At 57.7% G+C, this 59368-nt stretch overlaps 1 protein-coding gene across 12 annotated transcripts; it reads left to right on the plus strand.

Annotated features, from left to right (window-relative positions):
• The first annotated feature begins 270 nt into the window (after positions 1-270).
• PAX8 (paired box 8) lies at positions 271-43718 on the plus strand. 12 transcript variants are annotated; one of them, XM_075123470.1, is made up of 13 exons: positions 271-368; positions 668-858; positions 22631-22721; positions 26062-26227; positions 27460-27660; positions 29615-29703; positions 30455-30580; positions 31199-31374; positions 32086-32206; positions 34935-35111; positions 38619-38720; positions 42965-43054; positions 43559-43718. In XM_075123470.1, the coding sequence occupies exons 3-13, from the start codon at positions 22652-22654 to the stop codon at positions 43627-43629; spliced, it is 1389 nt and encodes a 462-aa protein (XP_074979571.1). In that variant the 5' UTR covers positions 271-368; positions 668-858; positions 22631-22651; the 3' UTR covers positions 43630-43718. The 12 variants fall into 12 exon arrangements, with proteins under 12 accessions (XP_074979571.1, XP_074979576.1, XP_074979573.1 ...); XM_075123475.1 differs by having other exon boundaries at positions 42965-43018; XM_075123472.1 differs by having other exon boundaries at positions 42968-43054.
• Positions 43719-59368: the final 15650 nt, after the last annotated feature.

Raw genomic sequence — 59368 nt, forward strand, 5'->3', positions numbered from 1 at the left:
GCCCCTAAGCCCGGCTCAGTGAGGGGGAGCCCTGGCCCGGGCGAGGGGGGGCAGTGTGAGGGGCTCCCCACTCTCCTCCCTAGTCTACAAACCCCGGCTCCTGTGTCTTTCTTTTTAACTCTTCAAGCCACTCAGCCATGACCCCCCTCCCCCTCCAAAACCCCAGCCAGCCAATCCCGCGCCTCTCCGCTCTGCCGGGCCGCTCTCGGGGGGACCCCGTGGGATAAAACCGGCTGGAAATGACTCTGATTGGAAAAAACTTCCCAAGCAATCAAAAGTCAAACGGAGATTTCTGGTGGTGCGTTCCCCGCCCCTCCCCCCGCCGACTCGGAGACAGGCAGCTCGAGGCGGGTGCTGCAGCCGACCAGGTAACAGCAGTGCCCCCCCCCCATCGATGAGTGCTTGGATCTCTGCTCCCCAGGTGCGGGGGGGGTCCAGATTTCGGGGTGTGTGTGTGTAAAATCTCTCTTCCAAGTGAAGGGGGCGACCCTTAGCGGAGGGGGGTGGGGGTGTGACCCCCCATCTCTCAGAACTGGGTGTATTTTCACCCCTAAGCATCCCACAGCTGAAGCTGCCTCGGACACCTGGGTCCCTCCTGGCTGCAGAAGGGGGCTGCCTGGGTTCCTGGCCCTTTCCAGCAGCTCATTTTCCCTTCTCCCCCTTCCAGGCCTGCAAGACTTTTCTTGGCGGGGGGGGGCTTGAGATCCAAAGGTGACCCCCCACCCCTGCTCCTCTGCAGCGCCCAGCTCCTGCTTGGGAAGAAGAGATCTACCGCCAGGAGCACCTGCCCGCCTTCCTTTGGAGGGGCGATCTCCCCCGCCCCCTAACCGGCCATGCCCCATAACACCATCCGATCAGGTAAGATCTGCCCAGCCTGGGCCTCCTCCGTCCTCCAGCCGTTCCCCGCGCTGGGCTGGATCGGAGCCTGCGCCGCTAACCCACTTCTTGGCGACGGAAAGACCGGGGGCTGCGGGGTGTGAAATGCGGGCTCCACTGGGCAGCGGGGGGAGAAGAGAGGAATCCCGCCCGACATGAGCCCCTGCACCGGTTCCCCTCCCGTCTCCTGCTGACGGGCCATTTCTTCCGCTTTCCTAGCCCCGGGCCAGCCGGAGACTGGGTGTCTGCGGGCTCGCGGCGCAGGGGTTTCTCCCCACGTTTGCTTTGCGGGGACACTACTTTGGTCCCTTGTCTTGCTGATTGATCGCGTGCCCCTCGCACTGGGAAATCCGGCAAAAGGGAGAGAGACCCCGGAGAAGAAAAAAATCTCCCCTTCGGGCGGCCAGATTGAAACAGGGACATTTTAAGTTTAAAGTCAAATTGGAATAAAGTTTAAAGTCAAATTTGCCCGTCCTCTGCTCCCTTCTGACTGCTGAGTTTCCATTCACTTCACGTGGGTATGGATTAAACCCAGCGCCCATTTCCAAGCGAACCCCGTTAGCAGAAGGGAGGGCTTCTTTGGCGGGGCCTAGTACAGTTTATTCATGTTTAATTCTTTTTAAAAGGGAGATAATTGGGGGTTGTTTTTTTGTCTTAAAGAAGGAGAAAAAACTCTCCCAGATCTAAATATCCCGCAGTTAATCCCGGGGTAATTATGTGATTAAAATCTCCCCACGAAAATCTGGAAATCAACCCCGCCGGTCGCCCCTAAAGCAGGGAAAACATCCTGCGATGTGTAAGTTTCCCTTGATTTGTGCAGAGCTGCAGGCGGCGGCCCGGGGTGAATATTGACTGGACAGTTCGCTGGGCTTGTTTTAATACCCCAGATGCGGGCGAATACATGGGGCTTGGGGCAGCGGGGATCTGAGTGTGCCGGGAAATAACCACTCCCTCGCTAGGTGTGGGAATAAACACGAGCCACTCGCGGGAAGCAGGGGGCTCTGGGCGGGGGGTGGCAGGGATGGAGAAAAGCCCTTGGCAAACAAAACCAACCCCCGCGTGGGCTGCTAAAAGCCACGCCGGGCTCGGGTGGCCGGGCGCGGGACAAGGCAGGTGGGCGGACAGGGGGACCTGAGCTGTGGAAGGGGCGAGTTTGTAGAACTTTTCCCTTTGCTTCGGCCGGCTCCGCTTCGGGTCCTGCTGGCCCACGAAGGTCACGGTGGGAACGGGATGGCAGCCGAGTGCGCATTCGTATTGCGGTGGCCTGGCTCAGGCTGGGACGGACAGGTGGCGGGGGCAGGGGGTTCGGCTGGACACCTTTTCCGGGGGCGTGGGGCGATTCCAAGAAGATCCACGTGGTTATTTGCCCCACAAGATCCTGAGTTTGTCCGAAGCTACCAGCCTGGGGTGGCGTGCGGGGCTGGGAGGGAGGGAAACGGGGATTTATAGAGAGCGCTTCGCTTGTATTGATCCCGGGGAGACACAATCGATAGTTCCGATTAATTCCGGCCGACTAGGAAGTCTAGCTTGGTAAAGGAAGCTTGAGTTATAATAACACAGGCTCGGAGCGGGGGTACGGAGGCATCTATTTATCTCTCTGTTAAGCCTGCTGTGTAACACACCCCAGTGTTTTAGAGCGTCATTCCGGTTCTTGTGTAAACCCAGCGGTTCCAGGTAACTAGTGTCTGAGCTGCCTGCCCCGAGCACTGTGTTTCTATGGAGCGGGGGCTCTTTGATCCGGATCGGGGCATATTTTGGTTGTGTGGTTTCCGCAGCGAACGGGCTCGGGTCCGCTCTGCCCCATGGCACATCAGACCTGAGCCCGGCTTTGTGTGCTGATCCCAGCTCTCGGCTCGCGTCCCGCTTTTTCGGCCGGCAGCCCCTGGCTGGGGGGATTTTCTGTTCGTTAAAAATAAATGCACCGAACGTGTTTCTTCCCCCTTCACATTAAATCCAACATTTCTCTTCGCTTCCCCTTTCCTTCTCCTGCCTCCCGCCGGCCCTGTGTAAACCGACACAGGCCCGGGGGCTGCAGTGTGTAGCCTGAATTCGGACTCACGAGGCCGAATTGGGTTTAAACAAATCCGAGCGATCCAGGGACTTTGCCACGTAACAAAGAAAACCCGAGAGGAAATCTATTTCTCCCAATCGATGCGAAATCGGTCAGTCAACGCAAAGCGGGCAGCGACGGGCTCTGTTTCCATTGCTACACTCCTTTCCTTGCTGCTTCGAGAGCTTCCTTCTGAAGGGAGAAACCAATCTCTCAGCCGGTCGGCGAAATGCAGCGTCCGCTGGCCTCTCTCCAGCCAGACACGTTTTAAAATAAAGGCGTGAGCCCCCAGTGACCGCCGCGCTGGCCTCGGCCAGCTCCAGACCCAGCCCTTGTGTTTGCTGTCCCCGGGTCCGTTCTCACCCCAGCATTGTCCCGAAGGGAGCGACCGCAAGCATCGGGATTTTACAAGGCGCGGCCTGATTTGTGTGTCCCGTTTTTAAAGAAAAATTGATTCCGGGGATTCTGCTCCCGGCGTGTCCAGCATAAACACAGACGTGCCGTTGTCTTTGGTTCGGGGGTTTGGCCGCTGTGTTTTCTCCCTCGCTGGCTCCTTCGCTCCCTGGCTAGCGGGATTTTGGTTTGGTTGTTAAGGTTTGATCCTGCCCCCTTCGGCTCCCCGTGCCGGGGAAATGGGACCTGCTCGGGGCCTGCGACTCCCCGAGCCGGCCGGCTCCGCTGCGTAGCGAACCGACAGGGGGGTGAAAGTCCCAACTAAATAATGGCCATTGTCGCCAAAAGACATCTGCGAGGCAGGAAGGGCCATTCCCCAGGCAGGCCCGCGGGTTAGCCCTGCCAAAACCAGGGCGCGAGAATATGGTTAAAAAACGGAAAATAAAAGAAATCTCAAATCAAACACAGGGCGCTGCCGCTGGACCCAGGTCATTTCGCGGGGGGGCGCTGGGGCGGGCAGCAGTGTCCCCCCGGCCCGGCTGTCCAGAGACCGAGGCGGGTTCTGACACCCAGCTCGGGCTTTGCCTTTGTGGGCGGTTCGCGTCCTCTCCCCCCACCCCAGCCCCGCAAGAGAAAGTCCTCAATGAAAGTTAATTAGGAGATAATGTAGCCACCTCCCGGATGAGTTTCGAGATAAGAGTCTTTTCAGGCTTCGTCACTTGAATTGTGACCGGGGGGTGGTGGGGGGGGGGGGTGGACACTTTTTCGGAAGTCACATGGGGGACTTTATCCTGGGTTCTCGGGTTACGCGGGGTTTATTATCTTGTCATAAATCTACGGCTACATTCCTGGGGGCGGGGAGGGGGACGGTTAATTCATGTTAAAGGGTCACCCTGCCACACGTCCTTCGGACTTCATTTTTAAACGGTGGCCCGGGACAATGGGGCAAAGAGGCTGGCAGTGAGCGCAGAGGGATTTGGGTGGCTGCTGGGAAGCGGGTAAACACGGGTGGGTCCTTCATGTCTGGGCCCAGGGACAGCGGCACGCAGGGAATGGCCTGGGTGCGCAGGGCTGTGATTTCTTACCCCTGGGTGTGTCTGGATCTAGCCATAGCCCCTGCCGGGATAGTGGGTTAGTCAGGGCTCGGCTGTGTAGCTTTATGTCTAGAGGAGACCAGAGGTGCTGACAGGTGCTATACAGACAGGTGTAAGTGTGTTGGGAGTCTCTTGTGTGTCTGTGGGGTGTCTGTGAATTGCCAGCCGCATTGTGTACTCCTGTGTTTGTGTCTGTGTTCACTTTAGATCGAGCTGTGAAGCTAGGGTGACCGGATGTCCTGATTGTCCCAATATCTGGGGCGTTGTCTTATAGAGGTGCCTATTTCCCCCATCCCGATTTTTCACACTTGCTGTCTGGTCACCCTGTGTGTGGCAAGCTGCGGTCTAGCAGTGGGTGTGTACCGCACACTACCACAAAGGCCTACATCTGAGCAGGAATAAGGAAGGACACCCAGATAGAGTGATCACTTTAGATAAGCTATTGCCAGCAGGAGAGTGGGGTGGGGGGAGGTATTGTTTCATGCTTTGTGTGTATAAAAAGATCTGCTGCAGTTTCCACAGTCTGCATCGGATGAAGTGAGCTGTAACTCACGAAAGCTCATGCTCAGATAAATTGATTAGTCTCTAAGGTGCCACAAGTCCTCCTGTTCTTTTTGCAGATAGATAATGTAGCCAGAAACCGTAGATTGCAGAACGCCCCCCGCTCTATAAATCCGCCCAGCCGGCCCCATCCCCGGTGTCAGTCTCACACACACGTACAGCGCTGCACGACTGTCGTGGGGATCCGTCCCAAGCGACTCCATTAAAAGACAAGAGAGGCCTTGTCTGCTGGACCAGCCTGGCCAGCAGAGCTGCACCAGCCTGGCCATAGCAGCAAATCCCCCCCCCAGGGCTGGGATCCCCAAGGCAAACAAGCGCAACCAGGACAACCAGCTGAGGCTGCTGCTGGCAGGGCTCTGAGGCAGGGGTGCTGGAACTAGGGGTGCGGGGGGGAGGGGGACTGCCGCACAGCCTGGCTGGAAGTGGTTTCCATCATACACAGGGTTTACTTTGGTTCAGTGGCTCTCAGCCCCCACCGTACAAATTGCTCCAGTGCCCTGGGGGCACTCGGCCCCCCTCCCCAGAGCCAGGCCGGCAAAACTTGGTCGTGTCGCTCGGCCTGTAGACGCTGTTTCTGCAGTGACTCGGGCCCCAGGAGCCTGGATCCGTGAGGCGGGGGCATCTGGCCAGTGATCTCAGGGCCGGAGTCCAAGTGGGTTTCATGTTCGAGGCTCTATAGAACGTTTTACTCTGTCCCAAAGCAGGAGCAGTTCAGCCCAGGAGCTGATGGGCTGGCGGGGGTGGGGGGGATTGTAGCACTCGCCTGTACTCAGAGAGATCCCCAGTCACCTGGCCCTGCTCAGCTCCGGAGGGGAGGGGCAGGAGAGCAGATGTCCCCGTATTAGGGGCTTTGTCTTATACACACAACTCTACCCGACCCCCACCTCAAAAAAGTGTCCTGATTTCTCACACTTGCTCTCTGTTCACCCTAGTGCATGCCCAGGGCTGGATCCTTCTCTCCCTTGTAATTTACATCAGCCCCAGCAGCTCCACTGCCTTGGAGGGAGCTAGGGAGCAGGGACAAGAACCAGGCCCCTTATCCGTGGGCCCAATCCTGTGGTTGCTGCGGTGAGTGCAGGTTTGGTTCTGGAGCGATGGGAGCAGGACTCGGCAGCCCGCCCCCGCCTTGCTGTAATTATTAATGGGCGCTGGGATGCAGGTGCAGGGGGAGTGTAAGCCCAGGCCCAGGGTCTAATCATTCACGGCCCAGAGCAGGGGGTTGGGAGTGGAGAAATGAGAGTTGTTTTTTAAAAGGCATAAAATGCTTTAAAAACCCAGTCTGAGCCCAGGGGAGTGGGGAGCCATGAGGCCTGACCGGGAAAGGTAAAATCTTTACAACAGAGCACCCCCCACTATGTTCCCCCCACCCATGTGTCACGCATAAACCACTGCACCCCCCACTTCCCACTGCATCCCCCCACCCAGTCACCCCATGCACCACTGTGACCCCCACCCCCCCACTGAACCCCCCACTCCCCACTGTGTCCCCACCCTCACCACTGCACCCTCCACCCAGCCATCCCCATGCACCACTGTGACCCCAACCCCCAGCACTGTGACCCCCCAGCTACCCGCATGCATGACTGTGACCCCAACCCCCACCACTGTGACCCCCCACCCAGCCATCCCCATGCACCACTGTGACCCCTACCCCCACCACTGTGACCCCCCAGCTACCCGCATGCATGACTGTGACCCCAACCCCCACCACTGTGACCCCCCACCCAGCCATCCCCATGCACCACTGTGACCCCAACCCCCACTACTGTGACCCCCCAGCTACCTGCATGCATGACTGTGACCCCAACCCCCACCACTGTGACCCCCCACCCAGCCATCCCCATGCACCACTTGTGACCAACCCCCCCACTGAACCCCCCACTCCCCACTGTGTCCCCACCCTCCCCACTGCACCCCCGACCCAGCCAGCCCCATGCACCACTGTGACCCCAACCCCCAGCACTGTGCCCCCCAGCCACCCCCATGCACCACTCACCCCCCACTGCACCCCCCACTTCCCCACTGCACAGCTGCTCACCCCATGCACCGTGCATGCACCACTGCATCAACACGCCAGTGCATCCACACACACGCACGCACACACTCATGCAGGATACGAACCTGCATCATCACACCAGCACAGAGGGTACACTTGTCAACACACCAACGGTCACAGATCCCCACGCCAAAGCCTGCAATCACAAAGACACGTGCATAGACTGGAACAGACAAACACAGCCAACCTACGCCCACCATCCAGACAGACATGGACAAACCAACACAGCATCCACAACCCACTATATGCACAGCCAACCTACAGACAGCCGCAGCATCCACAGACCCCCACGATTCTGTACGAACACCTTCCCGCCCCCAGGGTGTCTATACAAACACGCCCAGTCAAATACACAGACACGCACCGACGCCCAACATACAAACAGTCTAACATACACAAACACAGCCAACATACATGAACACACCCATATGTATAGATGTCCATATCCCCCCTCTGGCCACAGAGCCCTGCAGAGAGAGAACAGTAAGAAACATGTTTCAGATCCGAAAATATATTTGAAAAATGCTGCGTGTATTTTTGCCAGCTGGAGCAATGTGAGGGGGCGAGATGCCCAGCGGGTGCAAACTTGCGCACGCGGGATCCAGCAGATGCCCAGTGACTGATACCAGCTGAGGATCTGGCCCTGGTCTCTGGAACGTCACGGTGGCATGTTTTCCCTGAGCCAAGGCAGGAATCGGAACAAATCGAGGGAGAAATACAACTGCGTAAATCACCTTGTGGTGCAGCCGGTATCATACACACCAGACAGACGGGGCTTTTCGTCACCAGTGCAGCACCCCACCACGCAGTGATGGAGTAATCAGGTGGTCGTAACGAATTGTCACTTACTATCCGGCTGTCGCAATAGCGCTGAATATGGGGCAGATTTTCAGAGCGGCGCGCAGGCCTGTGGGAAGCCAAAGGGCTCTATGCATCTCACTGCACCCTTGTGCCTTTTGAAAATCACCCCCCTATTTCTTTGAAATCAGGGGTGGAGCCAGGGAGAGAGGCTGATTTACCCCAAGTAAAGATCTGGCCCTTTAATCACAATGCCACACAAATCCACCCCTCCCACCTTTAAAGGGAAAAGAGGGGAATGGAGACACCTGGGCCACCCCGGAACACCCATCCCTGGGTGATCTGCAGCCTCCAGAGCCAGCGCCTGGTGGGGAGCGGCTGGGCTGGGGCGGGGCGGCCCTCTGCCAAAAGGGGGTGGCCCTGGGATGCTGTGAGGTGATCTCCAACCAAAAGCAGAGGCGAGGAGTGAACCCTGCAGCCCTTACTCCCTCGAGTAAGGACTGGGCAAGGAGATGAGGCTTTGGTGTAAATCAGCAAGACTCATTGCAGCGAGGGCCAGATCCTGCTGGGGGTGATCCTACTGGCGTCAGGGGCTGGAGCAGAGTCCCTCCCATGCACAAATGTCAGAAGGATCGGGCCCTGAGGTGGGGACCATGTGTGCGCAGGTCTGGCACAGGCATACAATAATCTTTAGGCTTCAGACTCGGGCGGGGCTAGGTGATGCTGGGCTGAAACGTGGCCATGCAGCGTGTGTGATGCGTGGCAACGCGCATGCTGTCCTGGGGCGGGGTCATGCTGCACCACGGGGCCGTAATAGCGTGGCACGAAAACTCCCGGGACCAAGAGCTACTGACCAGGGACCAGCCTCCGCTCCTCCTCACATAGCTGCATGGCGAGGCTAGCGGATGGCACGGGGTGGCCCTTGGTGCACTCCGGATCCATGCAGGGAAATGGAGCCAAGCGGCCAAAGGGCCCCGTGTTCACGTGGCTGGGTTGTGAGCTGGGTCGATGCCTAGGGCGGGGGTTCTCAGTCTGGGCTCCGCAGACCCCTGGGGGCTTAGACTGAAAACTCACTGAACAGAATCGAATGACAGCCGCAGAGAAGAGATTTCCAAAGGGATCTGCGCCTCCCTTCGGAATTTGTTAGCGGGCCGCAAATGAAAAAAGGTTGCAAACCACTGCTCTAGGGGTGGCCTGGGGAGCCTGCGGCTGGGGGTGTTGGGCTTTGTACCACAGGGCTCTCAGGGGTTGTTCCTGAGTCCCTTTGGGTGGTGTTAAACGTTCTCTGGGAAGGGAAAAGCCAGACTCCTTCATGGCTGCTGGGCCCGAGAGCTGAGCTCATCAGCGTTAATGGCCCCCAGAGGCCCGCGGGGGCCGATGCGCGCCAGCCGAGCGTCGCATGGGGCTGTGCAGAGCAACGCTTGTCGCTCCGGGGCTGTGGGGTCATAGGCCAGATTCTGCCTCTAGGGACTGCCGTGTAACAGCTCTGATTTCTATGGGGCTTCGCCTGATTTACACCAGGGCATTGCCAGGGCTTTGCCTGTATCCGTGAGGCAACTGCCGTGTCGGGTGGGGGCGACAGGGTTTGTTCAAAACAGCCCAGAGCTCTGCTGGGACCCAGTGGAAACTCCCCCCTCCTGCCCATCCTCCATTGTACGGGGCGGGGGGGAACTGAGGCACAGGGCAGGGCCTGACCCAGCTGGTCTCTGACACAAGTTGGACACAAGTTTTGGCCTTGCTCCTGCTCCCCTTATTCAGCTAAGTCCAGCTGGAGTTTCCAGATCAGATTCTTAGGGGAAAGCTCCCTGCTCCCTCAGCTGGGGCTGCATCCCCAGGCCTCTGCTCCCCTCCCGGGAAGCCCCACTCTGAGGTCCAGGTGTGTGGCTGGGGGAAAGCCAAGGAGCTCCTTGGCAGGCTCTGGAGCTGGGCCAGCTTGGCTGGAGGTTGTTGCTGGGAATGGTGGGGGCTGGCCTGGGGTTGGGGGATGCTGGTAAAGAGGACGCTTGGGGCTGGGGTCAGTATTTGGGGCCTGGTGCTGAGTGTGGGGTTAGGGTGGCCGCTGGCTGCGGACGGGGGAGCCAAGTGTCGCAGCGGGGTCTAGAAGCAGTTAATGGGGCTGGAGGAAGGGTTCAGATTTTCCCGTTAAAGGCATTTTAATGGCACATGATGTCTTGCCTCCCCCCGGGGAGGGGGCCAAATGCCTCTCTCCATCTGCCCCAGAGCGGACCCCCTGCATCCCGCTGCTCCCTGTAGGATGGAGGCCTCTCTAGCAGGGATAGGCCCTGCCGGGGGACCTTGGGCCCCATTCCCTCTCCCATGCCTCGGTTTCCCCTCCCAGCTCTTTGGAGCAGCGTCTCACTGTGTGTCTGCACAGTGGGAACCCTGATCTCAGTGGAGGTCCATGCGTGCCCCCTGCTAAGGCCACGTCCCCCTGGCCATGCCAGCCTGCTGAGTGTGGCCTGCCCCCAACGCCACCATGCCGAGGTCCTGGCTAGCAGCACGTCCTTCCCTCTGGCAGCTGCCTGGCTCTGACCCTGCCCTGCTCCGGGCCTGGGTGCGGTGCTGCTGCTTGCAGCCACAACAGCGCTGGCTGAGGCACCAGTGGAAGCATGTGCCTGATCCAAAGCCCCCCGCGCTCAGGGGAGGGACTTGCAGTCCCTGGGCTTGGATCAGGTCCTGCAGGGCAGAGAGCAAGACCCCTGAATTGTCCCCCGTAACTTGACCTCTGCCCCTCCCTCCCCCCAGGGCTAACCCTGGCCCCGACTGGCCCCCAACATAGACTGCGAATGAACCCACCCGCCAGCAACCTTCACTCCCCGTTTGAACACCAGGGTCACTGAGTGTCATGGAAGCAAAGTGCCGTGGAGCATTTGGTTGAGCAAAACTGGGACAAAGATCTTGGTGGCTCAGAGGCCGATGTGGCAAGATAGCTGGACCCGTCCGACAGACTGTGCTCTACAACCAAGATGGCCCACAGCCTGGAAGGATGTCCGGGAATCCCCGAGCCCTGTCCTCTGAAAATCAGCCTTTTGTCACGTCTCGCACCTGAGACGGAGGGCTGAGGGGGAGGGGTGTTCTCTTACTGTGTGTCCGTGCAGCAGACTGTTCCATAAATATTTCTGCTCCGTATTTGGAAAAGAGCTGGATGAAGTATTCGTATCATAAGATGACGAAATACTTTCCTCTCCAACAGCAGCTCAGGAGGATGTCAAACAGCAACGACTAAAGTCAGACCTCTTTAAATCAGCAGGAGCAGAGGACTTGCACCCAAGAGTTTCAAAAGAGCTGGCAAAGGTGTCTCCTGTCCAATTAATGCTGATTGTTGTTGCTAAGTCATGGAGCACTGAGGAAGTTCCAGAAGGCCGGAAGAAAGCTAATGTTGTGCCAATATTTAAAAAGGGGACGACCTAGGGAGTTACAGGCCTGTCAGCCTGACATCAGCAAAATAGTGTGGTGGCCAATCTGATACTCCTTTAATAAAGATTAAAGGAAAGCAATGTAATTAATGCCAATCAATGTGGGTTTATGGAAAACAGATCCTGGCAAATTCACGCTGTATATTTTAAAAATGAGAATACAAGGTTGATTGGTAAAGTTATTAGTAGTGTTGTAATTAACAGTGTTGGGAGGAGGGATAGCTCAGTGGTTTAGAGCATTAGCCTGCTAAGCCCAGGGTTGTGAGTTCAATCCTTGAGGAGACCATTTAAGGATCTGGGGAAAAATTAGGGATTGGTCCTGCTTTGGGCAGGATGTTGGACTACATGACCTCCTGAGGTTCCTTCTAACCCTGATATTCTATGCTTAGACTCCTCTAAGGCATGTGACCTTGTGCTGACATTTTGATTAAGAATCTAGAACAATATAAAATCAAGGGGGCTCAGATTAAATGGCTTGATAAGTGGCTGACTGATACATGTTCAGACCAAACTGTAAAAGGGAAGAAGGAGAATCTGGGGAACTACAGATTGCTCAGCCTCACCTCAGCTCCTGGAAAAAATCATGGAGCAGGTCCTCAAGGAAACCCTTTTGAAGCACTTGGAGGAGAGGAAGGTGATCAGGAACAGTCAACATGAATTCACCAAGGGCAAATCATGCCTGACCAACCTGATTGCCTTCTATGATGAGATAACTGGCTCAGTGGATATGGGGAAAGCGGTGGACATGATATATCTTGACTTTAGCAAAGCTTTCGATCCGGTCTCCCACAGTATTCTCGCCAGCAAGTTAAAGTATGGGCTGGATGAATGGACCATAAGGTGGATAGAAAACTGGCTAGATTGTCGGGCTCAACGGTTAGTGATCAACAGTTCGATGTCTAGTTGGCAGCCAATATCAAGTGGAGTGCCCCAGGGATCGGTCCTGGGGCTGGTTTTGTTCCACATCTTCATTAATGATCTGGATGATGGGATGGATTGCACCCTCAGCAAATTCACAGATGACACTAAGCTGGGGGAAGAGGTAGATAAGCTGGAGGGTAGCGATAGGGTCCAGAATGACTTAGCCAAATTGGAGGATTGGGACAAAAGAAATCTGATGAGGTTCAACAAGGACAAGTGCAGAGTCCTGCACTTAGGAAGGAAGAATCCCATGCACCGCTATAGGCTGGAGACCGACCGGCTAAGCAGCAGTTCTGCAGAAAAGGACCTGGGGATTACAGTGGATGCGAAGCTGGATATGAGTCAGCAGTGTGCCCTTGTTGCCAAGAAGGCTAATGGCACATTGGGCTGCATTAGTAGGAGCATCGCCAGCAGATCGAGGGAAGTGATTATTCCCCTCTATTCGATACTGGTGAGGCCTCATCTGGAGTACTGTGTCCAGTTTTGGGCCCCACACTACAGGAATTATGTGGACAAATTGGAGAGAGTCCAGCGGAGGACAACAAAAATGATTAGGGGGCTGGAGCACATGACGTACGAGGAGAGGCTGAGGGAACTGGGATTGTTTAATCTCCAGAAGAGAAGAGTGAGGGGGGATTTGATAGCTGCTTTCAACTACCTGAAGGGAGGTTCCAAAGAGGATGGAGCTTGGATGTTCTCAGTGGTAGCAGATGACAGAATGAGGAGCAATGGTCTCAAGTTGCAGTGGGGGAGGTCTAGGTTGTATATTAGGAAAAACTATTTCACCAGAAGGGTGGTGAAGCACTGGAATGGGTTACCTGAGGAGGTGGTGGAATCTCCTTCCTTAGTAGTTTTTAAGGCTCAGCTTGACAAAGCCCTGGCTGGGATGATTTAGTTGGTGTTGGTCCTGCATTGAGCAAGGGGTTGGACTAGATGACCTCCAGAGGTCCCTTCCAACCCTAATCTTCTATGATTCAATTATTATGATGGCTGGACGGATGTGTAAATAGCCCTGTTGGTGTGATCACTTGTCCATTATTTCAGCAAGTGTGAGCATCCCTGTTGCTGGTCCCGGCCCTGTGGGATGCAGCACCCCCTTCCAGTGAGTGAGGGGATCTGGCACCTCACAGGATCAGGCCCTAACAGAGCCCCCTTCAGGGACAGATTCTGACAGGCCTTTTAGCCTTATGCCCACAGTGCTGTGGAGTTCCCCCTCTCTGGGGCTGTCCCACATGGCCTGCAGCGGGACTGGGGGTCTCTGGGCCGGCCCAGGAGTGGGGTGGGGAATCATTGGAAGGTGGGGGCTTGTTTAAAAGATGGTGCAGTGAGGTGGCCAGCCGGGCAGTGCGCCCCAGCCCTGCGCCAATGTGTGGTGCCCTCCTCTCCATGCACACCCACTGCCTGGCAGCCAGCTGCCCCCCTTTCCCCCCCACTGCTCTCCATCTCGCCTCCCCTGCATAATCGTTCTTGCCTGCATGAGTGCTCCGGCTCCGCAGCCCGGCGCCCCTCGGAGGCATTCTCCCCTCGCCTGTTATTCTTGTATTAGCGCCGAGCCCATTACAGCTAATTTGCTCGCCCTAATCTCCATTTATTTCTCCCTCGTTGATATTAGATTTTGCTTCTCTATTGCTCCGGCCTGATTTCCTCTTTGTCTCTCTAATGGCCCCCCCCATTTCTCTATTAATCTAGTTTCCTCTCGCCATGCGCCCCCCCCTCCTTACCACCCACCCCAAACTGAGTCCCCTTTAAATTAACTCCTTACTGCCCAGGGGCTGGCGGAGCAGGAAAGCAGCCAGGCTTCGCAGAGGAACAGGCCCCTGCTCAGAGCCCCCCATGTGTTGGCTCTCGCACCACACTGAGACCCCAGAAATAGGCCACATCCTCCAGCACCCACCAGGGGCCTGCCCTACAGCCTGAACCCCCTAACACCATGGGGAGCACTCCCTGACCCAGCCAGGCTCACCCTGCACAAGCCCAGCAGCCTCTGGGGGTTTGATCCCCACAGTCTTTACAGTGTTTCGTAAAGCCCCAGCTCCTGGAGCCAGGGGAGTTTCTGCTCCAGACTGCCTGTTTGCAGAGGGCAGCTGGTCATGTGGCCCCAAGCCCCCTCGCAAAAAAGCAAAGACAAAAGGACCCCACCTTTGGCATTGCAAAAATCCCTTGTGGTTTCTAAGGCCACCTCATCATTTTGGGGGGCCTGGTTCATTGGTTTTGACCACTAGGGGCTGGCCAGATGGAAAAAACTCTGCTCTGGAGAGTTAATGGCACTTCTCTGTAACCCAACTCTTCTCTCCCACCCCCTTGGTCGCTGGTACTCCAGCTCCCCTTCCCCACCCCTCTGCCCCCATTCCCTGTATCCTGTCCTCTGCTCCACATTCCTGGACATCCTCCCAGAACCCGCCAGGCTCTGTCTCCCAATTCCACTGCCCCTCCCCAACACCCTTACCCCGCCTCTGTTCCCAAGCGCTGTACCCTGACCTCCCCAGCCCCTGTAACCATCTCAGCCAGCTCCTGTATGTCACCCCCTTTCACGTCCCACACTGAGCCCCTCTAAGCGGTACTGGTGCCTCAAGCTCCCTGCTCCCACCTGGCTGACCTTACGTTCCTGGGAGTGGGGCTGGGAGTGGTATATCGAGTCAGAGATTATTAGGCCAGACAGGGCTAAGGCAATCATCCAGTCCAACCACCCAATCCCCAACTTAATCCCTCTTTGAACTGGAGCAGACTGTTAGCAAAGCAGCCCGCTCGCTTTAGCAATGGGCTGTGCTGGAGAACACACCAGGCCCTTGGGAGGTCGTTCCAATCGCTAGTGACCCTGGCTTGGACCTGCAGCCAGCGGATCGTGTCAGGCCTTAGACTGAAGACCCCTCTGGTACCAATTTCTGTAGGTTCTGACAGACTGGGATCCAGGTCCCCCTTGACAGTCTCTTTGATGGAGCTTCTGGGGTCGATGGCAGGTTGTCCAAGCCTTTAACCATTCTTCTGGCTCTGCTGCAAACCCTCCCCCATTATCAACAACCTGCTTAAATTGTGGGCACCAGAACTAGGCACGGGATCCCATCAGCGGTCGCACCAGTGCCAAACACAGAGGTGAAATCACCTCTCTGCTCCTACTTGAGATTCCCTTGTTTACCCATCCCAGGGTCACATTAGTCCTTTTGGCCCCAGCATCGCACGGGGAGCTCATGTTCAGCAGATTCTCCTTGCGATGAGCTTCAAACCTTACAGTGGTGCTTATGCAGCGACCCAGGCCTTGGTCCGGCAATGCCTACCGTGAGGAGAGGAACATAAGAACATAAGAGCGGCCAGACTGGGTCAGACCAAAGGTCCATCTAGCCCAGTGTCCTGTCTGCCGACAGTGGCCACTGCCAGGTGCCCCAGAGGGAATGACCAGAACAGGGAATCACCAAGTGATCCATCCCCTGTCACCCATTGCCAGCTTCTGGCAAATCAGGACGATGGAGAGAACTTCCAGTTTTAAACTGTATAAAGGAAAAACCCAGAAATCTGGCAGAACAAGAACAGAAAATAAATAACATCTAGTGTCATCAAATGCTCGGTTAGGAAACTAAACTGTAAATTACTCTGCGTAGCTCGAAAGCTGGGCTCTCTCCCTGCCAGGAGTTGGGCCAATAAAAGCTCTTTCTCCACCCACCTTGTCTCATTGCAGTACAAAATGTTTGTCAGCACCACAACCCATCGCCCAAGAGGGAATCCACCCCTCTCCCTGGCTGTGAAGTTCGGCTTCGCCTCACCTCTCTCCGGCGTGCGTGTCTCCTTTGCTTCCACACCCCTTTCCAACAGCTCCCCCCCAGATGGCCATGCCTCATCCCCAGGCGCCCGAACTGTACCCCTCTGCCAGGGTCCCAATGGTCAACCTGGGTTGTACACTCCGTACCCCTCACCACCTTGCGGGCAGCTTCCTCTCCGGCCCAACCGAGCCTTACCCTCTTGGTTGAAACTGCAGCTGGTGCCAGGGCCAGGGTTACTGCACTTCTTTTCCTACCCATGCAACCCTGCACTGCACCAATAGCTGCCCGTGCATTGGCCTGTAACGACGCCAAGCCAAATGGGGGCCTTCCCACCCACTGCCTTTAGAGCAGTGGGTGGGAACGTGTTCATCTGGCCAAGGGCAAGCCTGACAATCCTGGAGAGAAGGAAGTGGGCACATGGTGGAGCAGGCAGGGAGTGCTGCTGGCAACTAGTGGAGTGTATGGGGCTGTGAGGGGCAATGGCTGGGGGGGTCCAGGTAGCGTGTAGGGCTGGGTGTCTGTGTTGGGGTATGCAGAGATACGAGTGTGTCTAAGCCTGTGTGTAGCTCCCTGCTGGCATGTAGGGGTGGGCACACATGGGCATGTAAATCTGGGTGCATACATGCCTACATGTAGATCTGTGTGGATGTGTGTTGGTCAGTGCATGCGTGTAACTCTGTGTGCAGATCCATGTGCATGTGTGTAGATCCTTGCGTGTGCGTGTCGGTCTGGGGGTCTCTCAGGGAGAATACTGCCACACTGGACACAAACAATCACAGCCCGGGGCAGAGCACGGAGCTGGGAACCAGGAACTGCTGAGCTCCTCCCAGCTCTTCCCCTGATTCGCTTCATGAAGTTACATAAGTCCCGTCCCCTCTCTGTGTCTCAGTTTCCCCATTTGCAAAATGGCAGTCAGCAGACTTATCATCCTGGCTACGTACTCACATTCCCCTCTCCAAACAAGAGCAGTATCTGGGCAAAAGCTCTTCAGGAATTTACCCCCAACAACCCTGCTGGTTTCAGATGGGGAAACTGAGGTCCCAGATAGGAAGGGACTTGCCCCAGGTCGCCCAGTGAGTCAGCGGCAGAGCTAGGATTCATACCCAGGGCTCCTGGCTGTTAACCACAGCCACACCCTTTGCCTAGTGCGTGGGGCAAATACATTAGAGCATAGAGTTCTTTCCAAATGAACAGCTTGATTCTGATTCATCTCATGTTCCTGTGAACCCAGGGTAGCCCCAGTGACTTCACTGGTGTGAGCTGGCGTAGAGAAGATCCGAATCTGCCCAGACACATGCTGCTGAAGGAGCACGGGCTGCAGAATTGTTCTGCTCAGCTCCATACAGGCGTATAACATATTTGGCATGGAAATGAGCGACTGATGCTTCTCCCATGTCACTTTAACTGCATGTTAGGTTGGCTACAGCCCAGTCTGGGGGCGGCCTGGTCCAAGCTGTGATGGCTTCCCTATCGCGCAGGGCATCACGCCTCCCTCCCGCTCCTCCGCCTCCCTCCCGCTCCAAGCAGCTGGCCGATCGCTGGCACCAGATGGCAGGAGCAAAGAGAGGCCCAAAGACCCGCAGACGTTATGTCCTCATGGCAGAGCCAGCTCCTCTGGAGCTAGCCTAGCTCAGGTGACGGCAACCGAGCAGGCTGTGTTGGCAGCGGGGATGGGCAGTTAAAAGCACCACCAGGCTCCAGGGACAGGGTTCTGTGTGTGGACAGGCTGGGCCAAAGCCCCAGCTGCAGCTCAGTTCATCCTGCGGCGAGCCCAAGCTGCCAGGCAGCGCCGAGTCAGTAGGTAACGGAAGGGGCACTGCTGAGTACAGAGAACGTGAGGAAAACGCAGACAGTGCTCAGGTCTGGCAGCGAGCCTGGGCAGCCGTGTGCTTCTGGACCTGCAGCGTCACCCCCTTCGGCCGCCACTCTGCAAGCTGGGGGGTTCAGATCAACAGCTTCCAACTGGTTCCCCCTGCCCAGTGCCAAGTGGGAAGCTGGCTGCAGAAGGAGACAGGACAGGTGGGAAGAGGCTCCCTGGTGGTTTTAAGGGTACGTCTACCCAGCAAAACCAGCCCCCCGACAGCGAGTCACTGAGCCCTGGTCACCTGACTGGGCTCATGGGCCTTGCCCAATGCAGCTAAAAACTGCAGTGGAGACATCTGGGCTCAGGCTGGTGCCTGGCTCTGAGACCCAGAGAGGCAGGAGGCCTCAGGCTCCAGGTGCCAGCCAGAGTGGACACATCTACACGGCTATTTTTAGCCCCTAGCGCCATGGGAGGCGGACGAAGCTCCCTGTCCTGCCTCCTCCATCCGTGGCCACACCCACACTCCACCCCGCCCCCTCCCCTGCACGGCCCCCTGCCCACTCTGCCCCCCTGCCACCACTTGCCACGTCCCTCCATCCCTCCCTCCCCTCCGTGAGGGGGTCTCGCAGGGGACGGGGTGGAGGAGAGGAGGGACCGGCTCACCGAGCAGTGGCAGGCAATGGGGACCTCGGGGAAGGGACAGAGCAGGGAGGGGAAGAGGCAGGACCACCACGGCCCAGGTGTCGGGCAGCGGGGCTTAGCCTCCCCTGGCCTATTATACCCACGGCTCATGCCTAGCACGATCCCCGTCATCCTGAGTCAGTTGTCCAGGCCCTGGACTTGCAGCCACGGGGCTTTTGCTGCGTAGACGAACCCTGACTCAAGTGGCGAGCCAGGTTGCTGTGTCTCCATGGCCATGTTAACCCGGGCTAGCTGACCCACGCGCAGCATCACCAGAGCCAGGAGAGCACAAGTGTCTCCTGGCCAAGGCCTGTGGAAGTAAGAGGGCAGGGGAATGGCACCCCTGTGGGATTGGAAGAGCCTGGCCTGGAGTTTGCAGACCAAGAGACTTGGCAAGACGGTGCTGACCAGATCCCCAGCCGGTGTGCCGGGCCGCAGCTTCACTGTAGTTGCTGGAACTTTCCCTGTCAACCCCAGCAGCACAGCTGGCCCGTCACGTGGACAGGATCAAACGTTAGTGACTGTTAGTGGTGCTGATAGTCCTCCCACCTCCACTTGGTCACGTGGGGTAACCCTACAGACTGCCCTGGAGTCGCCACAGAAGGGCCACGCCCACCGTTGCTCCTGGTGGAATTAGCCCGTGGAACTGACTGCTACTGGCCATGAACTTAGCAAGGTTCAAAGAGAGACTGGATGTGTCTATCAAGCATATGCAGAGTTCTATGGACAACAAATCCGCGCGGGAGTTCTGAAAAAGGAAGTGCTGGAATGCAGGGCAGTGGGCAGCCAGGAGGGAACAGCATGGGGAAGGGAAAGTCGGGGTGTGTGTGTGGGGAATGGGAGGAAAATAGGGCAGTGTGGAAGCTAGAGGAGGAGGGGAGCAGGGGTGATTCCCCACAGAGCCTGTCCCATCCCTGCTTCCCCTCTGCTTGTGCTCCCCGTGAGGGGCTCCAATGTTGGGGTGTCCTTGCTGCTTAGCTCCTGACATCTCCCAGCTCTGGCGCTCCAGGCCAGTCTGGGCTGCAGTGATTCAAACCACCGGGCGGAGAGCGGGGATCCGCAAACCATCGATTTGAATCCACTTTTCTGCTTGTTCTCATTGGCACTATAACCATTAAAACATGCACATTTTATAGTCACATGGAGCCTTTACACTAGATTTGGGGCCTGGCAGGGTCCCCGCTTACTACATACATTTATTTACACAATTATATAGTGTAATATGTTCAGATTCTTATCAACTGTACATTTTTAGTCTGTTCAAAAATGGTGACTGATCTGTTTCTTATTTCCTAGATAATTAACTTTTTGTTCATGGTTTGTGTCAAGCAGCATTTGGATGCTAACTGGGAATTTAATTAAACACCCAAAACAGCATCTACAATTTATTTTTATTAAAGAAAACAACCTTGGATGTTTTGGATACATCAGCTTCGCTTATCAAACCATATTTCACAGTTCCAGCTTAACGATTTGTTAAAGGAACAGAGGGATTAACTGTAGTTAGTGAATTAATCTGATTATTTCAGGTCAGCCTGGGAAAAATTTCAAGTCGACATAAATGAAAGTGACTGGAGCATAAGTTCTTACTTGCCTAAGGTGACGAAGTGGGAATTTTCGATAATATTTTTATGCAGCCTTGGCGTGCCTCAGTTTCCCTTTGTATGTTGCATTTCTACCCAGCGGGTAGACAAGGGTTAACACTGGAGCAGTGTAGGAGTTGGGGGTGGGGGGAGTCACTTTGCTGTCTGGGGCAATGGATACAGCCATTAAAGAACTGGCTCAATCCCACTCAAATCAACAGAGGGTCCAGCAAGACAAAGAGTTGCCCCAAGGACAGAACAACTCCAGAAGTGGAAGGGAGCTGGAGAGCAAGGGGTCAGGTGGCTGGAAGAAGGGGGCCTTTTGGAGGGGCGCAGGAGCCTGGACCGGGGGATCCAAGAGAGGGAGCCAGAGGTGGAGTCCCTCACTACTTGGCTGGCTCATCACGGCACTGGTTGGACTAGGGTGGACTATGGCGTAACCCCTGCCCCTCTGTGCTGACCAAAGGATGTCCAGATTCTGTAGCCAGGTGACTAATCAATGGTGACCTTGTTTGGGAAAGGCTGCCTGTGGGAATATTCCCTGAGAGCATTGTGCTCTGAGGGGCCCGGTCAGCTTGGCTGGATTCACTGCAGGGAGTGTGGGAGCTGTGGAGGCCACGGGCCTGCCCTGGTGGAACTGTGCGGGTCCTTCGGGCCCGGTTCAGTGAAGGGGTCATTCCCAGAAGACTGGGGACAGGCTGGGCAGAGACTAGACCCTGGGACTCAGTGACGCTTGTCTCTTGAAATGAGACAACAGCCTCCTAAGTGACTTAGGTTGTCCTTCAAACTAGTAGATCTCACTGACTTTTTCAACTCGCAGTCGACTTCTCATCTGTGAATCATAGAATATCAGGGTTGGAAGGGACCTCAGGAGGTCATCTAGTCCAACCCCCTGCTCAAAGCAGGACCAATCTCCCATAGTTGCCCCAGATCCCTAAATGGCCCCCTCAAGGATTGAACTCACAACCCTGGGTTTAGCAGGCCAATGCTCAAACCACTGAGCTATCCCTCCCCCATCAAATGAAGAACATGTTCTCTCTGCACCTTCAGAAGAGGTGACTGCTGCAAAAACTGGGCTAACACTTCACCAAACTGGTTCCAGGTGCTTCGCCAGTGACTTTCACCCGTTCAGTGGTGGGACTTTCCTTTAAAACATGAGCAGCCAACACGTGCTGCTTGCAGGGTTCACCTTCAGCCTGGAATTTATGATGGTTGGGATGATTGATGTGTGATTCTTAGGTGCCACATCAGAGCAGCATCTTCTGCAGTTACACATCTCCCTGGGTCTGCTGGGTTGAGAATATCGACAAGAACATGACTTGGAGGAAGTGCTGGATCCCGCCATTTCTCTCCTGCCTGCAATTTACCTCTGTTGGGGGCTATTTCTTTCTTCAGCGTCTCTTGAAGTTCTTTCCACATTTCCACACCAGCAGCAATTCAGCAGCACCCTGCTGCCGTTTGTCCAAGGCAGGATTCGGGATAGCCAATGTCCTTCTCCACTTCTCTTGTTGTTGGTTGGCTACTTTGGCTGGGAGATTTCCATCTACTTTGTCACGATTTTCCTCATAAATTGCCGTCAGAACAGGCCAGTTCTTAATAAACAGCTTCAAACTGCCATTGAAAGCCCATTGTACACCTAGGAGGGGACTTCGTTTGAATCCTCCTGCTCTCTTCAGTGACGCTGAAGCAGCGTGGTTGTTCTGGAAATATTTTGCAATTTCAACAACATTTTCCTTGATTCCTGGAGTTGTACTTAAGTCTTTGGCTAAAAGATGCATCACATGAGCCCTGCACCCACAGGTTATAAGTGTCAGGGTTCCCTTCATTATCTTGCTTCTAGATTTCTTCTCATCTTTGCTACATTGGCAGCATTGTCTGGGACAAAGCTACACACCTGACACTTGGTTTTTTGTTCATGGTTTGTTATCACTCTTCCTGCTACTTCTTTTAAGTACTTTGCTGAACGGGCATTTCATGATGTATCAGTTGTTTCTATAAGACAGCCAACCGCATCTTCTGTTGTCACGCAAGCACCTATTACTAGATGATTGTGTACATTGCTTCACCCATCAAGACTCAGATTAACAAATTTCTCATCAATGTTTTTTGCAAACTGTTCAATGCCCTTCTCATGCGCTGTATCCAGCATCTGTTCAGCAGTGGCTGCTCTGCCGGGCGGAGGCAGCCTGCTCAGAGATTGAACCATGGCAATCAAATGTTTGTCCTGAACAAGACGAAAGGGAGAATTTGTTGCCCAAATGAATCGAGCAATCTTTGCATCTGTGGAGTCTTTGTGGAATTTGCTGCTCCTGGTTACAAACTCATCCATAGTTTTACTGGACAATGAAGGCAAGTTTGGTTTGTTGTTTTTTTTAATCCAAGTAATTTACTGCCTGACACTTGTTTACTTAAAAAGAACAGGAGGACTTGTGGCACCTTAGAGACTAACCAATTTATTTGATCATAAGCTTTCGTGAGCTACAGTTCACTTCATCGGATGTAGCTGCATCCAATCAAGTGGGCTGTAACTCACGAAAGCTTATGCTCAAATAAATTGGTTAGTCTCTAAGGTGCCACGAGTTCTCCTTTTCTATTTGCGAATACAGACTAACATGGCTGCTCCTCTGAAACCTGTTTACTTGCAGCACTGCTGGCGGCACCGGCAGATGACTCTGAAGTTGCAGACAGTGCAGATGATGGACCATTTATGTCTAGGCTGGACCCTGAAACAAAGCGGTAAAAAAGTCACTCTCGCTCACGGAGTATTGTGCCTTGCACTGCTTTGTAAAAAATGAGATTGTATGATAGATTCCTCCTCCTGCAGCTGTTTGCACCACTGTTTAAAAGATATTTACTCTAAATCCAGTGTTATAGGGAAAATAACAAACCATAGGGAATATCTCAATCTGTTTAAAACCTTATCTCTAGCAACACACCAAACAGCTTGGAAAAAATTGTTACCGTTCCTAGATGCCAAATAACCCTTTACTTTTAAACGGGAAATCGTCACCCAGGGTGTTTGATTAGATTGAGCAATAAAAAAAATGACCCTCCGAAGTCCAGCAGTAGTCAATAAATCCTCCCACAACAAAGTAACGTGACAGTTCTATTCGGAACACCAACATTTTGAAATCCCTATGTAAGCAATGCCCTCAAAACACAACCGAATGACCATAATCTACGGTGTCACTTGCTAGGGCGGTAAGGCATGGTAACTAGTATTTGAGAATGATGCAAAAATAAGTTTACTAACCAACTGATCCAGATCAGATCCAGACCAGACATGTTCACAAAGTTGTTCCCTTCTGAGGAGCATTTTTCATGGTGGTTCATTGTGACACGCAGGCCTCGCATCTCTTTGTGGCACAGTTCACGTTTGGCGCATGTTCCCTTTTTACAGGGATTTCTTGACAATATTCCTAAACAGGGTCTCTTTGACAACCTGCAGCCCTTACAGGTTTTTTCCTTCAGCTCCCAGACGTTGAAACTGACCCTGCCTTGACAGCAGCATTGCACATTCTGCTCCCTCTCCCTTGCTACCTAACCCCTCCCACCCCCGCCCCCAGAAACGCACATCACTCCACGACTTCTGCTGGTGTGACCCACATGCCAGTCGCACTGCAGTTTCTGGAGTCAGAGAGGGAGGCTGGCGCGGAAATGAATGGATTTCGGTGTGTTTGCCTCTCTGCCCGTGTATGCTCACAAGGCGACAGAGCGAGGCTCTTTACGTGAAGGGCCCAGATCCAACCAGAAGCAAGGGCTGGCCGTTACCGGCATTCCGTGTTTTTCCATGAGCTGGAGAGTGCGTTTCCATGGTTGTCATAATGTGAGAACGGAGCTAGTCTGACCAGAAGCTATAAACCAGCAGTATGAGATGGCCCAGGTGGGCTCAGAGGATGATCCCAGTGGCGTCTGCTGGCATCAGAGGCCAGGTCTCAATGCCTGGGATGACTTTGCCAGGCTCTTGCACCCCCTAGCACAGTCCCAGGTCACCTTAATACAGCACAGGACCTAGTGTGCCACATTTACAAAGCTCGGCTTCCAAACTTAGATGTCTCGCCCCTCATTCTTTCTTTCTAGAGACAAGCAGCTGTTAGTGCAAAGGTTTTGCTGGAGGCTCATGGATTCAGCCAATTTATTTGTATTGAAATGTTTGAAGAAATTATAACAAGCGTTAGCCCTGAACATATTTCATATGACATTCAGATTGCCTTTGAAACAGGTGTATTTTTAAAAAGAAAAACTTATTGTCATTTCAATAAAATCCAAAAATGTATTTAAATAAAAAATTCCGATTTCTGCCCCCACCCCAATCATCATTTTTTTTCCAGGGGGCTTCATGGCTATTTCCTAGACAGCAGAGGAACAGGGAGACTCAGGACTCCTGGGTTCCATTCTGGGCTCTGATGGGGAGTGTGTCTAGTGGGGATGGACTCTTCTGCCCCCATCCAGTTCTAACCTCTCCCTGTCCTCTTCCACTGCTGTCCCCCACCACACTACATCTCCTGTTCACCCTCCCCCATTCCTCCCCCTTGGCATTAGCCTGGAGGCCTGGAGGGGGAATTGCTGAATGCACGGGACAGACAGTCTCCCTGATCCCAGCACCACAGCAGCCCCAGCCTCTAGGAGGATCAGTTGCAGGTAGGGTGACCAGACAGCAAATGTGAAAAATTGGGACAAGGGGTGGGGGGTAATCGGAGCCTATATAAGAAAAAGACCCAAAAATCGGGACTGTCCCTATAAAATCAGGACATCTGGTCACCCTAGTTGCTGGGAAAGTCCTGCTCCGCTCCTGCAGCCCTGGGATGGAGCATGCTCATTCGCACTGTGGGGCTGGAGCATGCAACATCCAGTCACATGTGAGGGGATAGAGCGCACTCAGGGCAGATGGAATCTTTGGAGAATTTAGCTGCCAAACTCTAACAAGTCTCCACTGAGCATGTGTGAACTGAGATTTTAGGGGCTCATCAAATGGCCAACTTTAAGTGAATTTGCATGGGGATGGCAAAAGGCACCTCACTGATCCAAGGGCAACCTCCCCCTGCCAAATTTCAAGTTCTTCCTCCAAAGCATGGAGGTGTTAGAGCTTCTCGACATTTTTGACATGTGCAAAGCCATGTATTTCCCCGCCAGTCTCGGTCTTGGAAACAGCAGAACCATTTTAGCTGAAACTTTCCAAATCAGTTCAGCCTGTGGCAGACCCTGGCCTGGAAAATTTCAACCCTGAAAGTTTAAGTTTGCAAAGTTATACACAACTGAAAACAGGGGTTCGTAATGGGAAGTATCAGACCACCTTAATGATAGGTGTCGCTGCTTGTTCCACCTAAAACAGCTCCAGTGAGAATTCCTACACATCACCCATTTAACACACACCCTTATCCCTTGGATCTGCTCTGTCCAACAATCTCAGATCTAATCTATGTTTGTTTGGTTTGCCTGTGCAGCACCTAATCTCGGACCAGGGCTCTGAGGTGCTACCAGAATATATCTTTGGGTGAGGCTGGTGCCAGGAAAGCCAGGGCCTGTGCCATCCCTGGGGACGAACAGAGGCTGTTAGCAGTGCCACCAATACCTAGGGAGCATAGATCCCGAGCCAGGCTAAACAAATCAGGAGATTTTGCTTTCCGGGGTTCGAGCCATTGGGCTCATGTTGGGGGTCACATTTTCTCCCCAGCCATGAGAGACAGAAACTTACTTACTTTTTAATAAAATGCCAGTGGAGATTCTCTTGTCATCCTGTGACTCTAGGAGCTGTGGCTTGAAGGAAAACAGCTAATATCGCGAGCCCCGTGATGGAATCACAGGTGTTGGTGACCCTGGTTGGGCTCCAGGAATCTCACTTGTTAGCAGCCCAAAGTTTGCTAAAAATCTCATTGATCCATGGAGTCTAAGGCTGGGAGACAGTGCGATGCGTCTGGTGCCTGCAGGACCCCGGCCAGAGAACATCCCTGGGGGTTCTGCACACAGCCTGATCTCTCGGGGCTGAGCCAGTGCGCGTAACCAGCTGCGGTACATGGCCCCTAAGTAATACCAGGCCTCCCCTGGCCTGCCTGGGGCTGGCTTTGTCTCTTGGCAGGGCACGGCGGGTTGAACCAGCTGGGCGGGGCCTTTGTGAATGGCCGCCCCCTGCCAGAAGTGGTCAGGCAGCGCATCGTGGACCTGGCTCACCAGGGCGTGCGGCCCTGCGACATCTCCCGCCAGCTGCGGGTCAGCCATGGCTGCGTCAGCAAAATCCTGGGCAGGTAAGCGCAGAAGCGGGAGATGTTTGCTGGCTGGCAGTGGAGCTGGGACGCGGCCTCACAGTCTCCTGGCCAGTCACACCCGGCTTCCCAGCAGATCCCAGCAGAGTCCCCCCAGCTTGCCCTCCATGGGAGGAGCCGGGCCAGGGGCTGTTACAGGCGGCACAGCTCACCATCCAGTCTGGGAACAGTCCTGCTGCAAAGAGCTCAGCCAGGGTAACTAGAATCTGCCTGGGCAGAGCTAAGTGGGCACAAAGGTTGGTCTAGTGGCTAGGGCACTGTCTGGTGCTCAAGAGCCCAGGGTTCAATTCCTGGCTCTGCCCCCGATCCCATGTGACCTTGGGCCTGTCCCTGTAGTTCTGCATGCCTCAGTTTCCCGTCTGTCAATGAAGACAATGATCTCAGGGCCTACACTTGGCTGGGGTCCTCTTGGGCAAGCAGCTCTCGGCATGGAGGGACAGGACTCTCTGCTCAAACAGCTCCAGAAACTATGGTCTCTGGCCATCCCTGCACCTGGCTCCCAGCAAGGCTAGTTGGCTGGCGCAGAGTGGCTGGGAAACCCCCACCTCCACACAGGAGCCAGCGGTTGCTGCCACGGGTGGTGGGCTCAGGGGTGGATGGTGCCAGGAGTTTGGTAGAGTAGCATGAATGGGTTCTTCACCCCAATATTCAGTACATCCCCTGCCACCGGTTAGTCTCCGAAGTGCTTGTGAGTTACCATGCAGCGTGCCCTAGGCTGGGGACAGTCCTGCCGAGCTGGGGGTGGCTTGGGAGGGACTGTATGGGGAGGGTCATTTGTTTGCAATAAGTAATTCAACCAGCCCCAGCCCAGGGTCCCAAAGTGGCACCAGACACCACTGTGGTGGGCACAGTAGGAACGGATGGCTGGAGGAAGTGGGACATGCCTGATCAGGTAACAGCTTGATATAGTTCCCCGAGGCTGGACACCCTCTGACTATTTACAAAGACCCCATCGGAGACTGGGGTGATGCCCTGTTACCTCTCCGTGCCTCAGTTTCCCCATCTGGGGCTAAAGGCACTCAGTGAGCCGGGAGGAACCAGCTGTTCATTTCACGCTGAGCGATTGCAGTACTGTGCTGAAAGACGAGCCCCTGGCTCAGTCCATAGGGAGGGAGGTATCACAGCATAGACCCCCCAAGCGCTCATACTCCAGCAGCGCCCGCCCTCCACTTCCCTCGCTTTACCCGGTAACCCTCTTGCTTTCTCTATTGGAGTAGGTACTACGAAACTGGCAGCATCCGGCCCGGCGTGATCGGCGGCTCCAAGCCCAAGGTGGCCACCCCCAAGGTGGTGGAGAAGATTGGGGACTATAAGCGGCAGAACCCCACCATGTTTGCCTGGGAGATCCGCGACCGCCTTTTGGCCGAGGGCGTCTGTGACAACGACACCGTGCCCAGTGTCAGCTCCATTAACAGGTTGGAGGTGGCAAGGGTCCGGCCCTGGGGGATCCCCACCCATCTCCCCTAGATGTAGCCAATCCTGTCCCCTTCCATCTCCCAGGAACCCCTCCTATCCGTCGGGGATCCCCCCACTCTCATTTAGTTGGGACCCCAGTGGACATAGTGTACTTAGATTTCCAGAAAGCCTTTGACAAGTTCCCTCACCAAAGGCTCTTATGTAAATTAAGTTGTCATGGGATAAGAGGGAAGATCCTTTCATGTATTGAGAACTGGTTAAAAGACAGGGAACAAAGGGTAGGAATAAATGGTAAATTTTCAGAATGGAGAGGGGTAACGAGTGGTGTTCCCCAAGGGTCAGTCCTAGGACCAATCCTATTCAACTTCTTTATAAATGATCTGGAGAAAGGGGAAAACAGTGAGGTGGCAAAGTTTGCAGATGATACTAAACTGGTCAAGATAGTTAAGACCAAAGCAGACTGTGAAGAACTTCAAAAAGATCTCACAAAACTAAGTGACTGGGTAACAAACTGGCAAATGCAATTTAATGTGGATAAATGTAAAGTAATGCACATTGGAAAAAATAACCCCGACCATACATACAATATGATGGGGGCTAATGTAGCTACAAGTAATCAGGAGAAAGATCTGGGAGTCATCATGGATAGTTCTCTGAAGAGTCCATGCAGTGTGCAGCGGCCGTCAAAAAAGCAAACGGGATGTTAGGAATCGTTAAAAAAGGGATAGAGAATAAGACGGAGAATATCTTATTGCCCTTATATAAATCCATGGAACGCCCACATCTTGAATACTGCCGACAGATGTGGTCCCCTCATCTCAAAACAGATATACTGGCATTAGAAAAGGTTCAGCTCATGAAAGCTTATGCTCAGATAAATTGGTTAGTCTCTAAGGTGCCACAAGTCCTCCTGTTCTTTTTGCGAATACAGACTAACACGGCTGCTACTCTGAAACCATTCAGAGAAGGGCAACTAAAATGATTAGGGGTTTGGAATGGGTCCCATATGAGGAGAGATTAAAGAGGCTAGAACTTTTCAGCTTGGAAAAGAGGAGACTAAGGGGGGATGTGATAGAGGTTTATAAAATCATGAGTGGTGTGGAGAAAGTGAATAAGGAAAAGTTATTTACTTGTTCCAATAATATAAGAACTAGGGGCCACCAAATGAAATGAATGGGCAGCAGGTTTAAAACAAATAAAAGGAAGTTCTTCTTCACTCAGCGCACAGTCAACCTGTGGAACTCCTTGCCTGAGGAGGTTGTGAAGGTTAGGACTATAACAGGGTTTAAAAGAGAACTGGATAAATTCATGGAGGTTAAGTCCATTAATGGCTATTAGCCAGGATGAGTAAGGAATGGTGTCCCTAGCCTCTGTTTGTCAGAGGGTGGAGATGGATGGCAGGAGAGAGATCACTTCATCATTACCTGGTAGGTTCACTCCCTCTGGGGCACCTGGTATTGGCCACTGTCGGTAGACAGGATACTGGGCTGGATGGACCTTTGGTCTGACCCAGTCTGGCCATTCTTATATTCTTATGTTCTTATGACCCCCATCCCCTGGGAAAGGCAAGGAGGTGCCCAACACGGGTCCGGTGGAGTTATTAGGCCTTGGTACCACTTAAATCCCACAAAGCCTGGACACCATTTCAGTCCTGCTCCCTTTCCCCTCTCTGTGCCTCGGTTTCCCCATCTGGAACGTGGGGCTAAAATACTTTGCGATGCCCCACAGGCAAAGTGGGACTGAAGTGGTACCTAGGACTTTGCCCAGGGATGAATCTCTCCCCAGTCTGTGCTAGGAACCACTCCCCGAAGTCCAGGGGACCTGCCTCCAGCTTCCTTCTGGACAGGAGTCGGTCCAGCCAGTCTGTGCTGGAGCAGCCCCGGCTCTCACACTGGGCATGCCCACGCCCAGGGCCTGCCATTTAATTTTTCTGATACCCTTTTTCCCCATCAGAATCATCCGGACCAAAGTCCAGCAGCCATTCAACCTCCCGATGGACAACTGCGCGGCCTCCAAAGCCCTGAGCCCCGGGCACAGCCTGAGTGAGTCTCAAAACTTGAGTTTTCAACAAAATGGAATTTTTCATGAAAAGCGTCAGTTTCCTGCAGAAAAATCTAGATTTTTTTAAATAAAAAACCCCAAATGCTCCCAAACTGAAATGTTTCAATTCAGAAATGTGCCCTGGTGCCTCATGGGAGTTGTAGTTCATTGCCCCATATCACTGTTTTCCTTTATGGGCTGGGCTTCTTGGCTGGGGCCATCCCCCATGATGCACCATAGCCAGGGACTCCCAGCTGCCATGCTTCTGTGGTGCACCATGGGAGATGTAGTCTCACCCCGGATCCTGGCTTATAGAGGAGAACAGGGACTCAAGGCACCCAAACTATAACTCCCAGAAGGCACTGCAGCAGCATTGCCAAATAAAACATTTTCTGTTTTTTTCTGAATTTTTTTAGTATTTGAATTTCCACCAAAAAATGGAAATTTTCTGTGGAAAATGCCCTCCATTTTTGACCACCCTGTGCTATTGCCCCAGACAGGGAAACGGGCACAGAGAAGGGACGGGTCACAGAGCCAGCTGCCGTCAGGCTTGGAGCGCCCAGAGTCCCCGGTGCACCAGGCACATCTGCAAGGGATGATTCCCCTGGGTGGCCTGGGATACCCAGCCTTGCCCCTGTCCTCGGGGCGCGTGGCACGACCCAGCGCCATGGGGCGAGGTGTCCTGGCGTCGTGCCCACCCCCTCTCCTGGTGCTTGCTCCAGGACTTACTGACCCGGCGGGGGTTGTTTTCAGTCCCCAGCTCGGCCGTGACCCCCCCGGAGTCACCCCAGTCGGACTCGCTGGGCTCCACCTACTCCATCAGTGGGCTCCTGGGCATCGCCCAGGCCAGCAGCGACAACAAGAGGAAGCTGGACGACAGTGAGTGGGGGTGGGACGGTGCTGGGGGGGCTTCTCTGGGGCTGGGCTGGCAGCAGATGGGGACAGAGGAGTCCGGCGTCTTAGCCCCGGGGTGGGTGCGAACACCCCGTGAGGGCGACAGAGACCGGGCCAGGGCTGCTCCTACCAGCCCCCCCGGGGGAGGCGGCGCTGAGACCGGCGGGGCCCAGGGCAGCTCCCACGCGGCGGGTCTCAGTCTGCCATGCCCAGCCCAGGGCCCAGCAGGCAGCGATGCCCTCTGTGGTGTCATCACGCTGCTGGGTGGTGCCCGGGCATCCCTGGGGCAGCTGGGCCAGGCCTGGAGGAGCTATGGGCTGGCTGGGGGGCAGGACCTTGCCCGTGGTCGGGGGGCCAGTCGGGGATCGGGCCGTGCCTGTGGCTGGTTGGGGGGGGGGCGGTCGGGGATCAGGCCATGCCCGTGGCTGGGGGGCCAGTCGGGGATCGGGCCGGGCCCGTGGCCGGTTGTGGGGGGGCTGGTCGGGGATCAGGCCATGTGTGGCTGGGGGGCCAGTCGGGGATCAGGCCGTGCCCGTGGCTGGTTGTGGGATCAGGTCATGCCCGCCCGTTGGAGCGGGGTCTCATGGCTGCTCTGCCCGGCAGGCGACCCGGAAAGCTGCCGGCTCAGGATGGACACCCAGAGCGGCCCCCGTGCTGCCCGCAAGCAGCTGCGCTCCGAGGCCTTCGGCCAGCCCCCCCTGGAGCCACTGGAGTGCCCCTTCGAGCGGCAGCACTTCCCCGAGGCCTACGCCTCCCCCAGCCATGCCAAGGGCGAGCAGGTCCGGGTCATGCCCATCGCTCTGGGGGATGAGCAGTATTGGGAGGTCCCAGCCGGGGGGGAGCAGTATTGGGAGGTCCCAGCGGGGGGGGGAGCAGTATTGGGGGTCCCAGTGCGGGGGGAGCAGTATTGGGAGGTCCCAGCGGGGGGGGAGGGGAGCAGTATTGGGGGCTTTCCCAGTGGGGGGGAAGCAGTATTGGGGGTCCCAGTGGGGTCTGAGCAGTATTGGGGGTCCCAGTGGGGGGTGAGCAGTATTGGGAGGGTCCCAGCGGGGAGGGGGTGTTGAGCAGTATTACGGGGTTTGTACTGGGGGTTCTAGTGGGGGGGAGCAGTACTGGAGGGTTCCAGCGGGGGGGTGCGATCAGTATGGTGGGCCCTCTGGGGTGAGCGGTACTGGGGGCCCCAGGGTGGGTGAGCGGTATTGGGGAGGGTCCTCGCAGGAGGTGAGTAGTACTGGGAGGTCCCAGTGGTGGGTGAGCAGCATTGGGGGGGTTCCCATTGGGGGGGCTGAACAGTACTGGGGGTCCCAGCTGGGGGGGTGAGAAGTATTGGAGGTTCTCAGGGGGGCTGAGCAGTACTGGAGGTCCCAGCTGGGGGGGATGACCAGTACTGGGGGCTCCCCTGGGGGGTGAGCAGTATGAGGGTCTTAGGAGGACTCGGGGGGCTGAACCTTACTAGGGGTCACTGACCTTTCTGTTGCCCCCTCCCCCAGGGTCTCTACCCACTGCCCCTGCTGAGCAGTGCACTGGATGACGGCAAAGCCGCACTGACCCCCTCCAACACGCCACTCGGCCGCGGCCTGGCCGCCCCCCAGCCATACGCGACCGTGACAGGTAAAGGCTGCCCCTCGAGGCTTGCCCCCCACAGCCGGGGGAGTCAAGGGCAGGCTGGGGCTGGCGTGGGTGTGAAGAGATGTCAGGGCCAGGGGCTACAGGACCAGCACCCACCGGGACCCTGCTGCCTGGGGGACCCTGCGGGAGGTGCTCGCAACTGCCCCCGCCCTGCATCCCCCAGGGAAATGAACCTCTGGGGAAGGCAAATAGGGAGATGGAATTTCTGTTGGGACCTTACTCCTACCCCGGACAGCACAGCCCTGCCCCCACCGCGCACACACAGTGACCCCCACTGCACAGCCCTGCCCCACTGCACAGCCCTGCCCCCACTGCAAACACACAGTGACCCCCACTGCACAGCCCTGCCCCACTGCACAGCCCTGCCCCCACCGCGCACACACAGTGACCCCCAATCCACAGCCCTGCCCCACTGCACACAAACAGAGACCCCCACTGCACAGCCCTGCTCCACTGCACAGCCCTGCCCCCACTGCACATACACAGTGACCCCCATTGCACAGTCCTGCCCGCACCGCGCACACACAGTGACCCCCAATCCACAGCTATGCCCCACTGCACAGCCCTGCCCCCACCGCGCACACACAATGACCCCCACTGCACAGTCCTGCCCACACTGCACACACACACTGACCCCCCAATCCACAGCTCTGCCCCACTGCACAGCCCTGCCCCCACCGCGCACACACAGTGACCCCCACTGCACAGCCCTGCCCCCCACTGCACACACACAGTGACCCCCAATCCACAGCCCTGCCCCACTGCACAGCCCTGCCCCCACTGCAAAGACACAGTGACCCCCACTGCACAGCCCTGCCCCCCACTGCACACACACAGTGACCCCCAATCCACAGCCCTGCCCCATTGTACAGCCCTGCCCACACCGCACACTCACAGTGACCCCCACTGCACAGCCCTGCCCCACTTCACACACACAGTGACTCCCAATCCACAGCCCTGCCCCATTGTACAGCCCTGCCCACACCGCACACACACAGTGACCACCAATCCACAGCCCTGCCCCATTGCACAGCCCTGCCCGCACCGCACACAAACAGAGACCCCCACTGCACATCCCTGCTCCACTGCACAGCCCTGCCTCCATTACACACACAGTGACCCCCCACTGCACAGCCCTGCCCCCCACTGCACAGCCCTGCCCGCACCGCACACACACAGTGTCCCCCACTGCACAGCCCTGCCTGCACCGTGCACACACAGTGACCCCCAATCCACAGCCCTGCCCCACTGCACAGCCCTGCCCCCACCGCACACACACAGTGACCCCCACTGCACAGCCCTGCCCCACTGCACACATACAGTGACCCCCAATCCACAGCCCTTCCCGCACCGCGCACACACAGTGACCCCCACTGCACAGCCCTGCCCCCACCGCACACACACAGTGACCCCCAATCCACAGCCCTGCCCCACTGCGCAGCCCTGCCCCCACTGCAAAGACACAGTGACCCCCACTGCACAGCCCTGCCCCCCACTGCACACACACAGTGACCCCCAATCCACAGCCCTGCCCCATTGTACAGCCCTGCCCACACCGCACACTCACAGTGACCCCCACTGCACAGCCCTGCCCCACTTCACACACACAGTGACCCCCAATCCACAGCCCTGCCCCATTGTACAGCCCTGCCCACACCGCACACACACAGTGACCACCAATCCACAGCCCTGCCCCATTGCACAGCCCTGCCCGCACCGCACACAAACAGAGACCCCCACTGCACATCCCTGCTCCACTGCACAGCCCTGCCTCCATTACACACACAGTGACCCCCCACTGCACAGCCCTGCCCCCCACTGCACAGCCCTGCCCGCACCGCGCACACACACAGTGTCCCCCACTGCACAGCCCTGCCTGCACCGTGCACACACAGTGACCCCCAATCCACAGCCCTGCCCCACTGCACAGCCCTGCCCCCACCGCACACACACAGTGACCCCCACTGCACAGCCCTGCCCCACTGCACACATACAGTGACCCCCAATCCACAGCCCTTCCCGCACCGCGCACACACAGTGACCCCCACTGCACAGCCCTGCCCCCACCGCACACACACAGTGACCCCCACTGCACAGCCCTGCCCCCACTGCACACACACAGTGACCCCCAATCCACAGCCCTGCCCCACTGCACAGCCCTGCCCCCACCGCACACACACAGTGACCCCCACTGCACAGCCCTGCCCCACTGCACACATACAGTGACCCCCAATCCACAGCCCTTCCCGCACCGCGCACACACAGTGACCCCCACTGCACAGCCCTGCCCCACTGCACAGCCCTGCCCCCACTGCACACACACAGTGACCCCCACTGCACAGCCCTGCCCCCCACTGCATGGCACTATGCACCCGCCCGCCACGACATTGCACTGACGCCCCCTCCTGCCCCACCCTGGTACAGCCTCACCAGCGCCAGTACATGGCCCTGCCCCTCCCACTGCGCAGCACTGCCATTCCCCTTCGCCTCCCCTCCCTTTGGCCAGCCTTCTGCTGCCCAGCCCCTCCTCCTCTGCTCCACCAGTGGGCCGGGGTGGGGTGGGGAGTGTGGGGAAGGGCAGGGGATCCAGTGCCCCCTTTGTGATCCCACACCCTGGCTCCAGATCCCAGGCACCGGCCCTGTGATCATTTCAGCCCATTTTCATTTCATCTCCTGTCTCTTTTTTTTTTCACCATCCCCCTCCCCCCAGACCCTCACTCCCCTTTCCTTGTAAAGCAGGAGACCCACGGGGCCTCCAGCCCGAGCGCCACCCCTTCCTCTTTATCTAGCACCGCCTTTTCGGACCTGCAGCCCGGGCCGCCCTTCAGCGCCTTCCCCCACTGCTCCGCCATCTACGGCCACTTTCCTGGCCAGGGCCTCGTCCCAGGTATGGCTGTGGTGCAGCAGGGGCTGTTGGCAGCGGCTGGCATCTAGCAATGCAGGGACAATCCCCGGGGTTCTAGGCTGACAGCCCTTCCTCTGACCTGAGCTGCAAGACTCACTCGAGAGCCCAGCTGGCAAATCAGGTTCTGGACCCCCTCTCCAGACCCCAGTTTATAGGAGGACATTTCCTTCCAGCAGCTGGTTAGAGATTTGGGTTCCAGGCTCCTCCTGGCAGCTGTCTGTGGGCATGGGTTCTAGACTCACTTGTGGGTCAAGTGGGAGTTTGGGTCTGTGGATTCCCCTCGGAGAAGGCAGCTCAAGTGTGGGTTCTGGAGTGTTTTAGACCTGGGCAGAATTTATGCGAAGCCAGGTTCTAGCCTCCCTCCAGAACCCAGCAGGCCAGTGTGTTCTGGGTTCCCTCGAGAGCCCAGGCAGGGGCAGGTTCTGGAGTCTGGCTCGCGCTGGGGTCTGGACCCAGGGACAACTGGGTTCTGGGCTCCCTGCTGGAGCTGGGCAGCAGTTCTGGACCGTGCCCCGCACAGAACCATTGAGCTTCTACTTTAGCCCAGCCCACTGGTGTCCTGTTCATAGTCCAGGAACCCCTTAGCCGCGGGATCTGAACATGGGCGGGTCCTTCCCCCCTCCACCTTGGCTTGAGACCAAAGGTGCATTTCCTGTCCCCGCCCTCCTCAATTGTCCTTTTGTTGGGCTGAGGGCTCTGGCTGGGGGCCAGATGGGCTGGAGTTCAAACACTGCTGCCGTGCCCTCCCCAGCCAGACCCGGGGGGAGCCCTGCCCGGGCTCTCAGATGCCTCCCCGCTCCATCTGCCCTCCCACAGCTTGCCTCCTCAGCCCCCGGCCGGCTAACAGGGCTCGCCACTCTGCTGTGTGTCCCCCGCCCCGAACTGCTCTTGGAGAATGGGGATTCTCCAGAGACAGGGATTTGAGTGGCCCAGCAGAGGGGCAGCTGCCTGGCCCCAGGGTTAGGCCCCCTCCTGGGATTAGAACACCAGGCTCTGAGGCCTCCCAAGATTTGGGGCAGTTTGGGCCATTAGCTGGGAGCAGGGGCGGCAGCACTGGACCCACCCTCCGGCGGTTTTGTCTTGCGTGGGGCCAGTCCCAGCTGCTCCAGAGGAAGGTTCCAGGGCCCTCCCCTGCACCCCAAGTGGGCAGTGGGTAGTTCAGGAATCACCTGCTCCCAGGGGATGTTTCTCCCTGACACCATCAGGCCATGGCTGGCTCGTGCCCTGGGGCAGAAGGGGTTAGATCCCAGCTAATGGAGGTGGGCCTGTGCCCATTTATCCATCAGTGTCTCCTCTGCTTTGGAACCCTCCTGGCCCCAGTGCTCCCCAGTGGCAAGGAGTTCCACAGGCTAACTGCATTTGCCACATGCACTTTCAGGCTATGGACTGGGATTGTGATACTCCCCTTCTCCTCCCCCCACCATGGGGGCTTGGTTCTGGGGTTCTGATCCAGTCCACGGGGTGGAGGGCAGGGTCGGAGAAGGCCACTAGAGAGCAGGGGGACCTGCAGAGCTGACTCCAGCCCAGGAGGCCTCCCCCTCGGCCACAGGAGAGGAAATTGCTGGGTCTCAGCTCGGGAGGGTGGTGGGAAGGAGCTCAGGCTGCAGGCCGCCTGCCAGCTGTGCCGATACCTGAGGGAGGGGCACTACAGACAGGGGAGCACCCCAGAGATCCAGGAATTGGGGCGGGCGGAGGGTTACAGGCCTTGGCTAGCGACAGAGCTACAGACTGAGGACTGGATCCCCTGGCCCTCCCATGGCAGCTACGTCGCCATCTCAGAGCCGGCCCCCTCCTTGCGCCCGCCTGCCCTGACCCCCCCGCCTCTTCAGCAGCCTGGTCCCAGAGGGTAGCAACCCTAGCTGGTGGAGGCCAGGGCAGGTTGGGCACCCAAACCCTTAGGCCACCTGCACTGGCAGGTCGGGCGGCTGGTGGGGCGGGCACAGACACAGAGAGCTCTTGAGCAACACAGCTAGGCAGGGCTGCCCAGAGCCCTCCAGGCACTCGCCTCAGCCTGGTGCTTAGGGCACAGAGCTTGGCCACAGGACACCGGGGTTCAAGGCCTGGCTCTGCCACCGACTCCCTGGGGGACCTTGGGTAAATCCCTGCCACGCCCTGTGCCTCAGTTTCCCCAGCTGTAGAAACGGGATAATCATCCTCTGAAGTTTGTTTAGACTGTTGGCTCTAGCACCAGGTCAGTGTGGCAATGGGGCCCTGATCTTGGTCGGGGTCTAGGCAACACCTGGCCACAACAGGGCCTGATCTTGGTTGAGGCTTCCAGGTGCTACCATAATAGAAATCATGATGTAAAAACGTGGCCTTCGAGCTCCCGGCCTGGAGCATTTTGGCCGTGCTCACTAGCCCCTTGTGTCCATGCCCATCCCAGCCACCTTTCACTGCTGCTGCGGGTCACCGTGCACTCCATGTTTCCCATGCATTCTTCACCGACGCTCAGGCTGGTGGGGTCATCGCCAGAGCGCAGGGCTGGGACAGGGGGTGCAGGAGGCTCAGACAGGGATTTAGGCTCTTGCCAGTGCCAAAGTAGAAGAGGGTTAGAAAGACAAGGGACGGTTGCCCAGTATGGGAGGCGGGGGTGTAGCACTGTCCAGTTAAACCCTTAGCACCCGTCTGGCCTGGGGAACATGGTAGGTTCAGCGGGGCTTCCACCTGCTCGATGAGCTCCAGCCAGAGCTGCCTGGATCCGTAAGAGAGGGGCAAGAGGAGTGGGGAGCCGGGCCGGGGGGTCTGCCCGGAGATCAGACCAGCAGCTCCTGGGGCTGGAGAACAGCGTCAACACCCTGGACCCTAGAGACCCCTGAGGGATGGGAGTGCGGTGGCCCACAGTCACCAACAGGGATCTGGGGCTGCAGGAAATGGAGAGGAGACAGAGAGGAAGAGCTCCCCAGGGAGATCCCCAGGTCAGTATGGTACTAGATCTTCAGACAGATCCCCAGGTCACAAAGGTACTAGCTCTTCAGACAGATCCCACAGGTCACTAAGGTACTAGATCCCCCCAGGGAGATCCCCAGGTCAGTAAGGTACTAGATCCCCCAGGGAGATCCCCAGGCCAGTATGGTACTAGATCTTCAGACAGATCCCACAGGTCACTAAGGTACTAGATCCCCAATACCTGGGAGATCCCCAGATCACAAAGGTACTAGATCTTCAGGCAGATCTCCCAGGTCAGTAAGGTGCTAGATCCCCAGGCAGATCCCTCAGGGAGATCATGTAGGTGGGTAGAGCCCCAGATATAGCAACCCCCCAGATAGGTAGGGAGATCCCCAGGGAGATCCCTCCAGTAGGTAGAAGGATCACACCTGCAGATCCCTAGGCAGATCTCCAGCTAGGTAGCTGCATTCTGCCTGGCTCCCTGGCAGGCTAATCCCAGGATCAGGCCCCCGGGCCAGGGTCCAGCTGGGCTGGGGGCTGCTTTCGGGGCTGCCTCCTACCTCCATGTCCCACCTTACACCTCCTATCCCTTCTCCCTTGCAGGGCGCGAGATGGTTGGTTCCACCCTGCCTGGCTACCCCCCGCACATCCCCACCGGTGGGCAGGGCAGCTATGCCTCCTCCGCCGTTGCCGGCATGGTGGCAGGTAGGGCCATGAGGAGCTCAGGGGTGCTGCAGGACCTGGGCGGCAGGAGGAGGGGGCAGCAGGTGCTGTGCCACAGGGCAGCTGCACTAGGGGAAGCTCCGGGGTAGTTAGCAGGCAGCCCCTCAGGTGCCATTCAGCTCCCAACGGAAGGGCAGGCCTGCGGGTCAGGATTGAGGAGCAGAGCTGGGGGTGGGAGAGCCTGGGCTCAGGGACACAGTGTATGGGGTTATTAGAACAGGTGGGGTGATTAGAAGGCAGGACTCCTGGCTTCTGTCCCTAGCTCTGGGAGGGGAGTGGGGTCTAGTGATTAGAGCAGGGGAGCTGGGAGCCTGGACTCCTGGGTTCTTTTGCCAGATCAGTTTTGCAGCTGACCTTGTCTGTAATCGGCTGAACCAAAACTCAGGATCCACCCCCGCATCAGATCTAGCTGTGAGTTTTGGCTCTGGGGACCTGGGAAGAGTTGTGGCGGGGTTGGGGGGGCTGTCTGTGTGAGCAGAGCAGGTGGACTCCCCCCGCCCGTACCACCCTGATGCTAAGAAATGCGGTGAGGGGGACAGGCTCTGGGAACCAGCCAGACCCTGATCCCCCTGCCACACCCCACACCCATTCCCCGGTGCTGCAGCCGGCTGTTCCCTGCGAAGGGTTAATCTCTGTAGGCCATGGCCCAGGTAGCTGCATGGCTCCCCTGGGCCGGGAACATGCTGAACTGGCTTGTTGCCCGTTACCCTGGAGATGTGCTTAATGCAGCGTTGAGAATCCAGCGCTGCACCCGGGCCTCCACGGCCCCTCTCCTCGAGCGTGAAATGAGATTGGAGAGCACAGGGCGGGGGGACTCGGGACTGGGTTAGACAGTGTGTGCTGGGGGCTCCGCCAGCCACCCGCAGCCCGCCTGGCCCCGGCCTGCTGAGCAAGGCAAGAAACTCGACCTTCTCGCTCGCTCGCGGCTACCTCCGTCCCCAGCTGGTGCCAACTGGGCCTGCAGGCCAGCGAAACACTGCGCATAGACCGACTGGCCACAGTGTTTGGCAGGGCCAGTCAGTATGTCCATCTGCATCTATCTATCTGTCCTCATCCACCCCATCTATCTATCCATCCCCATCCACCCCGTCTATCTATCTATCCCCATCCCTCCGTCTATCTATCTGTCCTCATCCACCCCGTCTATCTATCCATCCCCACCCCCCGTCTACCTATCTATCCATCCCCATCCACCCTGTCTATCTATCCATCCCCATCCACCCCGTCTGTCTATCTATCCCCATCCCCCCGTCTACCTATCTATCCATCCCTATCCACCCCGTCTATCTATCCATCCCCATCCCCCCGTCTACCTATCTGTCCTCATCCACCCCATCTATCTATCCATCCCCATCCCCCCGTCTACCTATCTATCCATCCCTATCCACCCCGTCTATCTATCTATCCCCATCCCTCCGTCTATCTATCTGTCCTCATCCACCCCGTCTATCCATCCCCATCCCACCGTCTATCTATCTATCCATCCTCATCCACCCCGTCTATCTATCTGTCCTCATCCACCCCGTCTATCCATCCCCATCCCCCCGTCTACCTATCTATCCATCCCCATCCCCCCGTCTACCTATCTATCCATCCCTATCCACCCCGTCTATCTATCTATCCCCATCCCTCCGTCTATCTATCTGTCCTCATCCACCCCGTCTATCCATCCCCATCCCACCGTCTATCTATCTATCCATCCCCATCCACCCCGTCTATCTATCTGTCCTCATCCACCCCGTCTATCTATCCATCCCCATCCCCCCGTCTACCTATCTATCATCCCTATCCACCCCGTCTATCTATCTATCCCCATCCCCCCGTCTATCTATCTATCCCCATCCCTCCATCTATCTATCTGTCCTCATCCACCCCGTCTATCCATCCCCATCCCACCGTCTATCTATCTATCCACCCCCATCCCCCCGTCTCTCTATCTATCCGTCCCCATCCCCCCGTCTCTCTATCTATCCACCCCCATCCCTCCGTCTATCTATCTGTCCTCATCCACCCCGTCTATCTATCCGTCCCCATCCCCCCGTCTCTCTATCTGTCCTCATCCACCCCGTCTATCTATCCATCCCCATCCCCCGTCTACCTATCTATCCATCCCCATCCACCCTGTCTATCTATCCATCCCCATCCACCCCGTCTATCTATCTATCCCCATCCCCCCGTCTACCTATCTATCCATCCCGTCTATCTATCTATCCCCATCCCTCCGTCTATCTATCTGTCCTCATCCACCCCGTCTATCTATCCATCCCCATCCCCCCGTCTACCTATCTGTCCTCATCCACCCCATCTATCTATCCATCCCCATCCCCCCGTCTACCTATCTATCCATCCCTATCCACCCCGTCTATCTATCTATCCCCATCCACCCCGTCTATCTATCTATCCCCATCCCCCCGTCTACCTATCTATCCATCCCGTCTATCTATCTATCCCCATCCCTCCGTCTATCTATCTGTCCTCATCCACCCCGTCTATCTATCCATCCCCATCCCCCCGTCTACCTATCTGTCCTCATCCACCCCATCTATCTATCCATCCCCATCCCCCCGTCTACCTATCTATCCATCCCTATCCACCCCGTCTATCTATCTATCCCCATCCCTCCGTCTATCTATCTGTCCTCATCCACCCCGTCTATCCATCCCCATCCCCCCGTCTACCTATCTATCCATCCCCATCCCCCCGTCTACCTATCTATCCATCCCTATCCACCCCGTCTATCTATCTATCCCCATCCCTCCGTCTATCTATCTGTCCTCATCCACCCCGTCTATCCATCCCCATCCCACCGTCTATCTATCTATCCATCCCCATCCACCCCGTCTATCTATCTGCCCTCATCCACCCCGTCTATCTATCTGTCCTCATCCACCCCGTCTATCCATCCCCATCCCACCGTCTATCTATCTATCCATCCCCATCCACCCCGTCTATCTATCTGTCCTCATCCACCCCGTCTATCTATCCATCCCCATCCCCCCGTCTACCTATCTATCCATCCCTATCCACCCCGTCTATCTATCTATTCCCATCCCCCCGTCTATCTATCTATCCCCATCCCTCCATCTATCTATCTGTCCTCATCCACCCCGTCTATCCATCCCCATCCCCCCGTCTATCTATCTATCTATCTGTCCTTATCCACCCCGTCTATCTATCTGTCCTTATCCACCCGGTCTATCTATATGTCCTCATCCACCCCGTCTATCTATCCGTCCCCATCCCCCCATCTACCTATCTATCTATCCCCATCCCCCCGTCTATCTATCTGTCCTCATCCACCCCGTCTATCCATTCCCATCCCCCTGTCTATCTATCTATCCATCCCCATCCACCCCATCTATCTATCTGTCCTCATCCACCCCGTCTATCTATCCACCCCCATCCCCCCGTCTCTCTATCTATCCGTCCCCATCCCCCCGTCTCTCTATCTATCCGTCCCCATCCCCCCGTCTCTCTATCTATCCACCCCCATCCCTCCGTCTATCTATCTGTCCTCATCCACCCCGTCTATCTATCTGTCCTCATCCACCCCGTCTATCCATTCCCATCCCCCTGTCTATCTATCTATCCATCCCCATCCACCCCATCTATCTATCTGTCCTCATCCACCCCGTCTATCTATCCACCCCCATCCCCCCGTCTCTCTATCTATCCGTCCCCATCCCCCCGTCTCTCTATCTATCCATCCCCATCCACCCCATCTATCTATCTGTCCTCATCCACCCTGTCTATCTATCCACCCCCATCCCCCCATCTCTCTATCTATCCACCCCCATCCTCCCGTCTCTCTATCTCTCTATCATTGGCTCCTCACCATGGTAACTGCTCTATCTGCAGCACTCATGGCTTAGCTGCATCCTCCCCAGTCTCCCAGGGTGCCCTGAACGTCGTGCCCTGTGCCCCGGTGCTCATGCCCACCCTCTGTCCTGGGGGGTGTGCCCTGGAATGGCCTATGAAGGGACTTTCTTGTCCTCCTGAACCCTTGGCCATGCAGGCTGCCCAACACCAGGAGCAGCTGCCCAGGGCTGTGCTGAGTCATGGTACCAGCCCTCGGTACACCACGCCCCCAGCCCGCTCTCTGGCTGGCCCCCCTGGGGACGTGGGCACTGCCCGCTCTCTGGCTGGCCCCCCTGGGGACGTGGGCGCTGCCTGCTCTCTGGCTGGCCCCCCGGGGACGTGGCACTAACTCCCCTTTCTGTCCCCAGCAGGCAGTGATTACTCTGCGAACGCCTACAGCCATTCCCCCTACTCCACCTACGGTGAGGCCTGGCGCTTCCCCAATTCCAGCCTGCTGAGTGAGTGCCTGGCACGGGATGGGGATGAGGGGGCTCCACTGCATGGGGGGTGGAGGGAAGGGGTCTGCCCAGCTCGCGACTGAGATGAGGGTTCCGTCAAGCCGGGCGCTGCCCAGACTCTGCCCAAGATCAGAGCCCCATCATGCCAGGTGCCACACACACACAAGGGATGGCTCCTGCTCCAGAGCTCCTAAGGTCCCACAGTGGTAGAGGCAGGACTAGAACCCAGGTCCTCAGGATCCTCTCTCAATGCCCCACCCATTGGGCCGCACGGCTTTGCTGCGGGGACACCGGCCACTGGCTGCTTCCTGCTCTTTGTAGCCAGGAGGCCTGGGAGCTGGGAGGGGGTGGGAGATGGGCTCGGGCAGTGGAACCGAGCGGGGGGCAGAGCTCCCGGTGTGGGTTAACCTGTGATGCTCAGTGTGAATGGTTAATTCTGGCGGGGCGGGGGGCGGGGGGGCAGGCTGACGCTCCCCTCTAACAAGCACTATTGGTCCTGCCCAGGTTCCCCGTATTATTACAGCTCTGCCTCGAGGGCCCCTGCACCCCCCACCGCTGCCTACGACCACCTGTAGCTGCCGTGGGAGCCACGGCACAGGACCCCGGGACGGGCCCGGTGCAGCCAGCCAAAGGCATTGTATTATTACCTGGCGAGAGAGCGGAGCCAGCCCCAACCCCCACAGGGACCGGGAGACACAGCTGCCCTTGGCACCCACAAAACAGCCTTGTGGGAACGTGGGGTGGAGGCATCTGGGTAACGTGGCTCCCCCGGGGGGGATGGGCAGGGGGCACTCGCCATGAAGATGCCCCCTTAGCACCAGTGATTTGGGGAAGAACAATGGGGTGCCCAGGATACCCAACAATGGGCAGCATTGGCCAGAGCCCCTCCCAGACAAAGGGGGCTGGACAAAGACTTTTGATCATCACATGGCCTCTAGAGACCCAGATCGGATCGAACTGTCTGTCCCCACACACCCCATCTGTCCATCCATCCCCGCGTACTCCCCCCCGTCTGTCTGTCCCCCCCTCTACGGATCTATCCATCCCCATACAACCCCTGTCTGTCTGTCTGTCCCCATATATGTCTGTCCCTGTCAGGGAGTCCCTGGGCCATGCTCTGGAACTGCTCCCTACGAAGCCAGGCAGGACTCTGGGGAAGTCTCCTCCCTGGGAGCAGCCTGTCTGCAGGACACACAGCTCACACAGCTTCCACCTTCCTGGGTCTGACCTCGGAGCATTCAGCATCCTCTGCCCCTCCGTGCGCTTCCCACAGCGAGTCCGCCCAGGCGGGGTCCTGGGGAAGCCAGAGCGTCCTGCCCCCGAACTCCGCAGTCAGACGTGACTCTCAGCCAGCCAGTAAAACAGAAGGTTTATTAGATGACAGGAACATGGCCTAACACAGAGCTTGTAGGTGCAGAGAACCGGACCCCTCCACCGGGTCCATTTTGGGGGGTAGTGAGCCAGACAACCCCGTCTGCACTTCATTCCATGTCCAGCCAGCCCCAAACTGAAACTCCCTCCAGCCCCTCCTCCTCTGGGCTTTGTCCCTTTCCCAGGCCAGGAGGGCACCTGATTCCTTTGTTCTCCAGCCCTTTAGCTCTCACCTTGCAGGGGGGAAGGGCCAGGTCATCAGTTGCCAGGAAACAGGGTGTTGGCTGTTCTGAGACCCCTGCACACACCTGCCTTCTAGGGCTCTGCAACGATCATACACCCTTATCCCCCCACCTAGATACTTAAGAACTGCATAGGGGAAACTGAGGCACCCCCACACTATTCAGAGGAAACATTAAGAACAGTCCCGCTTCGTCACATCTCTCCCCCCTTCGAGACCGAACTGAGCGGGGTCACTTTAGCCGGTGACCTGGGGAAGTTCGAAGCCATCAACGTTCCCATGGATGCCCCAGCATCTCTCCCATTCCTTGGTGGGAGTTACACCAGTCCCTTCCAGTTTCATGCCCTCCCTTTCGGTCGGGGTTGGTCGATAGCACTCGCAGGCCGCATGTGGGAAGGTTTATGCGGCCCATGCCCTTTGGCCACCCCAAAACCCCTGGGGGTCAAACTGGGATCGGGTCTTCTCCCAGTGCTCCACTCTGGAGGCCTGCAATTCGGGCTCTCTTGGTTAAGAGCCCCCATCTTTACCTGGGCCACATACTGTTCACTTACAGAATCAGCAGGGAGACATCCCTTTCTCAACAACCTTGTCTCCCCAACAAGCTGGCCAAACACAGCCACTTGGTTATAGGACTATTTAACTTTCTTAACAGCTTTCACTCCATCTGAGACCTTCTCAAAACTATCCACACTGGGTCTTTCAACAGGACAGTCAGTGGATCCATTCACAACAGAAAATTTCTGGCTGTTAGGAACTGAAACTTTCTTGATTAAATCACTTTCACACCCTTCAGTTGCAGTAAACTGCTCGCAAAGACTCCATGAGGATTCCTTTCCCGAGCGCTTTTCTATGCAACAATTCACCCCTCCCAGAAATTCTGCTCTTACCCTCTTTACCTAGGGCTTGCCCCAGGAAACTCCACACAGATATATAGGTTGGGGTCAGGAGTGGGAGCCCGTCTACCTCCCCACCCATCTGGCTGACGGCGTCTATGGCCTTGGGACCCAGCAAGGGAGCTAGACACCGGGGCTTTTCCGCAGGGTCCCCCTGGTTCAAATCTCCAGCCTGCTCAAAGGCAGTGAGGTGGCATCCACATCCCCCCCTCCTTAACCAGGGGCAGCAATTTAGTCTCGAGGTTCCCTGCGGAACTGGCCCCTCGGGGTCTATCCCCACTCACCCCTGGGGGGTCCCCTAGGCCTCTCCGCCCCACCACCGCCAGTTCATGCTGCTGCTGCTTCTGCAGCTCTTTCTCGGGCTCTCGCTGTCTCCCACAGTCCTCTTGCTCTCTCGGACTCAGCTCCAATCCCGTCCGTCTCCGATCCCCCGATGGGGAACCCGATCGTGAAGACCCCCGTCTGGTCGTGGACAGGAGTCTTGGGTATGCCTGGCTCCCACTCCAGCTGCTCCCAGATCCTGCTATAGCCCCATCTGGGTCAGGAATCTGCTCCTTAGAGCGGTCATCCCCCTCCAGCTGCACGATTAACTCTGCTTTGGTGACCTTTCCAATGCTCAACCCTCTCTTTCTGCACCGGGTTACAATGTCCTTCTTCAGGAGACGGTGACAGGCCATCACGCCGCTCTTCCCAAGTTGTTGTGGACTCACAGGCCTGTGTGCTCTCAGCTCCCCACGGTTTCCAGGGAGAACCCCTAGTGTGCCAACCCTTCTCGAGGTCACCTCCTCTTTGCCAGGGTCGAGCTGCAGACTCCTCCGCCCCTGAGGCTGCTCACCGCAGTCCCCAGGGGGACCCCATTACTGCACAGTCCTTCTCGCTGGTCACACACACCCAGGGGTTAACCGCCCCCCGAAACCGCTCCTCTCTGAGCCTTCAGCATGCCTGGTCCTTGTCAATCCCACTTTGTTTTACTGCTCCCCAGTGAGTTACTGCAGGAAGTGCCATCCACGGGGTGCAGTATATGCCACCACTGCCACCAGTTGTCACGGAGTCCCCGGGCAATGCTCTGGAACTGCTCCCCATGAAGCCAGGCAGGACTCTGGGGAAGTCTCCTCCCTGGGAGCAGCCTGTCTGCAGGACACACAGCTCACACAGCTTCCACCTTCCTGGGTCTGACCTCGGAGCATTCAGCATTCTCTGCCCCTCCGTGTGCTTCCCCCAGCGAGTCCGCTCAGGCGGGGTCCTGGGGAAGCCAGAGGGTCCTGCCCCCCAACTCCGCAGTCAGACGGGACTCTCAGCCAGCCAGTAACACAGAAGGTTTATTAGACGACAGGAACATGGTCTAACACAGAGCTTGTAGGTGCAGAGAACCGGACCCCTCCACCGGGTCCATTTTGGGGGGTAGTGAGCCAGACAACCCCGTCTGCACTTCACTCCTCGTCCCCAGCCAGCCCCAAACTGAAACTCTCCCCAGCCCCTCCTCCTCTGGGCTTTGTCCCTTTCCCAGGCCAGGAGGGCACCTGATTCCTTTGTTTTCCAACCCTTTAGCTCTCACCTTGCAGGGGGGGAGGGCCAGGCCACCAGTTGCCAGGAAACAGGGTGTCGGCCATTCTCTGTGTCCAGACCCCTTCACACACCTGCCCTCTAGGGCTCTGCAACGACCATACACCCTTATCCCACCACCTAGATACTTAAGAACTGCATAGGGGAAACTGAGGCACCCCCACACTATTCAGAGGAAACATTATGAACAGTCCCACTTCGTCACAGTCCCCATACACTCCTCTTCTATCTGTCTGTCTGTCCACACCCCTTGTCTGTCTATCCCCACACCCTATCTATCTATCTATCTATCTATCTATCTATCTATCTCCACCCCCCCCCCCCCATCTAGCTATCTCTCTATCTGGAGCTCGCTCTCCCCCACAGCCCCATGACCTGAGGACTGGCTCTGGGACCCTGCTGAGCTGCTCTGCTGTGTTTCTCACCAGCCCCTTTCCCACCACAGGCTTTATTTTCTGCTCCCCTCTTGCTGGCCGTCCAGCCATGCTGGGCTGGTGGCAGGACCTTCGATGCCCAGCTGGGCCCCATTGGTATCCAAGCCCTGGAAAGCACTGTTTGTTGAGGCTTGCCCTGCTGGGCTGGTGTTTGCCAGCGGCTGGGGAGGGGCAATGCACCCAGGGGAAGCCCAGCTCCCTCCTGCCAGCCTGGCCCCTGCTCCATGGGCAGTGCCAGCTGTCCCCATGGCGCTGTAGACGGGCATTCCAGCCCCCCAGGGACCACGCACATTGCTAGGTCTCCATCCCAGCCTCACTTTGCTTGTGTATAGACTGTACATCAGCCCCCTCCCCTGGTGGGGCGCGGGGCAGCCCCTTCTAATTCTCCTCTTTCGCTCTCTCCCCTTTGGATGCTCCTGCTTTTTATTAAAGGTTCAATAAACCCGTTGTCCTGGCGTGCCAGGCATGCCAGCATGAGCCGGCAATGGTGTGTGTGGTGTCCTACCTGTCCAGCCCCTGCAGGGATGGGGGAGATCTGCCCCTGCAGGGGGCTGGGGAGGGCGTGGGGCTGAGGCAGCGCACTTGGCAAGGCATGCTACGGTGCCCCCAGAGGAAGGGCAGGTGCAGGGACAGGATGGGATTCACACGCCTCCTGGCTGAACTTCAGCAGAGGAACTCCCTGCTCCAGCCGAATTCGCACTGTGGGCTCCAGCTCCTGCGTTACAGCAGTGGGGGTGCCCCCCCCCATATCTGCGCTAGCCCCGACTCATTGTGGCTGCAGCGAGAGCTGCATGACTGGCTATGTACAGCGTGTGACAGCACTTAGCGGCCAACCTGCTTTGGGCCCCATTGCGTCAGGTGCTGTACCAACCCCAGGGCCGTAAATCCCAGCCCCAAGGAACTGGCAGTCCTGCCCTGCCTCCCCCTGCTTGGCCCCTCCTGCCCCGCTTTCCACAGCACCTCCTGCTGGGACTGGAGTAGCTGGGAGCCCCACCCCCAGCCAGTGATCAGAAACCAGGGCTTTCGACTGAGCTATGGTTGTGCGTACTCTGAGCAGGAGAAGGATCCACAGTCACCCCGGCTGTCCTAGGGACACTATGCCGTGCCCTGAGACGGCAGCAGGAAAGAGCCAGATCTGTCTCCTGCTTCAGAAACCCAGGGATTGAGACCCTGAGGTAACAGAGAATCCCCCTCCGCTGTCAGCAGGACAGGGCCAATGACGCAGAGGTGTGAAGTTCTGGGGCCATCCTGCAGAGGGCAGTGGTGTTCACACACACCCAGTGCAGGACAATATTAACCATTTATTGCCTGAGGACAGTGCAGGCTGCCAGGGGCACCATGGTGAGGGCCCACAACACAGGAAGTTTGCCATGGCCAGCTGCAGACGCCCATGGTCCAGGCCAGAGAGAGCTCCCGAAGGGTGACACTGAGCAGCACCAGCTGGGACCTGGGGAGCCCAAAGGAACTCCAGGGTCTGGCTGAGCCCAGCAGCCTTGACAGAGACACCTGCACCCCCCTTTGCTTCACCAGAGCCCAGCCCCGAAACCGCCACCCCTGCTGAGCTGGGACTGAGATCCCATGTACCCCGTGCTGCATCCAGCCCCTGACCTCCCACGGGCAGAGAGAGACATGTGGTGGCCACGGTCAGCAGCTCCCAGCAGCGAGCGAGGCAGCCGCATTGTGCGGAGGTTGGTGGAGCAGGGAGACGCCAGGGCAGTGTTTTCCCAAGTGCTCGACTCCGATGTAACATTTCGTTAGTGGTTTGATTCTGGCCTTTGACCAAACCCAGGGTTTAATGGACCCCTCCCCCACCCCCGCAAACTCCACCCCGCAGGCTTTGGGCTCCAGTCCGCCGGGTCTGGGCCAGCCCAGGGCAGTATGGAGCAGATGCTGGCCCTGCCCACAGGTCACAGCCTGTGGCCACAAGGCAAAGCCATGGTCCCAGGTGGAGCCCTCCACGATGGACGCAGATCCCCAGTTCGGGGGGAATCCCAAGAGCACACAGCTGGGGCACAGGGGGTGAAGGTTGGGGGCAGTGGGTGGGGGGAGGGGCTCACCCCACACCTCTTTGGCAGAGAGAGGCTTCGGTGTCCAGGGACCAAACAACGCTGCATCTCTGGCCAGCACCAAATGTATGCAACAATGGAAGGCGAGGAGCAGCCGCCTGGCGTGAGCAGCGGGGAACCCATCCGGGCAGCCCAGGCTCCAGGGCCTGCTGATGCTGGCAATGCGCCCAGGGACAGCCCATGAAGCACTGGGTCTGCTAAGGGCGAAGTAAAACCCGGAGGCTGCCCCCGAATTTCAAGGCTCTCTGATGTAAAGCCCCCAGGCCCTGTTCCTATTAACAAGAGGCCAAAAATATGCCACCAGGAGCGTGATTTTTTTTTAAGTTGATGCTGTCCCTTTAAAGGTCAATCTATTGCTACAGCTGCCCTGGGTGCGCCCTGTCTGCGGTCAGGGTGCCGGGGCATCGGGTGCGGTATAAACATACACCAGCATTCAAAAATCATGTCAGACACTCAACCCTCCCCCCCGCCCCCAAAACCAACCCAGGAGATTGGCTTAAACACTCACAGGATTTTAAAACCATAATAAATGCGGGGCTGGCACCTTTTTGGGGCGACCACCAGAGTGAGAAACCCGCATCCCGCCATGATTTGAAGTCACATGAATCTGAGGCAAATCCCAAGCGGCATGAGACAAGGGAGAAAACTGCCAGAGTTGAGGAGCCTCCACAGGGCAAGAGACAGCCCCTCCCTCCAAGCACGGACCACTGAAATAGGCAAGGCAAAGGCAAGAATATTATTCCCATTGTACACATGGGAAACTGAGGCCCCAGACAGACCAAGGTCCAGATCCTCTCAGGAATTTAGCCACCTAACAGCCATTGAAATCAGAGGAAGTTTGGCTGGGCCAGGATCCCACGGGGTGTCCATGGCAGAGCCGGCAGCCAAACAAAGAGAAGGTTAAGGGGGGACTTGATTAGTCTGTCACCTACACGGGGATTTCATAAGGGGCCCTTCAGTCATGTCCCACACTCCGACAGCTGGGAGTTGAAATGCGACCGAGTCAGACGGGAAGTAAGATGTAAATGTTTAACAGGGAGGGGAATTGACCGCGGGGCAGCAGTGGGTCTCCGTCACTGTCCAGTTTTAAATCAAGCGTGGCTGTTTTGCTCCCAGGAATGATTGTGCAGCAGGTCCCTGGCCTGTGCTACTCAGCTGACCACAGTGGTCCTTTCCGGCCCTGGAATCTCTAACCACTAGCCTGGCCTTCCTCTGCAGAAGGCCCGTTATCAGCTGCAGCCCAAGGAAGCAGTTTGCTGTGACTCTCGCTGGGTTTGGAGCACGCTGGATGGAAGCTAAGCTGCCGAGAACAGCTGGGCAGGGGGAATGCCTCCTGGCTGTTAGTGGTTTATGCTCATCAGCTATAAAATATTACAGTTCTCTCTCCCAGCCTGTTACCTTTAGCGCAGATTTAGCTGTCGCTCTGTGAAAACTGACGGCGCCCCAGCAGCAGGAGAGGAGAGAGATTTATCCTGCTGCTGAGAAAGATGGAAAAGGATTCGGGGGGGGGGGGGGGGGTTGTAGTGAGTGAGGAGAATGACCCATTGGTGAAATAGGCTTTTCCAGAAAATGAGAAAAAGCTAAGCTGGGCCTCAGGACACCTGACTTCTAGTCCCAGCTCTCCTGTTGGCCTGCTGGGTGACATTGGGCAAGTCACGTCCCCTCCCTGTGCCTCGGTTTCCCCATCAGTTGAATGGGATTCATGACACTGCCCTCCCTGGTGAAGAGCTTTGAGATCAATGGATGGAAAGGGCTCAATGTGTGTGCAAGAAGGAATGTTATTGTCACTTGTATTTATGGTAGGACCTACAGGCCCCAACTGAGCTTGTGCTGGAGTTGTACAAACCCAGTGTGAGAGACACACCCTGCCATGAAGAGCGCACAGGCTAACCAGACAGGAGAAGAAAGGAAAAGTTATTAGCCCCATTTTACATCTTGGTAAACTGAGGCCCGGGGTGGGTCAGTGACTGGCCGAGAGTCAAAGAGTCATGGATTCTAAGGGCAGAGGGGCCCACCGCAATCATCTAGTCTGACATATTTAACCCATGGTGGGCCTGCCTTGAATTAAAGCAGTCACACAGGGAGTTGGTGGTAGAGCTAGGAATTAAACCCAGATCTTCAGCAGCCTGAACCATAAGAAACATAAACAGCTGACACGCTCCTCCCCAGAGGCAGCTGCATCTCAGCATCAGGTGAGAGATCGCTGTATAAACAGTCTGTGTCTCACCCCAGAGGGGGTCGCATCTCAGTGCCAGGCGAGGAATCCCTGTATAAACAGTCTGTGTCTCACCCCAGAGACAGCCGCATGCTCACTCCCTTTGCAGCCATGAAAGAGCTTTTATCTGTACTCATTCTAAATACCCCTCCCCGTGGATCTGTGCTCCTTTCCCCTGCCCCATAACCACCGTGACACATGCATCTGCGTAAGCAATGACTTTGCTGTGCTGCACTAGAGATAAAATTCTTGGAAAACTTCTGGCAAATTCCAAGTCCTAAGGAAAATAACTTGTTTCAAAATGTATTTCCTGAATTAAAAACAAAATTCCAGCCCAGAACGAGCTGCACTTCAGGCAGAGCTGCTTTGGCCTGTCAGCTGAGCGTACAATAGGAGCGAAGTTTAGAAACACACTTTGCACCAATCCAGCGGGAAGCCAGACTAGCCAGGCCCAGGCCAGCCAGGCTCAGCAGCTGGTCCTGTCACCCCCCGCCCCAAATCCTGAGATGTTCAAAATAATAATTTGGGGAGTCCCTTTGGCCTTTGCTTTCTGGGGATCCCATTTTTCCAACCAGTGTGCAGCAGTTGCTTTTCTCCCCAACCATGAGGGACAGACACTCTTCTTTTTAAGCAGAAGGCGAGATTCTCCCATATTCACATGACTCCAGGAGCTGGGGATTTAAAGCAGCACATGTGGGCAGACTTGCAATGACGTGGCAAGAGCTGGCAGCCCCTGAGCTTCTCTCAGGCACCCAGGGTGTGCTCCTCTTTAGGACCCCCTGAACTGCCCTGGCCATGGGGGCTTGGCAGGAGAGCCCGGCCCCAAACCTGCAACTGGATTTGAACCAGGCTCTGGAAGTGAAAGGCTTCAGTGACCTGGGGAAGGGGGGGATTGTGTCTGTGGCATCTGGTGCCACCTCATCAGTCAACCTGGGCACCAGCCCCCTGCCTGGGGGCCTATGGGAATCACTCCCCGCTCGCAGCTGGCCCAGACCAGAGTCCCTGTGCTAGGAGGGTGGGGGGCAGTGTCTGTCAGCTCGTGTCCCGCCACCTGAGGGGGCTCTGGGTAGCACAGCAAGGGTGGGGATGCCCTGTCTTAGTGAAGAGGGGTGTTGTCCTCTGCCAGCGGGTGCCTCAAACCGGGGCGGGGCCTGTGAGCTCCGAGGGCCTTAACCCCTTTGCTCTGTCCCCTGCCCTGTCCCCCACCCCCGTTACATGGCTCAGCACAGGCCCCGGCTGGAGCCGCTCTGCTGGGGCGGGGGCAGAGACAGTCCCACCCCAGCAAGCCCCCCAGGGGCAGTTCCCAGTTGGCTCCCACCCATGCTCAGGCTTGTGGGGTCAGTGGTGCAGCCCAGATGCCACATGTCGGTGGGTCGGGGGTGGGGACAGCCCCACCCCTTCCCGCATCGCTCTTGGGATCGGGGGAGCCTTGTCCTGGTGTCTGGCACCTGGTGGCACCCGCTGGAGACGGGGCTGGGGGAAGCTTGAACAGGGAACAACAGGGCAGCTGAGTGGTACAAGGGGCTGGAGGTGCCTGGGGGGGACATGATGGGGGGCAGGGGCAGAGGCCTCCTGGGGCAAGAGCTGGTCCTATTTTATCTGGGGTCCCAGAGTTTGGGGTCCCGGAAGGGCAGAGAGATTGGCTGTACTGTGGGTCCTGACCCCTGCCTCTGCCCAGCCCCAGGGTAGAGGGTGGCATGGACACACACACAGCGCCCCCCATCACTCTCACACTCCACGCAACGGGTGGCTGGGGAGGGGGACCAGCCAGCTGCCTGCCTGCCAGGGGTCCCCAGGGCTGGAGTGGGGGGTGGGGAACCTCGGAGACTCTCCACAGCACGGTCTGTCTGCATCCATTTCCCTCTGGAGTGGAGCATCCTCTTCAACTCTCCTGCCCCCCCCAGTCTTCTGTACCCCCAAACACCTGTACCCCCAAACCCTCCATCCCCCTAACCCTCCATCCCCCCAAACACTTGTACCCCCAAACCCTCCATCCCCCAACTCCCCCAAACCTCCATCCCCAACTCTCCCATTCCCTCCATCCCCCCAAACACCTGTACCCCCAAACCCTCCATCCCCCTAACCCTCCATCCCCCCAAACACTTGTACCCCCAAACCCTCCATCCCCCAACTCCCCCAAACCTCCATCCCCAACTCTCCCATTCCCTCCATCCCCCCAAACACCTGCACCTCCAAACCCTCCATCCCCCGAGATCCCAGGATCTTTCCATCCCCCAATCCCCCATGTTCCCACAAGGCGCCGTGCCTCCCAATCCCCCCAACCACTCCATCCCCACAACAGCCCCAAGCTCTCCCTCCCTGGCCCAGCACCTCCCTCCTTTTGTGGTTTGTTTTCACGCTCTGTTTTCCCCTCTCCCCACAGAGGGCTGTTTATCATGGGGGCCCTGAGCCATCGGCGGCTGCAGGTGCGGGGGGGCTGTGGAGCGTGGCATGGTGAATCCTAACAAGACGAAGGGGGCGGGGAGGTGAATAAATAATAGGAAATAAAAGTTCATGAAGCAGAAAATAAAAGGCAGATTATACAGATGTGGCAATTTGCAGGATCATTGCGCCTGTCCTCCTTTTAACTGCTGCATCTGGCTTTTCCACGGCCTCCTCCCCTGCTCCAGGGCACCAGCCGGGTGACACTAGGCTGGTGCCCCTCCGAGCCAGGCGCTGGCTGTGGTTCAGCCAGGGTGGGATAGAGGGGCCCCATGTGGTGACACGGGGGACAAGGGGCCCCAGGGTCTGCAGGAGTCCAGCAGCCACACTAGAGAACCCCCTTTAGACTGCTCCAGCCCAGCCTCAGCTGCATGGAGCATTGCAGCCCCTGCACATCATGCCCCCCCATTTCAGTTCAGCTGGGGGTGGGGAGGGTGGCCACGTGGCCTGAGGTGCCACGGGGGACAGACAACGGTGGCGCTAGAGGAGCAGGAGGCGCCCACCAGCCATAGCAGGGTGGGGGTGGCATGGCTGGGCCTGGCAGGGCTCTCTCAGACCAGGCTGGCCGCCAGGCTGGGGAGATGAGGCTGGAATCTGTGGCCTCTGGCCCTGGGAATGCAGCCCCCTGCCCACGCGCGAAGGACTCTGCATAGATGGGCCCCATCTCCCCTAGGCCTGGAGGACCCGGAGGGTGAGGGGGCTGCTCTTTGGAGCTTACACGAAGCCCCCACTCCACCCACATCTGGGAATGGCATGTTCAGATATTGAGGCGCAGAGACCTCTGGTGGCTGGGACATTTATAGCTGTGTACGGCCCGGTGCCGCGCGATATTGGATGAGTAACGCCCCGGGTGGGGGTGGAGCCCCGCTCAGCAGGGCAATCATGGGTCCTGCTGCTTTAAAACCAGGGCAGGACTGGCCTCCTCCTTCTAACCACCTGGCAACGACGCCTCTGGTGCAACAGGACCACGCCATGCTGGGCAGCCACAGACAGAAGGGGGGTTTGCTGGGAGGTGGGGAAGCCTAGCGGATGGAGCACAAGGCTGGGCCTCAAGACACCTGGGTTCTACTCCTGGCCCAGCTGCTGACCTGCTGGGAGAACACAGGCCAATCACTTCCCTCCTCGGCCTCAGTTTCCCTCCAGCTCTTGTCAAGTCTTTGCGGCAGGAACTATTTGTGCGTGAGCACACGCCCAGTGCCCAGCTCGACGGGGCCCTAAGCTCAGTTAGGACCACTCGGTGCTGCCCCAATGATCCCAACTCAGCCCTGTGACCTCGCCTGCTCACCAGCCCCGGTGCTGCTGGGCCCTGAGCGGCAAAATGAGCTGCTCCTGCAGGAGACTGGACCTGCCCCCCGCCCCCCTCAATCCCGGGCACGGCCTGCGCTGGGCTTGGGGCAGGGGGGTTGGATGGCTGTGTTAAGTGGCCAGCGAGTCAGTTTGTGGCTGGAGCTTGCCATAGCCGGAGTCCAGGTCTCACCCGGAAATGGGGGTTCCACCCCCTGACCCCTCCCCCGCATTACAAATGAGCTGTAAAGATCTCATGATTTGGGGGGCGTCTGAGATGCGGGTGCTGGGCTGGGCAGGGGGACAACGCTGCAGCTGGCAGATCGAGGGGGGGCAGGGCAACCTGGGTCTGCAGGGTTCAGGAGTGGAGCTGGAACCGTCGCGGGGGAGGGGAGTGAGGGGCTGGCGGGGGAGGGGCAGGGGATGACTGGCTCTTTCGGAAACTTCAAGGGCTGGTTTGCAGACAGGGCAGGTCATAGAACCTGCCACCAGGAGGGTTTTACCCCAGCTCACCCCTTCCAGGAGAGGAGGGAGGAAGCCCAGCTAGGGGGCTGCGGGTCAGGGGTGAGGGGTAACGGCAGAGTTGGGCTGGGAGCGCAGGGGCTGCGGGTCGGGAGTGAGGGGCGCCAGCAGAGTGGGGGGCGGGGGGCGCGGAAGGGAGCCCAGATCTGCCATAGTGAGGGGCTACAGACCAAATCCCATGAATATTGGCTGGGTGGCTCTGGCTGCCAGGGCCTGCGCTCAGCGCCTGTCCCCACGGGGCGCTGGGCACAAGGGGTGCGGCCCAGAGCAGGCCCATAGAGCTGTCCTGGGTTATTGGGCTCTGCCAGCCTGGTGGGGGGATTGGGGGAAGCAAGTGAGACTCTGACACAATAGGGTCCCACTGGTCTCCCCCTAAGCCCTCCCGCCCCCCGGCTCCATCCCCATGCACCAGGATGAGGTGCTGCAGCCCGGATCCCAGCCCCAGCCTCGGCTCCTCGCGACAATCCCGTCAGCGGCGGCTCCCCGCAGGGCAGGCGTGGAACGGATTGGCCGCGGTGCTTTGCTCCAGCTGGGGGCACGGCCCTGAGCGTGGCGCTTCCTGGATGCCCTCCCTGCCCCGATTAGGGTGTGTCTCACCCCACCCTATGGGTCCCTCTGCACCGGCTTCCCCATGCACACAGGGCCGTGCTCTGGGCTGGGGCCACCTGACACACCTGGCTCGAGTTTGCAGTGAAGCCTAGTTCCTATTTTGGTGCCTAAATCTGGGAGCCGGAGCGGAGATCCCTGTACAGCCCCCAGCACGGCGGGGCTGGGCACAGCATGCAGGCCACGACACCATCTGGGCCACCACGCCCGGGAAATCCGCTGCTGCCCCAGCCCCAAGGGAGCATAAGGCAAGGGGCAGCTCGTGCCAAGAGACTGTGTTATCAGAGCTGCACACTACTGCTCCCCGCCGGCCAGCCTTTGTCACTGCTCCCTCAGTGTGCTGCCCGCCTGTGCCCCCCTGGCTCCATGGGGCACGTGGTGCTCAGCAGGAGCCCGGGCAGTAGGTTTGAGCCCACAGGGTTTTGGGGTGGGGAATCCAGGGATCCCCCCAAATTCACACACCAGGCTGCCATGTAACCCTCCCAGTGCTGCCCGATGGGCTGATCTCCGCGGTTCCTGTTGCACAAGGTGCCAGCTGGCTGGGCATGGCTCTGGACTGGCACTCGCTGCACAGCGCCAGCCGCTTCTCCGCTTCCCGGGGCCATTTCACCCTGAAGGAGCAGAAACTCTCCTGGCCGGGGCCCTGAGTCCCAGGTTTGCACGTGGTCCCATAGCAGAGCGTCTCCCACAGCGTTTCAACCCATTCCACCCCCTTGCCCGTCCTGATTTGCCTGACTCCCACTGAGCGACCTGCACCAGGTTCCAGGCTCTCACTTGCCCGGAACACCCGCGTGAGACCAGAACCAGCCTGGGGGACTGCATGGACTCCTGCCATCCTGTCCCAGGCCCTCCGATGTGACGCCTGTACTCCTGGGTTCACAGCCCCATGCACTGCGCTGCCCCTGGCCTGCTCCCCCTCCACCCATGTGCACAGCGGCTGGGGGGCAGACTTGCGGGAATTGGGTCGGTGCCGGGCGGCCAGGGCTGGGCCACTCTTGCGCCCGCCAGCTCCTGATCTACCCTGGCCCAGCAAGAGGAGGACGGTGCCCGCAGAGCTATTGCAGGAAGCCACTACCTGCCCCGCCCCATGGTCCCAGGTTGGAACCGAACCACAGATCTGCTGCAGCCTCTGCTCCTGAGCTGTCACCTGAGCTGGCTTTAAGCCTGCCTTCTCCAGCCCCTCAGCCGCTTCTCTGGGCCGGAGCAGCCGTGTTAAACACCGGCAGCTCCATCTCCCCGGACCCCGGCCTCGTTAGCGGGGGTCCTCAGCCTAGGGAACGGCTCCGAAAACGTGGCTTTTCCTCACCAAGCTACGTATCCCTGGCCTCTTGCAGAGACTCCGCCCACTGCCAGGTGCTGAACGAGTGACAGTGCACCCAGCCAATGGAACACCATCACAGCAGACTCCCATTGCGTGACCCATTAGGCTGGGTGGGTGGTGTTTGACGGGAGGAGCGATGGGGCCGTAGTGCCCAGGGACAGTGCTCTACGGAGCCCCCCAGGCCTCCACAGGGGAGCAGGGGGGCTGGCCCCAGGCCTGCGTGGGGGACGGGGGATGGCCACTTCCTGTGGGAAGTGGAGGGACCCGGCCCCAGGCTGCTCTGCTCCCCTGGCTCCCAGGCTTGGGGGGAGGGGGAACCGCCCCCCAGCGCCCGCCGGCAGCGCGGCTGGGAGCCAGGGGTGCGGAGCAGCCTGCGGCGGGGTCCCTCCACTTCCCACACAGTGAGTGCAGGGTTGGGCCTGGCTGCAGCCTTCAGGGGAGTGGGGGCAGGGCTGGGGCAGGGCTGGGGTGGGAAGAGGCGGGGCTGGGGCAGAGAAGGGGCAGGGGCCTGGGGAAGAGCCGGAGCAGCACGCAGCAGCGCTGGGCACCAGGAAATTTCAGGCAATTTGGTGCCCCAAATTTCCTGGTGCCCTACGCAGCTGCGTGCTTTGCGTATGGATAAGGACGGCCCTGGGCCAGGAGTTCCAGCAGCCCCCACCCTTCTTCTAGGACAGCTTGGCTGCAGGATGTCAGAGCCAGGGAGAGAACCCAGGAGTCCTGGCTCCTGGCCCCACACCCCTGAATGCCTGGGGAACCAGACAACGCCTCACTCTGGACAGGGCAGTGGGTGCCTGTTTGTGGGCGAGGGAGTTCCTTGACATGGGCAACACGCCCAGGCCCCCAGGGATCAACCTGAGACCCCCGGCCAGGCACTGCCAGAGCCCAGGGGGCAGTCAGGGCTGGGGGAGGGGTCATGGGCCATTAGCAGCCCTGCGGCAGGGCCACAAAACCAGGGGAGCAGGTAGCTGGATAGGAAAACAGCAACATCTGCCCTGGATGGGGGAGCCCAGGGCTGGGCTAGCAGGGGGCTGTGGGTCAGGAGTGAGGGGCACCAGCAGAGCTGAGGGGGAGCCCAGGGTTGGGGATGGGGAGCCCAGGTCTGGGATATGAGGGGCTGCGGGTCAGGACTGAGGGGCACAGGCCACGCTGGGGATGGGGGTGGGAGACGGGGAGCCCAGGGCTGAGACAGCAGGGGCCTGTAGGTCAAGAGTGAGGAGCACCGGCAGAGCCGGGGGGGTGGGGAGCCCAGGGCTGGGGTAGCAGAGCCTGTGGGTCAGGAGTGAGGGGCACCGGCAGAGCTGGGGGGCAGCTCATGGTGGGGTAGCCAGGGCCTTCTCCCCCTGGCTCCCAGCCCCT

The sequence above is a fragment of the Caretta caretta genome, chromosome 26 (genome assembly GCF_965140235.1).
Source record: "Caretta caretta isolate rCarCar2 chromosome 26, rCarCar1.hap1, whole genome shotgun sequence".
NCBI classification, from domain to species: Eukaryota; Metazoa; Chordata; order Testudines; family Cheloniidae; genus Caretta; species Caretta caretta.

Bases quoted from the DNA above. Each gene is read 5' to 3' on its own strand.
- PAX8 (XM_075123470.1), top strand. From the start codon at position 22,652: ATGACTCTGAAGTTGCAGACAGTGCAGATGATGGACCATTTATGTCTA. The intron at 30,581-31,198 runs GTGAGTGGGGGT...TCTGCCCGGCAG, and splicing joins CAAGAGGAAGCTGGACGACA to GCGACCCGGAAAGCTGCCGG. The intron at 38,721-42,964 runs GTAGGGCCATGA...TTCTGTCCCCAG, and splicing joins CGTTGCCGGCATGGTGGCAG to CAGGCAGTGATTACTCTGCG.